The sequence below is a fragment of the Prinia subflava genome, chromosome Z (genome assembly GCF_021018805.1).
Source record: "Prinia subflava isolate CZ2003 ecotype Zambia chromosome Z, Cam_Psub_1.2, whole genome shotgun sequence".
Taxonomy (NCBI): domain Eukaryota; kingdom Metazoa; phylum Chordata; class Aves; order Passeriformes; family Cisticolidae; genus Prinia; species Prinia subflava.
Window position 1 is genome coordinate 56093546 of NC_086283.1, and position 60948 is coordinate 56154493.

The window sequence follows — 60948 nt, forward strand, 5'->3', positions numbered from 1 at the left end:
AGAAGACTTCAGGGTGACCTAATTGCAGCTTTCCAGTAGCTGAAGGGAGCCTTCAAGAAAGATGGAGACAGACTTTTGTAAAAGGGCATGTTGTGACAGGATGAAGGGGAGTGGCTTCAAACTGGAAGAGAGTAGGTTTAGATTAGGTATGAGGAAGCAATTCTTTACAGTAAGAGTGGTGAGGCACTGAAACAGGCTGCCCCGAGAAGCTGTGGATGCCCGTCCTTGGAAGTGTTCAAGGGCAGGCTGGATGGAGTTCTGAGCAACCTGGGCTAGTGCAAGATGTCCGTGTTCAAAGCAGGGAGATTGGAGCTAGGTGATCTTTAAGGTCCCTATATGATTTGATTTAAAAATTGCAAGGATAAGTAGTCTTTTGCAGTTACTTATCTACTCACTACGCACTGAAGCAGCATAAAGTGATTATTTTATGCACTACTCAAGAAACAAACTCAATGGCACCTGCATATTAGAGGAAAAACATTGAAATTATACTGTGTCTAGGCAGAAATTACACATATTAAGGCTTTTAAAAGATTCAATCACAAATCTAAAATACTCATACTTTTCTACCTTCTCTACTGCCAGTGAATTCAGTGGTTTTATACAGAGTTTCCACCTCCTTTCCAAAGGAAATAGTGTCAAACTTCTGTATTCAGTCTGACTGAACACATCTCTGAGATGTTCAGATGATATGAGGTTCAGAAATACTTTCAAAAGAGTGGAAAACCTATCCATCCAGGTTTAGTTTAAACACCCAATCCTATCGTGCAGAGGATAGGATTTAGCTGGGGAAAAAAAGAAATTTTCACCTCTAAAAATGAGGTGTTACAGTAGAGGAATACAAGGTGAACAATTTTATGGCTCAGTCATTAGCTGACTTGAATCAGTTCCAGTTTTTCAAAAGAAAAGGTAACAAATTGAACACCTAGTGAATTCTATTTATTTTCTGTGACTTAAACTGGTTCCTGTTTCATAATTTGTACTTTATTTTACTAGAGGGCAGTTCTAAAATTCAATATACTTTTAAAACAAAGCAGGGTAGTGGTTTTGTGGATTAATGGTGCCTTTTAAATGGATTTCCTCTTTCCATTATAGCAGGATAGATATATCTGTATTAACAAAATAGGCCATGGCAGCTTCTTACCTTTCTACAGCTGCTGTCTATAATGAATACATTTGAATAAAAATCAGTTATAATGCAGAACACATAAGATATTTTAGTATGTTCTCCAGACTCAAGCTTACTTAAATAACAGGCAGAGTTTTGCTAACAGGATTAAATGCGTGCAATGACAAGGAATTGTCAAGGCAGTACTTGCATTTATCCAAAACCTGGATGATAAGAGCCTTTTTTATGGCAGCTGACCGTTGCTCCTCCTGTTGTCCCTCAGGTCAAGGACCCAGAGCTGGGGCTGGCCCTCCCTGCGTGGAAGATCTTGAAGGCAGAGGAGCACAACTGCCAGGCCCCTGCACACACATAAAGGCAACAGCCATAGCTGCTTTCTTTACCACACAACCCATCTGTCCTCACCAAGTGACAGCTAATCTTGGCGTTGGTCTGTGTCTTATTTATGTTTGTATCAATCACATTGTACGGTCTTGAATTTTTTCAAATTCTCTCTTACACCGCAACTTCACCAGTAAGTCTTTTCAAAGGTAGTTTAATCTTTATTCTTTCTTTCTTTTTAGGTAGCTGCCTGTGCTTGGAGAGTATTGTCCCATAGAGGAAATCACTTCTGGTGCAAGCAGATCTCAGAGTATGTATTTTTCCAAGCCAGTTTTGGTGATACAGATTTGAGAAGGGACACTTCCCAAGCCTCACCATCTGGATGTGAGTTGGATTCAATGACGTTTTGTGTCTCTCATAACATATAGCTCCTGTGGCAGTTGCAGAGATATCACACCATTACAAATATGAGGCTTAGCCCACCTACAAAATCCAGCAGAGTGTTTTTTGCTTCACAGAAAGACAGGAGTATGACGCACTATGCAGGAAAAATGCCCCAATGATCCCCATTACATTGCCTTAAAACAAACATGGTACTTTTAACTCAGTTTGGATAACACAAGTGTGTAACGGCATTTGTAACACACCTCTTTGGCATTTCACATTGTAAATAATGTGTCATCAGTCCTGGTACACAATTAAGACAAATACTGCTTTTGCTAGAAATTCAGTGTTCGCCACATCATGTCATTTAGGCCGTGTTTTGGTATCTTAAATTCCTTTCCTATATAACAGCATTTGGAACATATCGGAACAGGGTATCAGAATGTGACAATGGTGACCACAGAATCAGAGACTCATAGAATTGCTGAGATCTGAATAGACCTGTATGATCCTTGAGTCCAGCTGTAATATAAGTGCCATGGGGCAGAGCCAAAACATAGACAAGACCCTACTTCTATGTTACTAGTACTAAAAATGTGAAAATTCAAGTTCTCATGGAAAAAAATAGCACTGTCAAAGTACTCTGCTGAATTTAAACTTTTTTCTTTCTTTTGCTAAAGCAAATTTTATTAAAATGCCAGAATATTTTATTATGCCAGAATAGAAGCTTAATTACCAAAGTCAGCCCCTTTTTTCCGTAGGAATTTAAAGAACTGAAGTTGGGAACAGTTATACTATTATGAGGCAGCCAAGTTCAAGTTTTCTTCCATAAACCAGCTCAGTTTTCTATTGATAAAATATATAAAGAGAAAATGTAGAAAAAACATATAAAGAGCTTACTCACTGAATAGTCATATAACTGTTTTCACACTGATATGTAACAAAATTTCTTAAACCTCTTTTCAGATATGGTAGTCCCACTTTTCTACAAATAGAAATGATTACGTCTTCATTACTAGCATTAAATGTGGTATGATAGTTCTATTAAAGCACAGTCTTAATGATTATGTTTTGCCTTTAAATCACAAAGTGCAGCAGACAAAGCTGTCAAAATTTGGCAATTATTTCACAATTAAGTATTACAACTATGTATTTTCAGGGGACAGAATAACTTGGAATTACACTAGATGTTGGTAAAAAAAATCAGTTATGTTTCCTTTTGAGATTTATTACCAAAAGATTTTCAACATTGTTAATGTAAATGTACAAACATGCTTTGCCAGGCAGACAGAGACCAAGTAGAAAAGGGCTTTTTTCATCTCCTACTGTCAAGCTGGCTAATGACAGTGGCAGAGATCTTAGAATCCATTTTGTTGTCTGAAGGTTGAGATGACTGAAAACTTACAGCATTTCCATTGTGATATAATTGATCTGCATCTCTTGCAGTCACTCTTCCACACTTTGTATACATTAGATTTTTGGGGTTATTTGGTTTCTGCTTAATTTTCCCTTTTAATCACTTATGTTTGGTCACATGGGACACCAGTTTCCATAGTGAAGAGTGTTTTGAGTGTTGTCTGTACAGGCCTGTTGCTTGAGCCACAGTTTATTTTTATATTTTTATTATATTTTCTTTGATGAAATGTTTAGATCAAATAAGCTTTAGTCACAAGGCACTCTTGAAAGAATTTTCTTTGTAAGTCCTTCTTTGGGTTGTGTTGTTTCTCTCCAGTTCAGCATAACTCTTCTAGACCAGTAATCCTATTGAATACTCAGATGTCACTTTGTTTTGTTGTTGTTGGAAATATTATTTTGTTTATAACCTGGAAACATACCATTGGGGCATTTGTAGAGTTCCTACAATCTCAGCAAATATTTTGCATTCATACTTGGAAGAATTTGTGTACTACCCATGAGGCAGTATCTTTTAATCTAGTCACATCTTAGCAGTTATGGATCTTTCCAGTTTTTCTAATTGACTGGAGAAAGGTTTAGAAAACTATGAGACAAGGGTAGGTTCCCCAAGGAACCAGTTTGTCAAATTTGAAGATTTTCTCCTGCAAATTAGATGTTTCTTCATGAACGAGTGGCTGCCAGGTCAGCTTCCTTTCCAGTTTTGTTGCCACCTCTGCTGCTGTCTTCATGTTTTGGCATCTGGTTTCTGTGCCCAGCTGTCATGGCTTTTGCTTTTTTGAACAATAGCTGTAGTAAATGTATACATAACGTGGTCATATAATGAATATCTAATAGTACAAACCTCACATTGTTTTATATATATGTAGCCTTTCCCACACTGGAAGGTATACACTGTTCTCAAGGACATTTGTATAATGGGACACTTCTACAAAAGGGAGTAGTTCAATTTATTGAACTGTCTTTGTTGTACATGGAATCACAAATGCTAATAATTTTCTCGAACTATTTTGTTAATCACTATTTTATTAATTTAACACCTGGCTTTGCTTCTGACTGTAAACTGTATGACTTGGTAATAATTAAAGCAGTAGTCTACTGATTAGAGAAAGGAAGTACTTTGATAATAATAATCAGAACATTTGAGCTCTTTTTCAGCTATCAAAGATGAGTTGAAATCATCCCTGTTGTCACATTCTGAGGGCAAAACCAGATTTGAAATAACTGTCCTTTTCCTCTCTGGTTTGACTTTGTCAGCTCCTTGAAGGCATTAAATTCAGCCAATTGCAGTATTTAAATTAAAAGAAGCCTCCATGAATAGTTACTAATGGCATTTTTTATAATATACGTCTTTTTATGGGCTGCAAAACCTTCTGAACTGTTCTGGGATTCTAGAAATAGCTAGAATAGACATAGACTTTATGTGAAAGGTTTGCTCTGTACACGTAGTCTGTTCCACCAGGAAAATACTGCTCAGGCACTGGGATGGGAGGAAGCCAGTTTGAGTCATTGCTTTTACCATCAAGGACACAATCTGGCAGCAGTCAGAATGGAAAAGCAGAACAGTTTAAGAACAGCCCAGTATCTAACAATGAAGCAGATCCCAGTTAAAACCAAGAAAGTCAAGATGGCATGTCAGGGTTAGAATCACAGAATGGCTTGCATTGGAATGAACCTTAAAGGTCATGTAGCCCCATCCCCTCTGCTTTGGACAGAGTTTTGGACGCCTTTCACTAGACCAGGTTGCTCAAATCCCCATCCAACCTGGCCTTGAACACTGGACAACCTGTTCCAGTGCCTCACAACTCTCACAGCAAAGAATTTCTTCCTCATATGCAATCTAAACCTACTCTTTTTTTGTTTAAAGCCCTTGTTCTGTCACTACATGTCCTTGTAAAAATTTCCTATCCAGAATTTTTGCAGGCTCCCTTTATGTCTTGAAGGTCACAATTAGGTCACCCTGGAGCCTTCTCTTTTTCCAGGCTGAACAATCATCATTCTCTAAGCCTTTCCTCATAAGAGAAATGCTCCATCCCTCCAATCATCTTCGTGTTCCTCCTCTGGACTCACTCCAGCAGCTCCATGTCCTGCCTGTGCTGGGACCCCAGAGCTGGATGCAGGGTTCCAGGTATGGGGCAGAATCCCCTCCCTCCCCTGCTGCCCACGCTGCTTTGGATGCAGCCAGGACACGTTTGGCTTTCTGGGCTGGGAGTGCCCATGGCTGGGTCATGTCCAGCCTCTCACCCACCAGCACCCCCAAGCCCTTCTCCCCAGAGCTGCTTTTGGTCTGTTCATCCTCAGCCTCTGCTGGTATTGGGGGTTGTCATGGCCCAGGTGCAGCACCTTGAACTTAGTCTTGTTAAAAATCATGAGATTCCCATGGGCAATGATAATTCTGTCTTGTCCAGGTCCCTCCAGATGACATTCCATCCTTCAGGTGTCTCAGCTGCATCACTCAACTTGGTGTCGTTTGCCAGTTTGCTTAGAGTGCCCTAGATCCCTTTGTCTGCATCATTAATGGAGATATTAAATAATACTGGTCCCTATACAGACCCCTGAGGGACTTTGTCACCAGTGTCTGTCAGGATTATTTGCTGTGGACCACTACCCTCTGGATGTGATCATCCAACCAATCACTTATCCATTGAGCAGTCCACCAGTCTCTCTGCAATTTAGAGATAGTGATGGGAGACCATGTCAAAGGCTTTACTGAAGTTCAGATAAATGACATCTCAACCCTTCCCTTGTCCACTGACATGGTGGACATCCTCATTGAAGGCCACTGGGTTGGTCAGGCAGGACTTCCCCTTGATGAAGCTGTGCTGACTGTCTTGAATCACCTCCCTGTTCTCCACATGCCAGAGCACAGCTTCTAGGAGGATCTGTGTGTGGTGTTCCCAGGCACATGGTGAGGCTGGGCAGTCCCTGGTTGCCACGGTTTTCCTTTCTACCCTTTTAGGAGATGGATACAATGATTCCCCTCTTCCAGTCACTGAGGTCTTCCCCTGACTGCCAGGACTTTACAAATACCATGGAAAGTGGTTTGACAGCTACATCAGCCAATTCCTCAGGACTCTGGGATGCACCTCATTGGGTCCCACAGACTTACGAACATTCAGATTCCTCAGGTGGTCATGAACCAGATCTTTACTTACTGTGGGACAAACTTGGTTCCCCCAGTCCCCATCCAGCTGTCCATCCACTCGAGAGATGTGAAAACAGAGGTTGCCATTGAAAACTGAGGCAAAAAATTGTTTTTCCCCTCATCCATTGTCACCAGTTTTGTTTATCAGGGGATGTGAAGGTTCTTTGACCTTCCTTTTCTGATTAACATACCTGTAGAAGGCCCTCCTGTTATTCTTTACATTCCTTGCTAGGTTCAGTTCCAGCTTTGCCTTGGTCTTTCTCACCTTCCTTTCCCTTCCTTGCCTAGTTTCATGCTAGTCATCAGCAAGGTACCTGTCTCTGATACCCATAACATCCGTCGAAGGGCACTCAAATGTATGAGGATAGAAGTAGCTGCCTATCAAAGGCAGGAAGGGCCTTAGCCAGCTTGCCTCTCTTCTCCCACAGCTGGGTGCCAGACCCCTGGAGATGCAGCTTGAAGAGCCTGTTGGTACACACAAAGTTTTGACATGAGGTCTGTAATTGTGTAGCATGAAGTATGAAGCTAAATTTGGCCAATACATCATTGGGTGAACAAATCATCCTTTTAAAATACAAATAGATTGCTGCCGTGGTTTCACCCCAGCAAACAACCTGGCCCCACACAACTGCTTGCTCACTCTTACACCAGCAGGACTGGGAAAGAATTGTTAGTATAAAAGCTAGAAAACTAACGGATTGAGATAAAGCCATTGGGTTGAGGTAAAGCCAATAAAATTGGGAAAGCAAAAGGAATACAAACAAGCAAAGCAAACCAAGAAATTAATTTGGTGTATTCCATGGACAGACAGGTGTCCAGCTGTTTCCAAGGGTGCATGGTCCCATTACATTTGATCATGGGAGGGCAAATGCCATCACTCCAAACCTTCACTTCATCCTTCTACTCCCCACTTTATACACTGAGCAGGATGTGGTATGGTGTAGATACATGGGATATGATATGGAATACTCCTTTGGGTCAGTTTAGGTCACCTGTCCTGGCTGTGACTCCTGTCCCAGCCTTCCATGCACCCCCAAATTCCTTGCCATCGTGGCAGTACGGAAAGCAAAGAAAGCCTTGGCTCTTTGTAAGTCCTGCTCAACAATAACAAAAACATTTCTGTATTATCAAAACCATGCTCAGCACAAATCAAAAACACAGCCCCATACTTGACACTCTGAGGACAACAAATTATATCCCAGCCAAAATCAGCACAATTACTTTCAGCTAAACTCCATAATACAAATTTATATGCAACGAAATTCATGCCCTCTGCTCATTTCTTGGAGTGAATGAATAGCTACCCAAATCAACAAGGTGCTTCTATCACAGTGTGCCTTTGTCTTTTCTTCTGACATGCTTTTTTTTCTCTTTGGCAGGCTTTGACCTACATTGGAAAGTGTAGTTCCACTGATATGAGGTACATCAGCCAATTGTACAACAGAGGAAACTGTCAGAGATTTTTAAGGAGAAAAGAAATATTATCTCTCTGTTCTTTTACTGTCAGCATTTATCTCCATTTTATCTATTTTTAAATTAGTCACTCCAGTCCTCAGTTTCTGTGTTCTAAATATTTTATTTTGAGGATGTAATTTACTAACTCAAGAGCTCTTTGAAAAGCTTTCTAACTTGATTACTGTCATTGGGAACATCTGCCTAACAAACTTAGGCATTAGCAGAATGTGGTTTTCATTTCTCAGGAGATTCATAGGTTTAATTCCAGGACTCCTTAATCCATGACTGATTTTGAATTAAAAAAAAATTATCCTTTGCCTCCTGTTTCCTTAAAAGTAATTTTTAATAAAAATGGAATAGCAGAACATAGGAGAAAGAAGAGGTCCACCAGAGCACAGATATTTTTAGCTAACATCTATTGTAAGTATCTCTGGGAGATCAGGATGAATAGCCTCATCCTCACTCCAGGTCAGCCGCCACCTGCACAATTAATAGATCATATTCATACGGGCGAAGCTGCCTGACAGTTGACCCATTTTACAAACACATACATAAATGTGTATGAAACCTTTAGTAGATGCAACACTGTTTCTGGAGTCAGGCTCTGTTGTTGTAGCATCCAAATAAAAGCTGAAGCAAAAATTAAAAAAAAAAGCTTTTTGTTTTTCTTAAAGCTCTTTGCAGAGATTTCTCCCACTGAGAATAGAGTTTCTGTGACAATTTATTCAGTGATGGGCTGTAAAATGAGCATTTGTTGAAAGTGAAGACTAAAAAATCATTAATTTGGACAGGATCTTATTAACAAAGAATGATGCAATGCAACATGCAGGGATAATATTATTTTCTCTGTGTGTTTCAGAGGGTTCCACTGAACGGCATCCTCAGTGTTACTTAGAGTTTCAATAGCTGAAATCCTTTTTATTTTTGTTAATAATCTTTGGGGGTTTATGTTAAAATAGAACAACTATGTGGGTGGTTTCAGGTTCAGAAAAGGAAAAGAAAGCAGAACTTTAGTGCCAAATGCAAGATTACGGCTTTGAGCTGTCTGTGTTGCTTGGTGTAATGTGAGAATTTGCAGTGACAACTTCTGCAATGACCACCACCTGCCAGATATGTGAATTAGCAGTTATAACACAAATCCTATTTCTTAAAAAATCTTGTAGTAAGGTTTCGAAAACCTGCAGTTTTGGAAATGACATTGTATTTTCAAATAACTGCTTATTAATGTCATAGCAAGTACCTAGTTCTCTTGCAGATTAAGAAACATAAATGTAGAGCTATTTTTACAACAGATTGTTATCAAAATGAGTAATACATTTTTGTTTTAATATATTATTGAATGCAACAGGCATTTTATTAAATGCAACCATGCTATCTAGTGTATTTCTTCAGTTGATTTCACTGTGCAGTTTTAATGTACTGCTGGCTCCTACAGTTAGAATATTTACTTTTTAAACAGAGACAGGATGATGGTGGCAGAAAGCAAGCTACTGTGATTTATGGCTTGCAGAAAGAATGGTTTCCACTTAAAGTCTGAATGTACCTGAATATACAGTTTCTGAACATAACTGTGGAAATTGCCAACAATGTACAGTGCAGCTAACGTGAGAGTATTTGTCATCCACTGGCTGTGTAAATAAAAAGCTATTAGTAATTCTCTGCCTGTCCTCAATCAGTCCTGGAAACTATTTTTTAGACAGTCCTTTTCTAACACTATTTTTTATGTACTAAAGCAAGGCAGAGATTATCTTAACTAGGTCAAAAGTTGTCTAGGAGGTACGTGTACTGAACATCACATAGAGAGGTTCAAGAAAAACGCAAACTATAGGATCTACAGTTTAGTTAGGTAATGTTTAATGTGAGCTAGCTGAGCAAAGCGAGTGACCTCAAAAATATTTCACAAAAAATTGCTTTCTGTATGCCACATTTTTCTAAAGAAATGTAGTTTTAATATAGCAAAAGAGGAGGGTCTTTAAAAATAGTCTGTACTTCTGGAGAAAACTTACTATCTCAAGCTAGTTCAGAATGACCCTGAAAAAATGGCATAGGGGCTACTCATTGTACCAGAGATCTGCCAAAACCAGACTAAGATAATGGTGCATCATAGTTCATATTGTTTTGATCTGTGAATTTCCCAACAACACCTCTTTGTTAATGGCAGATTACAGGCATTTGGGTAGATGTAAGATTCTCTTCACTAAAATTGGATTTTTGTGACCAGCAAAATGGAAATGGAGTTGTATTTTTTTATACTCCAAAAGAGGTTCTCCTTAATTGTGACAGAATATGGCTTTGTTACTGCAGAGATATATAACTGATTGCAGGGTTTTCACATGTAATCAAGAAATAATTTTCCCTCTTTAATGTATTATTCTAATTAAATGCTTGGATAGAAACTGAGCTGAACATATATGGCTACATTTTTCAGGGCAATCTGTAGATTTTTTTTTGCATTTGCAAAAAAAAATGGTTTAGTGTAATTCTAGGTGAGAGCTCAATTATCTCTGTGCTCCCAGCAAATGAGAATTAGATGCCTACATGCTGACATGAGATGGATGTAAGACATAATCTTCTCACTGTTCTCTATCAGTCAGTTTAGGTATTTCTTGCTCTTTGAGCTAACTTCTGTGTATCTGTTATTTGCAGGCATATAACTCTTTCCTCACATTTTTTAAGGCTCTGCCATGGTGTCCTGTGAATTTCACTCAGCATTTGAGCTCTTGAGCTATGCAATGAAACAAGGCCTGCAGCAACTCCATTTCCTTCAGCTACTCAGCTGTGAAATGAGCAACTCTGCTCCTGAAGCATGATAGCTGCAAATGAAGCAGGAACGTAGATCTCTCTTGTTTAGTATCTCAGAATCACAGAATAGTTTGCATCGGAAGGAACCTTAAAGACCATCTAGTTCAAGCCCCTGCTGTGGGCAGGGACACCTCCCATTGGACCAGATTGCTCAGAGCCCCATCCAACCTGGCCATAAACACTTCCAGGCATGGGGCAGCCCCAGTTTCTCTGGACAACCTCTTCCAGTGCCTCATTACCCTCGCAGTAAAATATTTCTTACTATTATCCAAATTCAATCTCTGCTTCTCCAGTTTAAAGCCATTTGCCCCTGTCCTATCACTCCATGCCTTTGTAGAAAGTCCCTCTCCACACTTTCCTGTAGCCTCATTCAGGTATTGGAAGGCTTCTATAGCATCTTCCCAGAGGTTGTTCTTCTCCAGACTTATACGTGTGTGTGTGTATATATATGTGTGTGTATATATATATATATATATATATATGAGCTTACAAGTGGAAGAGCTCTGAGTATTAGGACTTCAAAATGTCCCATACCTTTGGAATTTTAATCCAAACTTTTCCAAAATGATCGTCTCTTAATCTCTTGGTATACAAGATTCTCATTTAGATTATTACAGAAATAATGATCTACTCAGAAATCTGGAGTACGGGCCACATTTTCATAGCTAGTGTTTTGTTTCTTGCTTAAAAAAAATTCTCAGGACTTAATCCCACTGTGTTATGAAAATTTACATAGCCAGGGAAAATTACAAGACTCTACCAGAAGATTGTAAGGTGTTTGAAACCTAATCTTTTCTCCCTGTATCTATCTGATTGGTTTAATCCACTCCCAACTCCCTAAATTGCAGTGTCTCACTTGGGATATACAGTGTTTACTGCCAATTTGGGATTTCTTTAAAACCTTTATTTTTAAAAATTCAGGAAATTTTTTCCAAAGTTGCACCATGAAATGCAGCTGATGGAGATATTTAAGAGATGTCTTTTTCAGCCACACGCATGGTATTCATTTAATACCACAACAGAATTGTACTCTGGAAGTACTGAATTTCATTGTAATGGTAATGAAGTGAAAGGCAAACTACATGCTGGTTTTAGAAGCTGACAAATAAATAAATGCCTTTGCATTTTGACATTTGAATGAATGACATCATTAGTGCTTTATGCGCCCACTCAAGCTGATAGCTGGTAGTTTTCCTTGATAAAAAAAGTTGAATATAAGAAGACAATTTTGATGTTCATGTTCATGTTCATTTTTCTGCCTATGAATTTTCTTCAGTTATTGAGAAGTCTTATCATTGAAATGTAACTGGAGCAAGATCTGAGGTAGCATTCTATTCCCACATACCTTCAGGACAAGAAGCTGCCAGAGTGAGCTAATGCTCAGGCATGCCTCCCCAGAGATCCATCTTCATGCTTTTCCATGCCAGAAAATTGAATCCTTATAGATGGGGTGTACAGTCTGGCACAAATTAATCTGTCTTCACAGTTTCTTATGACCTAGGACTAGTATATCACAGGTGTTTCTGCCTAAGCTCCAAAAGCTGTGAAAAAAGCATGTCTAGTTAAAAAAACCAAACCAAAACAAAAACCCCACAACCAAACAAAAAAGATAAATAAAAAATAAAAGGAGTATTATTGATCAAGTGTATTACTCTTAAAGTGCAGCCCACCAAGTGGAAAAAATTGTTAGCATTTAGTAGAAGACAAATGTATTTAGAAAGTACTGTAAGCTGCCTAGTAGAAATTACTTCAGAAAAAAACAGTTTGGAAATTATTGGATAGATAGGCAAGTGTTTAATGATCTCACAGCTGGCTAGATTTTAAAATTACTGTGATTATATCCTGTGTTAGGAGAAAAATTTAAGTAATTTCCCAGATTTTCAAAGGTTGCTGCCTGGTAAAACTTGCATGTTTAATTTCTGTGCATTCAAAGACACCAAGAACATAACCAGTCCAATGTTGTTTTAAATCCCCCTGAGTAACATTTCACATACACTGTGTGTGTATAAAACTGAGCTGAGAAAGTCAGTATGCATTGTTGATTCAACAGAATTCTAATGTGACATGACTAGTTTCAGTGACTTCTTCACTTACTATTACCAATTAAAAAAAATTAGAAATGCAAGTGTTTTGTTATGAGCAAAGAGAAAAAAATAAACAAGAAAGGCAGAATAAATAGAAAAATTAATGAAAATTGCAATAATCACTATACCATGACTTTTCTTGAATCCCAGATAACACTCTTCTTGTCATTACTCCCAAAGCCAGCAGTTTTCCTGTCATCTACCATCCCATAGGGGCACCCATTGCTACATTTGTTGGCCACATATAGTTAACGATGCATGAGAGCCTGGCAAAAACAGGTTAATAATGAACTCTGTAGGCAAATAACTATATACTGAAATAAGTTGTGTAGTTTTGGATCAAATCCACATGCTTACGAAGTGTTTTAAAACCAAATATATGCCCTTCCATAGCATAAGCACTGTGAGAGACTGACAATTCTGTTTGTCTGTACTTAGCAGTTTGCACTGAATGAGCAGGACTCTTCTCATATTAGAATTCTCATCAAGACACTGACTCCCTGCTTGCAAGATATATTGCAAATAATTGGATACCCTTTACTCCATTTGCTATTATGTGGATTTTGGGGTTTGTCCTGGTTTAGGACAAAATTAGGGGAAAATCTCCACAACTCCCTCCCCCACCACCGGATTCGGGAGGAATTTCCTCAGAGGAGAAAGTGGAAAAAACTTGTTTATTGAGAAACAACGAAAAAACACTCCCCAACACAAGAAAAACAGTCCGAGATGACAACAAATGTTTTCACCAGTCCAAGAGAGGGTGAGCAGTCTCTGCTGGGGAGGGTGCCAAAGCTTCTTTCAGGTGCAGACTCCGGGGGGTTTTCCCTTGATGCTCCCGAATCAGGGCCCGAAGCAGGTCCAGTGTCTTCAGGGAAGGGAGGAAGGAAAGAAGGGGAAAGACAAAAGCAGAAAAATGGCAAAAAGCAAGCAAAAAAGCAGAAAGCAAGAGAGCAAAGCCAGCAAAGCAGCCTAAAGCTAGCAGCAAGCAAGCCAAAAGCAAGCAGCCGGGGGAGGGGCTCAGCTATAGACAAAACAAACTGGGAACATGGGAACAGAAACACACGATTTGGGATACAAAGCATGAAAATGTCCTGTCTCCCCAGGACAGGGTTTTATTTGGTTGGTTGGTTGAACTGTTGGTTTTTAAATGAATGGAGATGTTTAGTGGAGTTCCAAACGCAGAACCTCCAGAAAAAGCCCCTTACCAGACTTGGACTGTCCTATATGGGTACCACTGTCCATACATACTTGTAAGAAATATTAATTTCTTAATCAGCATAGCAGTATCAGTTACATGAACAAAAGGAGACACAATAACAAGAGGTTTTCTGCCAGTCTAAGTGGCCTTTTTATTTATAAATATGTGTGTGTGGTCCAGCTGACATAACGCAAAACCTCCCACTTGTCATGCAGGACTATGGAATAACAGGAAGTATGCAAACTTAATGGTGCCAGAACAGCTCCGAATGGGAATAGGTCAGTGTAACTCCTACTGCAAGGCAGCAACAAGGACTGCTTTGTTCTATTGCAAAGGCAATTCCTCACCGTTTTATTTGGGCTGTGCTTATTGCAGTCTTTGGAGAAACTCAATTAAGTCTACTTTGGTGAAAGAATCCCAGATTTGTGGACTTGTTAGTGGCATAGGAATTGCATTTTGCTCTGCTAATGACCCAGTTTATTTTAAATTGTCCTGGCATAAATCATATAATCTATTTGACTAATTAAGGGTATGATGTGTAAGGTATTAATTCCTGAGTATCCGGACACAATCAGATGACCTTCTGATGTTACTTTTATGGCCAAATTAATTGCCACATGACGCTGTCAGTTATTGACAATACTGCTAATAATACACATCACACTAAAATTATTTCTAAGATTGCTGCTATTCATGTACAACTTTTCTCTGGCTGTCCTTGCATCCAATTTTTGTGATAGCATATATTAAACAGAAAGACATTATTTGCTTGAAATAAATCTTAACTAAGTTTCATACATACTAGTATGTGTCATTATTTCTGCTGTGATAATGCACATCAAATTACTAGTTGCATTGTTAGCTGGGGACAAGCTACTGAAAATGAACTTTTTATTTTTTTAAGAGTGACTTTTTTGTCTTTTCTCCCATAGCCACCCAGTATTTTTAAATTATAAAAATGCAGGGAAAAGTGCTCCTTCTGCCTTTACCTCTTTTTTCTGTAAAAAAAGAAAAAGAAAAAGAAAAAGAAAAAGAAAAAGAAAAAGAAAAAGAAAAAGAAAAAGAAAAAGAAAAAGAAAAAGAAAAAGAAAAAGAAAAAGAAAAAGAAAAAGAAAAAGAAAAAGAAAAAGAAAAAGAAAAAGAAAAAGAAAAAGAAAAAGAAAAAGAAAAGAAAAAGAGCAAATCAACAGTAGAAGGTGTATTCTGTATGTCATCTGCAGGAAATTTGTATGTCAATTGAAATACATTCTTTATGGTGGCTCTTATAGGTATGAGAATTCTCTTTAAAAGCTCTATTTATCTGCCTTGGGTGAGGAGAATGAAATTCAGGCCATGATCTGCTTGTGGTTTTTTACTGTTTTCTGGGGATCCTGAGAAAGATTATGAAAATTAATACAGACTAGAACTGTACTAACTATACCAGATTCACCCAAGAGAGTGGGTATGTGTTTACCCTTCCAGAATTTTATGTTTTCTAAATGGTCACTCCAACCTCTTTTTTATTAATAAACATTTCTTTCATCATCGACCTTCCTTAAATACAGAGGAAAAAAATATATACATTAAATCTCAAAAATAATTACCTTCATTTATTTTGATCTTTCTCTCCTTTCTATTTTTAAAATATGAGGTTAGTAGTGCAACTCTCCATCCACACCCCAGCTACCCCTCATCTGCTTCTTTACCACCTATTACATGAAATTAAGTTTCCCGGACAAATACTGGGACACCATTTTTCAGCAACACTCGAACCCTCATACCTCAGCCAGTCCAAATGTTGGTCTGTGTAAAGGTAGGAAATGAACAGGTTAGTCCCAATATTTTCTCATTCTGAAAGGAAGACTCTTTTTGTGGAGTGTGACATAAGCCCCATCATTATTCAGCCTTGAACCATGCAGTGCTGGTTCAAGAACTTAGGTATCCATGAGGAAAGTGACATTCTGCTGGGACATGCTTCAGTGCATCTGCTGGCATCCAACCTACTGGCTAGAAGAAGGGAAAACTACTGGATTGAGAGTAATAGACTGTTCTCCCATTTTCTTGGGGTAGTGCATGGAACAGAGCTATTTTACTTGCCTTTGAAAATACGCAGATTGCTCAGGCTATCTTGGTTGCAGTATGGAAAACACGGGAGAAGCTGGAACTCTGTATTTCACTAGTGCTCACAGCTGGGAATCAAACACTTGTAGGCTCTCAAGGCAGCTGTGTTATAAGAGTCCCACTGTTGCTAAAAATGTACCCAAAAGTTTGGAAACACCAGTGACTGATTCTGACAGAGCATGGAAGGTGGCATATAGACACTGTTCTTCCACTGTTCCCAGAAACTATTTGCTTCATCCTAGATACTTCACGAAAGAACTGACCAAATGCTGACACTCACGAACAAGCTTTTGTGTTTTGTTTCTCTCTTTTTATTTTTTCTTTTTTTAATGGAAAAGTGTTTTCTTCTTTTCTCATGTCTTTTTTTTCTTTCTCATTTCTTGCATTTTTTTGCATTTAAGTGGTAGAACCTTTTCACTAGTTATATATAGGATCAAGTCTTATAAAATTAAATAAATTTTAGACGTGCTAAATATGTTACCAAAGCTAAACAATTGATCCCACTAAATCCTTTAGTATTCTACAAGATTAAGAATGATACTGTGGGTGTCAGGGTGCCATATTGAAAACAAAAAATCGGAAAATAATTATTTTCCATAGAAAGGATGTAATTTTTACTGTTGTCATAAAAGGGGTCCTGAAGTATATTCAGCATATACCTATGTAAAAGTTAAAGTAGTTTTGATTTTAACAACCAATCCTTTGCTCAAAATTTCAGCCTAACATACAAAGTTGGGTTTAACTTTATAATAAATACCTCATTCTTAAATTTGCAGTTCTTGACAGGGTAATGACACTTCCACCTGTCTCAGTAAGTGGCAAACATCCCTGCCTCAGCTTTCAGCTACAGCCAGCCATTTGGGCCCTGCCTAAAGAAACAGAAAAAATGGGACTGCTCAGGAAATGCCACATCAAGTGACCCTCTTCTATCCTTATGCAACAGTTCTCTTCATTACCCATTACGTACTTTACATTAATATCTGCCATGAGGCATGATGTTGGTGTAAGAATTTGTTAGTTCTCACTGGTTTGTAAATTGCAAAATTGTTGACTTCGTTATTTATACTGGCAGCCCCATAAGGAATATTATGTTCAAAAATACAAGTTGTGATCTTTACATATTTTTCACTGCATCCTTGGTTTGCCTTTTTAAAGAAAATCAGTTAAAGCAATAATCAAAGATTCAAAAATTGACACAGGTTGTAATGTTTTGTTACATGAAAAAGCTAGAAAGACACAAGAAAATTAAATCCTACTTTCATGAGAACTTAGTTTCATATCACTGTTATGATGGAAGAGAGACTTATGATGCCCAGTGTGGAAGAGAGTCACCATTTCAGTATTCTCTGATATTGCTTCTGGCTGATCAAAGTGGGCATCACACTGCATTTGAAGAGGGCACTGTGCAAATCAAGTATCAAAAGAGGCTGGAAAACAGACTTTGTGCAATCAGACTTAAATCAAACAGAGAGAATGGTATTTGGAGTAAATAATCTTATACTTTATTTTAAAACTTAGAAAAAGCAATTATGAGAACAGAAAATCTAGTGTTTTATAAATTCAGCTATATTCTATACTCATAAAATAATTACCTCTAGCAGTTGTTACTAAGAGTATGGAAGCTATTTGTTACTCAATATGCTCGACATAAAGTGCTGCAATAATTCTTTTTATGCTATATAAATGATTTTCCCCATTAAGCGTGCAGATTTTCTCTGCCTATTGTTGATCTGCTGCTACACATTTCAAGAAAGTTTGCCTTGTCTTCAGAATTTGACAATCCAAATGGTCAGTTTAATAAATGAAAGAGCACAGATTATGACAGAAAAAAAATCTCAGTCGTGATGTTAATATTTGGGTTTGTTTGGAAGTCTTTCTTCTTCAATTTCTTTTCTCTTACATTCCATCAGAAAAGTCCTCGGCAGAAAGGATTTTTTTTTCTTCCAACCAGTGTCAAGCCTTTACTTCTTACAATACATATTCAGAAGTATGTAAACTACAGAAAAACAAGATGGTGCTGGCATATAGTCCACCTTTAGACACAACATGTGAAACAATGTCTTTATATGTTGATTCTTTTTTAATGTGTTACTATGTATCATTTATGTCCATTTAGTACTAAGAAAAAGTATCAGATTCAGCATTTACATTCCAAAGTTAATATAAAATAGAGTTCAGTTAAGTTTTACAGGTTATTTGCTTACAAATTTGTCTGAAGAGGTAAAAAGTGATTAGTGAAAAATAATGACCAAGTGAGTAAAGATATAAGACATATCCAAATGTAAATATCAAATATAAAAAACATTATTTTGGATAACTATGCATAAATACCGGTAATTAATTGCATTGTTTTCTCATACAATAGCTTGTATAGCCTGTCCCTTAATAGCCTATTATATGGTCAATTACTTAAAGCCTAATTTTCCCAGATAAGATCATCTCATGTAATTCTTTGGTTAACAAGACATATGCTTTCCTAGAATTATCTAAAAAATAAAGAGGATCAGTAATTGTAGATGGATTAAAACCTTCATCCACAAGTCGAAATTTTTGTTGTTTGAATGTTCCTGTCATTTCCATTTTTTCCTGCAGCAGAGAGAAAGATACATTATTCGAAAAGAAGCTACTCTTCTTTTGCTCACTTTCACATTTGTTTTTCAAATTCTTACTTGATGTAAGTCAGTTTATTCCCATTGTGCTAAAAGATTGGAGCTTGTGTGCTGCTATAGACCCACACCAGACACGTAGCTGACAAAAGCTCATTTCTTTTTGCATCCCTGTGCAGTGTCTCTGTAGTGTCACGTGTGGTGTATGTAGCCCCAGCGTGCCAAAGACAATTGATCTTCACTGTGCACATTATACAAGGAAACTACACACCATGAATCTTCTGAGAGTAACACCTGTTATTACTAAGAACTCCTTAATGATAAAACTCAGGAAATTTACTATATCTGTGACTACTGGCATCTCCCAAAAGCGCTTGAAAGCATCATGTACTAAATCAGCCATACTCATATTCCAAAGCCAGGTCCAAAGAAAGATGGATCTTGACCATACATTCTGTTTTCAGACTGCTCCAGTGCTATGGCACCCCTCAGAAAAGTGATGCAAGGCATCTGTAGTAAGACTGTCTTCTCCATTCAAACTACCTCTACTCAGCCCAACTTTATGACCTCTCTCCATCATCTTCTCTTCTGCCTTTATGTATTTTTATATATGCAAACAATCTCTGAATACAAAAAACTAAGTATTACATTCAACAAAAATGTCAAAGAGCCTTTTCATCTTCTCCGGGCATACCTACAGATTTTATCTACTTGCTCTAGTCGGTCTAAGAAATGTTCTGATATCTTCTAAAGCATTATTATATGTCAGATCAAGTGTAATAGGTTTGTATTTTTTTCCCTTGAAGTTCCACCTATTACCTTCTTTCTTGGTTAATGACAGCTGTACCAACAGCAATGTATCTGTAATGAAGGCATTTAAATTTTAATTTAAATTCAAATTCTGGATATTTGATATCCATGCAATATCCAAGATTCAGATCCCTTCTGTCCAGTGTAAAGGGTTTTTTTGCAGAGCTGTACAAGAGTGAATCTAGACTAGGTTCTCATAATTTCATAAACTAACTTCTGCAACATTCTCATATCTAATCTTGCTTGCTCACATCAGAATGCTGCTGCAAGATATCTTCCTGGACTTATGAGACAGATTGATAGATACATACACACATATTTCACTTTCAAGATCTTTTACAGATTTTTTGTTTCCCCTCTTTATTCTAAACCAGTGTTCAATCTCTGGGTGGTCTAAGATACCAACTTCATTACTTAACTTCTCTCCTTAAAAAATGACTGTTTTTTCTGCTCCTCAGACTTAGGAGACTCCTTCATAAATATCTTCAGAAAAAATTTTCTGGTGTTTTTTTGTTTTTTGTTTTGTTTTGTTTTGTTTTTTAATCAAGATGTTTGCAAAACTCTTACCAGAAACAAAAGTGCTCATCAGACTTCATTTATCATGCTCATCAATATTGTATGCTTTTGATACTCTCACACTTTTTCCTGTCTATGTGTAGTCCACTGTATTATACTTACATTGCTACACTCTGTGGGACAGATTATCTTTCCCCCAAACTGGACAGATACTAGAACAAAGTCATGGACAAATAAGGATGACTTTGGTGATTACTGTGGTGACAATAACGCACATTTTTTATTCACCTTTTCAATTTCTTTTCAAATGCTTTAATATTTGTCATTGTTACAGAGAAAACATTCATTTTTTTGTGCACAGTTACTGTCTCCTGCTTTAGCTTTATTTCTCTCTCATTTTCACTGAATAAAATGGACGTTAGATTCTTTTCTCCAGATGCAATTGTTCATGGTTTTAAATCTGAATCTTTTTCTTTCACCATGCTTATGCTTCTAATCTCCCCAAATCCTTTAGTATGATCTCTGTCCTTGCTCATTTGTACAATTTCTCTCATTTAAACATAATCTGCAAATTCATTGACTTTTTGTGTAATCCTTTTTCCAGGATTCCATTAATGAAGACAGCAAATAGGACCAGGTCTAAAACTAATCTAGTGATGCATGAACCCGCACTTTTTGTTATTCACTTAGCTACCTTGTGATTAAATGATGTAGATGTTTGTATACACAGTGCAATAATGCAGCTTACCTGGACTCTTAAGAAAAGGGGACAAGCATAACTTGGTAGATAGGTCACTACTTGCTTATACATTTGCTCCAAGTCTAATGATGCATTGTGCTTTAAAATAATAGAAGCCATTCCTGCTTTTCCTTCATGATCTGCATGAAAGGAAGTGAGATGAGAATTTTGTAACATGAACGAAGTTGAGATTATAATGGTAAACCTTACAAAATATACTGTAGTGCATTAACAAACCAAGAGTCATATATCATATTCTGAGTTTCAGTAAAGCTGCAAGACCTCATTCATATTTCATGTGGTATTACGTGTACTTGGAGATCACTCAAGTGATCAATTAAGCAATAATGCTGTAAATGAGTGTGGTTGGTAAGACTAAATGGAGTCCTATGTTCAGTGTAATCGATAAATGTGGATAAACATCAACAACATTCCTCTCTTGAAAACAAGAGTGAAGAGCTTTTTTCCTGGAGTAGCCAATTATGCCTTCATTTCTTTTTTAGTCTCTTTCTCTTGCCAATATCTTTTCTCAAAACTGTGGATCTGAATTAACAGAGAGAGTAATTAAAAGTTCTTACTGTTTTGTCTGAAAAAGGAGGGCACTGTGGGTCTTTGGGAAAGAACAAAATTAACTTCAACTATCAAAAGTAACTAAACACTTTAACCATCAGCTAGCAGTAACAGCAGAGATATTCTGATGTTTTCTTTGTTTAGGTTTAATTTTTTTCCTAATGCTACGAAATCAGTAAGGAATTTGATTTATCATTAAGTGCAATTATCAAGATAGTCACATAAAGTGAGCAGGTAAAACAGGTAAGTGTTGTATAGGGAATTACGTCTCTCATACTTTTGAATGTGATTTTCAGTTTTCTATGATGTTTCTTGTTTTATGGCTTTAAAATACAGGTAAGTGACACTTTTTCTCATTTTAAACTCCTTTATCTTTCTGTGGTGGGTTTATCCTTGCCAACAACCAAACATCCAGCCAGCTTTGTGCTCAATCCCTTCTGCCATGGGATGGGAAGTGAAGGAAAGCAAGACTCAAGTGATAAGGTAATGGCAGTTTCATAGGGAAGGTAAAAGATACACGTACAAGCAAAGCAAAACCAGGACATCATTCAGTATTTCCCATCATCAGGTAGATGTCCAGCTACTTCCTGCAGGGCAGGGCATCACTCAGAGCATGCAGCATTTTTGTGGGGGTGACAAGCAGCACAACCACAAACATCTCATCCACTTTTTCTCCGCTAGCTTTAATAACTAAGCGTGGCTATCATATAATAGAGAATATCACTTTGGTCAGTTTCAGACCACTGTACCATCTCCATCTGCTCCCAAGTTCTTGCTGTCCCCAGCATTCTCATGCACGGAGAAAGCCTTGGTACTATGCAAACTCTGGTCAGTAGCCAAGCACTATTAAGTTATCAACACTGTTTTAGCCACCAATGCAAAGCAGAGCAGTGAACAGTCTCCTACACAGAAACTTATTTTTATCCCAGTGAGACCAAGCATATATTTTAAAAAAAGATTTAGTGTGAATGAGAATCAAGCCCATATGATCTCATGAAAAGTAACAAAAAACCCTATTAAAAAGAAATTAATGTATATTCTTACTTAGAAATTGGTTTTTCTCTTTGTATTCTTTTTCATTTTCTTCTTGGTTTTGTAACTTAACTGTTTACAGTTATTTTATGAGGCTAAGTGAAATAAGAGAGAAAAATGTTTTCACATATTTTCCTTTAGAGTTACTTTAGAATTACCTTGCTGACACTTTATTTTGACATGTCTGGATTTTACACAGATATGAATTTACTAAATCTTTATATTTTAATTTAGGTTATGCAGCTATCACAAATGCATGCACAATAGATTCTCAAAAATACTTCTCATTGCATACAGATAAAAAATGCATGATTCACTGGCTCATTCACAATCGGGTGGTATTTTCATTATCTGCATCTACATTTTAGCTAGGTATTAAACAGATGACTCAATCAAATATGATTCACGTTTAAACCACAAAATAGAGAGAGTTATGATGGTTAACAATGAACCCGGGAGAAGTAAAATGCTTTACAAGCTTTTACCTGGCACAGGCACACCATACACATTTGCTTCTTGTATGAAGTCCAACATTACAATGACATCAGAAACTTCTGTAGTGGCAACGTTCTCCCCTTTCCATCTAAAATGTGTGAAAAAATAATTTAATCCCATGACACTTGTCCTTTGAAAAAAGCTTTAGTAGAAACTACAGTAATTTCAGACTAACACTACCTCCTCACATTCTTTCACACTTGTCACATTGGAATTTGATCACCAGAAGACAATGTTGCAATTAAACTGTATTATAACACTGTAAGGGCCCTTGAAGATGAATTGTTTCCAAGTTTTTTACATGTATATAAATGTATCAAATGTGACCAATCTCTGGTATTTGATACATTTTTCTCCACATCGGTATAGGACTTCGTTGCTCATAGCAAAACCATCACTAGTTCTATGAATATTGAAAAGCATGTTCAACGAGCCGGAATTCCTACAAACTATTCTAAAAATGAACCGTTCAACCCCACAGGACTCAAGGAACACTTATGACAAAACTAGGCCTGTATCATCCACTTCAGAATAATTATAAACTACATCACAGTATCAATAAATCGAACAGTTCCAGCTGAAAACAAATATAACCACATTATTCTATCTATATATCTTTGAAGAAATATGAAAAAAAAAAATAACTGTACCTGAAGGTATCTCCAATCCTGTCCCAAAAGTATAGAAAATTGTCATGGTCTTGAACCATTAGATCTCCAGTATTAAAATAAAGGTCTCCCTTCTTAAATACCTCACAGAGTAATTTCTTTTCTGTGTGTCTTTTATTGCCAGCATAACCAAAGAAGGGGTTCTTCGCATTGACTTTGGAAATCAGAAGACCAGCCTCACCTATACAGAGAAGTTGAAAGAATATAAACCTTAAATATCATTGAACATTTCTGTACCTGACATTAATATTAATTACAATATTGTCAATGCAAATTCACAGTCACTTGGATTTCTTCCTGGTGACTCACCAGTTTTCTCCCAGAATGATCATCTATCAATTGTAAGCTCACTAGTAGTTTATTACTCTCTGAAAGTGCACAATTCAAGTTAATATTGAATTGACTCTCCACATGTTACTGAATTTTCATGAGTGTCAACTTTATCAGCTTCCTAATGAAAAACTAGTGTCAATCAAAAGTAGGTGCTCAGCCCGGGCACTATGTCCCTATTTAATCTCTTTTCAGAGGTTCTGGGAACAGTGAAATTGCCTCAGCTGGTTGGACCGTGGTGTTAATAACACCGAGCTTGTGGGTTTTATCCCTGTGGGGACTACTCACTTAAAGGTTTGACTAGATCTTTGTGGGTCCCTTCCAACTCAGAATATTCTGTGATTCTGTAACTTCCTAAGAATATTCATTAAAGTGATATAGTATCATCAATTTACTTTTTGGTGTAAAATATAAAAGTTTAATACAATTTTTTTCCCTCAAAAAGTATGGCGATTAGGGGAAAGGATTATCCTCCTATGCATGTTGAGTACCAAGGTGTTCTTTTGCAGAATGTGGAATAATTGAATGAAATAACCTTTCTGCGAGCAAGTTCTGAACAATATAACTTAAGAGTCCCATTACTTTGTAACAAAGACAAGAATTATAAATATGAAAATATATCAAAATGCTTCCAAATGTAGGCACAATTTTTAATTTAAGATTGCCTCCTTAAAAATAAAGAGCTTGCTTTTTTTTTCCATAAACTGGTAGTGTTTAAAATAAAAGTATTTAGTTCACTGGTAGTATCACTGCAGCCATAATGCTCTGAAGAAATAAGACATGGGTAAGACAAAGATTACAGACAGAGATAATGCTTTTCATTAGACTGAGTGGTGTAGTTGGAAAAAAATTAGTGTCTAGAGCACGTGTTCCCTTCACAGGTCAGTGTGGCATCCCTAGAGATAAACTGCTAAAAAATTTCAGCTTTTGGGGACATATTGTCTTCAAAGTGCCCATGTTTGATTACCAACTGTTAGAGAATCTCTTAACTCCTTTGAAAAATCTATTTCTGCTCCCTATTAAAGCTGTCTGCCTGGCCGTTAATATGAGTTTTTCCTGCTTCTGTTTCAGCTGTTACCTTCCCATAGCTCATTCAATGTATGCTCCAGTATCTGTTAACACTTTTAAAAATTGTGTAATCATGATATTTGATAAATATTTTTAAGACAGCTATAATCAAGCAAATTTTGGTTTTGTTGTTTTTTGGATTTTTTTTTAATTATTAAGCTGAATCACATCACTTAGTCAGAAACACTTAATCTCTCATCAAAAAGTATTTGCTCTAATCCACCAGTCTTTCCTGTAGATCTCTTAGGCAACCATTTCCTTATGTTAACCTCCTTTAAAAAACACAGATGTCACTATGTATAAACTCAAAGATAATACCATAGCATCACTTTTGAACACTACTCTTCTGCGAATATATCCAAGGATCTCCTGCATGCTTCTGATATCAGCACTGGTATGTTTAATGCTGTTTTATCTGAGATCAAAAATCATATTGCTTTTTTCCAGAGCAAAGAGTAATAGTTAATTTAGTAAACTACAGTAACACAATACCAAGGCTTCTTAAAACAACTCTCTGAAGTATTTTTTATTAAAATCAATAGGCTGTAATATCCTATTAAAATACATACTTACCTTTCTTAACTTTTTCACACCAACCATGTTTATTTCTAATTGGTTCATCTTTTTGGAAATCATACTTGATTAAATCAAATGGGAAAAAAAGCTAAAAAAGGGAAGAAGTCATCAGTTACTAATCTACACAGTGACATCTGGTGGCAGCAAATATACATAAGGAAACCTGTGCTCCAGTCTTGCACATCTGAAAGAAGAATGCAGTTTCACTAAAAAATGAAAATACTCTGTGTAAATTTATGCCATTTCCTGGAGGTAAGCAACATCAAAACAATTTTGTAAATGAAGGCATAGAACTGTCCTTTCATTAATTTTCTTACAAGTAAGTTATGGGATCCACATCACCAGTGAAAGAGCAATGTGAGTCAGCATAATAGAAGCACTGTCTCTAGATATCTTCTAGCAGACACGATGTGTTCTTGGGGTTTTCTGGCACTGAAAACAGCTGGCAAGGTAAAGGCCTCACAAACGAAAATCTGCTTCCTGTTGGGCTTCACTGTTGCTTAACTAGCCTCAGTACTTCCCTCTTTCTTTCTCAGGCTACGGTATGGTGGTGGGGAGCACCAGCAGCAGAGTACATCCTCCCCTGGCTCAAAGCAAACTGAAGGAGAGGACAAGATACTCCTATCAAAACTAGAAACTGCAAAACTTCTTTTCTTCTTCTTTTTTTTTTTTTTTTTTTTTCCTTTTTCCCTTGAATATACAGCATTTGACTATTATTTTGCTTCATTTTTCTGCTGTGATATGAATCCAAACTGGACCTTTAAGGGACACTACCTTACACTATTTGGGCAATTGTGTTTGCAGTGGTCCAAATTGTCTCTATTATTCTGAACAGATAATTGGCCCGGCTTGGGGTTCCGTGCTGCCTTCTCAAAAAGAAATCTTATCAGCAATCTTTAACAACTAGTGAAACCAAGGTAATTATCTTCTCCTGAGAATTCTTGGCAATAGGGGAACAATTTTATAAAACATGAATACACCTGCACTCTTCACAAAAAGGAAATGCAATATAACTTAAGGAGGGTTATATGAAAGGGACTGAAGTAAAAGGTAGGATGTTAGAACATAAATGTCTTTCCTCTTCTGCCACCAACTTGGATGAAGATTTGCATCTTTATTCTAAGTTGAAATGTTGTTGTAAATATATCAAATATGTTTTTCTGAAATCTGAATAAAGAGCAACATGAATCCCACAATTTCAGTCTCATATGGACAAACAGATTCATTGAGTCCTTTCAATGTCCAGCACTGTGTTCTTCTTCTACCCTAAGTATGAAACAAAAAGATGTTTTTAACTGTCAATCAAAGGAAAAAGGTCATAGCCTGCAAAATAAAGTAATGATTCAAGAAAGGGACAGTATTTTAATTAAGTGAAGGGTAATTATTTTTATTAACCTCAGATTAAATCATTAACCAAAGTCAAGAATCTGAGAGGCAAAATGCCTTAATTAGAAAATAATTGATTACTCTTGAGGAACAGAGTTGGAGTGGGTCTTCTTTGTTGTTTGTTTTTTTTTTTCTGGCTACATTTAAATGCTACTCTTTTTCACTTTTTTTCTTTTTATATTGATATTTATTACTTTAACAGGTTTCATATGAATAAATACAATTGATAAAAATATTAAGAGTGAAATGTTATAAAATTAAATGTTATTCCAGTTTTGTGTCTGATTAGAATAGCTTAAAATAATGCATCATACAGAGTAGTATTTTGACAAGATACAGTTTTTGAGCTCTGAAAGAATGAAGAATTATTTTAAATTGTTATAAACCCTCAAAAACTCTAATTCACTACCTGAGATCATCTAAAAACTATTGAGAATATCATTATATATAACTATACTATGTTATATACATCTTTTTTTGCCTACAACTTCAGAGTATTAACGAGGTGTATTCCAATTGGGTTTTTTAAATAATAATCATGAAAATACATAATTAAAAGAAAACACCACATCTTGTATTAAATATGCATAATGAAACTATACAGAGTCTGTGCAAACAGCTGTGCCTGCGCAAAAGTCTTTTCCAAGCTAAATCATTCTGTGATTCTAAGAAGCTTGCTTTTCATATTAAATACTAGAAAATGAAAGCTCCAGAGTGAAGTATTTAGTCTGGGCACAAACTAACACTTGGTTCACCTCATTATTTAAATTCTAATGGGACGAAAACCTAAGCTGTTGAAGCATTAGCATATTATTTTCACAGAGTACTGCATGCAACATTCATCATTTTAATCTACATTTTACTCTCTGAAGCACCACATAAACGTAGCGAACAAAAAGCATCATTTAGCAAGCTGAAAGTGCATTAATGTGCAACATTGTCTACTATTATGTTGACTAGATGTTTATCAAGTAACAGCTTCCCTTATATATTTTTTTTAATTGGAAATATGTGAGTTTAAATATTGTTTTGGAAGTAGTTGTGACATGCCTAAAGTTTCAACTTACAGCGAATGCTCAAAGAACCTTTATCAGAAAATAGAGATCACAAGCTTTTTATTACTGGTTTTAGAGATTAAGGTTTTTTTAATATTCTTTTGGAGATTATCGGTTTCTAAAACAAAGCATTACATGTACTAGATTTAGTTTCAAGCATCTTTAAAAACTGAAATGTAAGAAAATAAAAATTCGGAGCATAATATCATCACATCTTAAAAACATCACAGTTTTAAAAATATACTTGAAATGCCTTATTTATGCTTCAAAGAGCAGATGCATAGGTCCTCCATACAACTTTGTTAGCCAAAGTAAAAAAAAAACAAGAAACAAATCTTTTAAGCTATGTTTGATATTAATTTAATCATGGCGTGTAAGAATACAATACCTTACAAAACACCTGTAGTACCTCAGATTATTTTAGATCAAAATCAGTCAAAGGAGAAGAAACATTAATTTTCACTGGCCAATGAACTTAGGAGCTTCCATTGCTTGGATCCATACACTGATATTCTTACTTTGAACCCAGTTTTCCAGGATCTTAAAATTTGCTTAAAACAGACTTTGTTTTTTTTTAACTAAAAATTTATCTTCTGCCACAAGGTCTATAACTGAATGAAGAAGTACATAATACTAATTCTGAATGGCTGCGTGAAAGCCATTTTATATAATGAAATTATTTAAGATCTATTGTAAGATCTAAATGCTTCTCAGCTAAAGCTGTTTTTTATCAATACAGTTTTGCATAAGGGATTTGGATTCCTTTGATAGGTTGAGTATCTTTGTTTAAAATGAAATGAAAAATTACATTTACAAATAAAGATGGCCTTTTTTTTTTTTTTTTTTTTTCCATAATGCTTTCCAGGTGAACATGCCATGGGTTATTTTTAGCCCTTCTTATAAGCTTTCTTGGATCTCATTAATCCCAAGCTCCCTTGTTGTTTGTCATCACTCAGAATTTATTTCAGTATAAGAAAGAGATTTTTATATAAATTAGATAGACACAATTAAGGGTCTTCAAGATGTTTTTCCACATCACATTTATATAAATACACACATAATGTACGCCATATACAAAATAAGTGATTATTAACATAAGTTAGAGACATATGTATGTCAGATGTAAAGATTAAACAGTAATTTATTATATTACTGTCTTAATCAGTGTAAATCAGGACTCTATTTTTTGTAAAAAGTTTTACATTTTAGCAGCTGAAAAGCTATTCAGAGGCTTCTACTTTTCTGTTCATTGACTCTATGTAAACATCTTTACTGAAAGATTTATTCATATTCTACAGGGAAGCTTTCAAGCACATGAACAAATCCCTCTTATATAAAGAACAGTGTGAAAAGAAACAAGTGCAAACAAGAGCACTGCTTTTAGTTAACATCTTAAATACAGTGACTTCTGCCAACTGCTATAACATTCATCTGTTTATTCCTATTACCTTAAGTCTTCCAATATTTTTATGAAAAGAAATATGTTCTGTAGAACCTTAATATTATTTATCACAAGCATTTATCCCCAGGCCTTAGCAGTTACCGACAGAAAAGTTACTTTGCTCATTCTGAGAGCTCAGTTTGCCTCTTAAAGCTGTAATTTTTTATCTGTATTTCACCTTTACAAACTGTGCCATTGCCACACACACAAAAGAATGCACTCCAATTTTTTCCTCTCCCCTCCTCCCCACAATGTTATGCTTGGAAACTTTCTACCATTTCCCCCTCTATACTCTCAATACTTGTATCTATAGGGCTTTGTACTGCATTTACTTTGTTGCCAGCTGTGCAATTATGCTGTAGGAAGAGAGCAAGTTTCTTCCTTCTCCTTTAGTGTATCACACATATGAACACACAAATCTTTTTCCCCCCACTTTCTCAGTTCTCTTTCTTTCTATTCCCAGTTTAAGAAACAGATGTTTAGAAAATCCCTAGAAAGCAAGTTAAAAGGTATCTCATGTTGTCCTGCATGGCAAGAGAATGTTTCAAAAGCTGTTCTGGCGTGTCTTTGAAGAAACAACAAATGTTAGGAGTTGGGTGGCTGGGCCCTGTCTGTGCCATTGTGTACTTTACAGCAGGAGACAGGTTTTCTTTCCAACCTCAGGTCTTTCACAAGTCAGCAAATCAGAAATAATGCTGTTCTCCTTTATATATCACTAGATGTCTAGTGCATGTCATTTAGACTGAAGTAAAACAAAAAACAGCTACACTTTAGAAGGCTTTGTTTAGTAATCTGCAAGCTGCAAAATGTATTAAAAAAACAGAATAAATGCCTGAAATAAGTAAAAATTAACTTTTCTATGGCATTAAAATATGTATTTATGTGTGTCACATGCAACCCCCCCCCACTACTTGATTAAAAATACAGTTGATTAAATAAACATGCAGATAGTTTCAAGTTTAATCTTTATCCGCTGTAGACTTTACATGGTATTTCCAAAAGGTTAATGACTTATGACAAAATTCTGCCAGAAATTCTGCAATGCTGAAAACAAGTTTACTCAAGCTTGGAACATACACAAAATCTTGTAAGATTATAAGGCATCTGGCTTAGAAAAGTCTGAAACAAAAATTAACATCAGCTGTAAGGTTCCTGGTTCACCCAGTACACCCTAAATTCCAGATCTCTGATTTTCTGTAGCAGTTCTGGACCCTTCTGGAGATATCCAGCACCATCAAATGGTCACTGCCTGCTACAGAGCATCAAACATGTAGGACAGAGCATCAGTGGAGTCATCTGCTTAAATTCCTGAGCTTTCAGTGGTGTTTTCTGAGTGGTTCCAGAATCCTCACTGCAGTCTGAGTTTCTGTATGAGAAGAGAAGAATTTGTCTGGCCCCAATGTGTAGAGCAGTCTGTGTAATTGTACTGTGATAACAGAATATTGAAGTTTAGGACCCTGGAACATACGCTGCCTAGAGACCTTTTTACATGGCATCAGAAGATACCTCTGTTGTATTTCTGAGCAATGGTTTTATGTCACTCCCTAAAAAGTTTTCTTGGGACATTTTGCTATCACTTCTCCTAAGGAGCACAAATGTCATTTAAGTCAACAGGACTTGTATATAGATAGGTATCACTCAATTTAAAATTCTAGGCAATGCATGAGGGACTATTTATTTCAAGAAGAGTAAAAACTGGTATAAACAACTACATAATTATAAATACATAGTCTTGTTGCAAAAATGCTGGACATCTTTCATATAATTAACCAAAGCTTGGGACACATGTTACTTTGTTTGGGACTTTCAAATCATTTAAAAGATTGTCCTTATAGGCTCAAAAAGAAGAAATCTATCTGTGAATTTCAATCAGAAATAAATTTTTCATTTACTCAGAAGGATGGAGGAAAGTCATAATATGATATAAATAACATGTAATCCTCCTCTCCAAGATATATGACTGCCATTTTCAAATCCTATGAACTACAGAATGGTTTTTTTTCTAGTTTCAGTAACCTAGAACACAGCAAACACCTGCAGTACACTGTAGATAAATGTGTATAGCATTTTAAAATTAATAATCTCACCAAGTATTCTCTGTCACAATAACTCAACAGTGATTATATATGTATTGTGTTATCTTTGACATTTCTGAATTCTGATATAGGCTAGATGTAGTTTGAGTTAATTATGTTTATTTGTACCTAGGTATAAAATATCTATTTTGTAAAAATTTTGTATCTGTCTATATGCAACTGTATGCAATTATTATAATATATTAATTATTAGTATTAATCCCCTTTATGCAAAATATTTACATAGCAATATGCAATATAAACATACTATATAAACACATCTCTAACCATAATTTGTAGAACAGTAAATCAGAATAGAGATTTGTAGCAGTATTTCAGCGATGAGGAATTCTTAGGTATTAAAATAAATCCAACTTTTCTTTTGTCCTCTAATGTAGTAGAGACCTGAAATTATACTTGGCAGCTGATTACTCAAACTTTTAGAAGAGAGCCAAAGCCCTTTAGACTCCTGTGAACTCTAAGAAAAACTTCAGTGTTACTGCTGAAAGCACAACTGGGTTGAGTGCCAAGATTTTAGAGAGGGTCAATTAACTTACAATAACCAAGTTAGAAAATTTGTCTAGTACTTATGACTGTACTCAAACTAAGAAACAATTTTTCAGCACTACAACTAAGTAGAATGTAAATAAAGAGTCACCTTATAGAAGAAATTGGTGCGTCCAACAGATCCAATCTTTCCTGTGTGGTTCATGAAACAAATGTTTCCTTCAGTAGCACCATAGAACTCGCAGATCTTAACATCACCAAATCTGTCTATAAATTCCCTCCATACATCATTTCTTACTCCATTTCCAACTGCTAGTCGGACTTTGTGATTTTTTTCTCCTTCCTTCTGTTAAAAAAGGAAAAAAAAAATATATATAGCATACATATAACTGCATTTGATTCTTACATATATTTTAGGAAAAACATACCTTCTTCAAAATACATCCTGTAAAAAAAAAATAATAATACTCAAGAAGTTAAAGAAAGCTGGCATAGCTGATGGACAGCTGCAAAGTAGTAAGCTGCAATTTAAAAATGATTGTCTTGTTGAACAAACAAATTATTTCCTGAAAAATTACTATAATTATTTATATAAACACTTCTATATTTTAGGAGTTGTATTGTCTCCACCTATTTCTTCCCAGAGGAATTTAAAAAATTGGGAAGAACAGAGAAAGATAGGAATTATTTCCATCACAGGATTAAAATCAGAAGAGATGAATAGTTACTTTCTTCTGTCTTCAAACTGATTATGAGGAAACAATCAGATTTCACATATTTGTAAAGTATTTTCCTTCCCACGTATTGTATGTGAGCCATCTTCTGTACTTTTTTCAATATTAAGACTCACAAGGTTTTGTTCAATGTTACTGGAATACTGTATTTCTTAGTGATCTTGTGTCTTTACCTTTGAGAGGTCCCACAAGACAGAGAAGTTCCTTTTAACATAAGGAACAAAATAGCATGTATCCAGTTCCGTAAGATGTTCTAATTTTATTTATACATTCCCAAACACTGAGATTAGATTGATCACCTTTAAAATACAGTCATATTTAAGTTGAAGTACCAGAAGGCAAAACATCTGTACTGTTTGGATTTGTTTGGGTTTATTTTCTTTTCATTTCACCTAATTTAAAATATGACTCCCTTTTCAATCATTTCAAGTTGCAATATAGAACACTCTAGAAGTGAGAGAGCTCAGAATAAACATAGGTAAATTTGTTACCACTTACCCTCAGAATTGCATAGCACTCTGCCACTGCAACTGTCTCTATACACTTCTATCAACCTACACTCCTGAATATGCATGCAAACACCTCTCTGTATACAAATGCACACATCTGCACATACTCACACATATATATGTCTACATCCACATATATATACACTATAGAAAACAGAGAGTCTCTATCTTCCACTTTTCTATTATGCCCCTCCCCTCCCCCCCCCCCCACCAAACCAGTATGAATTAGTTATAGCTTTACAGTAAAAATCCATTTGAACACCTTTAGTCTCACATAAAATCACAGCAAATTACCTTTGTAAAGAGACCTGGTCAGCTGACTGAAACAGGAATCCTTTGAATAATTTGGATATTAAAAACAGTAAAGCATCAACTGAGTACATAGACAGCAGTGTACCTCCAAGGCTTATGTCTTGGAAAAATTAAATTTTTCATGAGGAAGTGAATTCTTCCCACTGTTACAAAATGTTGCAAACACAATGGAACTTTAAGCTCCTCTAAATTACAAAGACCACCAGGTTTTCTCCTTCACTCTTCAAGACCAGGAACTCACAAAAAGATAAAAATGTATCTTTATACTCTTTAGAGTCTTCCTTCTCCAAAGTAAGTTCTCTTTCTGAAATGATTCAGCAAGGGAAGAATCTATTTCACTAGATACAGGTAGGTATCTGCAGATTACAATCTGAGGCATTATCCCATAATTTTACCTCAAAACCACATCGCTCACCAGCCTCCCCAGTCACTAACAACTCTGTTTTTACAAGAACCCAATTCTTGCTTTTTCCCTTCTATCTTTAGATGTGAAGGTAAATTTCTAAACACATAAGCATCCACATCATTGAATTAATGCTAAATCATTACTAACAAGTGCTGCATTACATGGCACTACAAATCTGACACAGACATAGCCTGGAACAAAGTATCTAAAAATTGCCCACAGATGTCATTTTTACAGTGGTTTGTTTTTCGAACTTGAGATCCAATATCACAATGCAACAATGGAGGTTTTTACATACTTGAAAGAATAACATCTGCTATATCACATATTCAAATTCATTATACTGTCAATGAAAAACAATAATATTCTTATTTTTTAAGCTAAAATGTTTCAGTGTTACTTTGAACTTAATCAGGAAAGCTTTTAATGTATGGGTGTCTTTTTTTTTTCCCAGAAAATTGTTCACCATTTTAGAATATTCCTGTCAGCTCAACAAAAAACTTTTAAAAGTGGGTTATTTTCCTTGCAATTTCAATGCAAAACTGAAATGAACATATCCAGCTGAACAGCAATCTCTTGCTGATGCCACTGAATTATTCAAATACACTGCCTCTGTTAAGATACAAAGAATAGCTTAATAGATACTTTCAAGAAAATTCTTTTTTCCACAATGAACAGAGGAGACAAACATATGCATATATATATGTGGATGTGTGTGTGTACATGTACACAGTAATTGAGTCTTTCATCAGGCTAGAAACTCTAGAGACCAAGCTAGTAAAAAGATTTTGCTTCAACTATTTTTATTTTAAGAAAAATAAAAGCATTGATAGCTGTCTGCTGAAAAGATAGAGTTTTTTCTAATCTAGTTCATCTTCTAAGATAAACTAGAAGACAGTGGCCTACATGGATTATGGTGTTTGGGTTTATTTCCCAAAATAACAAATACCACATCATTTAAAAGGGCAGTAATTTCAGTTCCTCATATTACTTTGGCTGGTTTATATTAATAGAGCACAAAGTGGTTTCTCTAACGGCAAAGATACACAGAAGTCCTGACAGGTCATCATCCCACTTTGCTTGCAATGTTAACACCTATCACAAACATCAACAATACAATGTAAAGCCCCCTCACTTCAGGAGAGGATGCTCTCACAGAACTCAAGCTTTTTGCAAAACACAAAGAAGGTGTATGATGTTACCAAGAACTGATCACAGAAAGCAGATTTCTTAAAAGGTAGAGCAGTGATTCACTTCTTCACAACTAAAGTAGATTTGCACTGCTGCAAATGCATATTTTGATTTAGTCAGCCCCACCATAGTTGGACCTGTCTGTTGATACAAGATTCCCTGAAGAGTACTGCAGGGCTTTCTGGTGAAGAGACTAAAACTGTCATGCATTTAGCAATCTTTTCACTGTAAGAATGAAAATGATACGTAATTTCATCTCCCAGCAGGTTTAATAACTATGAAGAAAATTATTAAAATTAGGTAAACTTCAAGCAGTGAGTTGAACTCACAGTAGTTTTACATGTGAGTAAATGAATATAGCAATATTTTATCTATTTTTAAACCTTTTTTATAACTAATATATGACATTAGTTCATGTCAGCTTTATGTGTAATTAACTTTCAATGTAAAAAGACTCACAATAAATAAAACAGAGGTAGCCATTCTAACATCTGTCATCTCTTTTTAACATCAAACATCATCACATATATTATTGTCAAAATCACTGCTGAATTCCAGCTCTTAGGACAGGCATGTTGGTGTCCATGGGCACGGTGGCTGAATAGTTATGTAGTAAATAAAATGCTAAGTAAGAGAAGGGAAGGAAGAGATGATAATTTAACCAAATTACAAAAACATATTTGAGTGATGAACACTTATGGTGTTCTAATGAAAAAAGAAATAAATACGCAGAAACTTATGCTTTAAACTGACTAGACCAAATAGGCTTTGAATTTCTGCCATTTTCAGATGTCATTTCATCAGCTAGCTTACCTTCGGTACAATAAATAAAATTATAAGAGTACAAGGAATTCCAAGGAGTCACCTAGTACATCTCCTCCCAGCAGAAAAGCTCTGTTATCCCTGTGCCATTCTTGACACCTGATCAAGCTGTGGCATGTCAGCCAGCTGCCCTGCAACAGCTGGCATGCAGCAATTGTGTGCATGCATATTCTTGGCTGTCTTGGTTTGGAAACTTGGAGGAGGATGGATGCAGGAGAGGGATGGGTGCAGGAGAGCGATGAGATGGGTGCAGGAGGAAAGAAGAACAAATATCTCCCAGCAGGTTTCAACAGATGAAAATAGAATACACATTTTTGGTTACATTTTTCAACCCAAGACATTAGTCCACTGCAAAAACACTGTACCAAATTAACACCTCCTACACTAAAAGCTGTATTTCCTCATGGTATCTCATTTACAAAGGACTCAGTGCCTTCTCCTGGTCACCTACCACAAGTAAATTCAAATAAGTTCAAATTCCATGTCCTCTGATAATTCAATTATGATTTCTGTTCCTGAATTTACTAATAGTTCTCCATAGATAGTTAGGACGAGAGATTTTTTAATAGCACGAATGTTGTAACATCTTTCCACGGTTTCTAAAAACGTCTATTTATTTTCCTGCACTGTGATTTAATTTTCTTAATGCAGAGTGATTCTTAAATAAAATGGGGTTTAGTTTACATCCACTTATTTCTAACAGTAAAGGTGAAGCACTTTTTCAACACCTTTTTCATTGACATCAATGCATTAATAAGCACGAACAGTTCTTACCGTACACCTGGATTTTTTTTCCGTTCATTCTGCCAAGATCTTTGAACTGCGTACCAAACATCTGCACACATCATAAATCAGTTTGACACATAGTCTCCATCTTGTGTGCTTGTTTGTTTTGTATATTAATTAATTGACAAGTCAAGATCTGCCTAACTACAGTAAATACCACATACCTGGAATTTTTATCTGGCAGTCTTTTTTCCCCAGAGTGTTCTCAATAAACTACTTGGACTATCTAAATGATTAAGCTGTTGGTAAATGCCTCTTAGAGTGCTATCAACAATATACTAACTGGTGCAAGAAGTATTCATGATTGCAGATACATAAAAATGTGCTGAGCAGTTGCTTTAAACACAAGAAAACAAGTTCACTGCCCTTCTTTTATTATTTCTGCATAAGGAAAATCCAAATGGAGAGAAGCAAAGATGATTCAAGGAAAGAAGGCATGAATTGTTCTCTGTATCATGGTCTTAATGAAACTGAAAGCAATCTCAGAGCTTGAGAATGCAAACATCTGTTAAATATAAAATATGATGAGACAGATGACACAGTATTTACAAGGTGTATATGGTACAACACATTCATCAGTTCCTCTGTTGATACACTAGCCCTGAAAAAGGGACATCATGTAGTTTATTAGACTACAAGATGAGGGATATCCTACTATTACAGATGTAAAACTTTTTCAAGATGCACATCCATGTTCATTATTTAATAATGCCTAATTATAAACTGCAACTACATTTTTTGAGCAAAACATATACCTAAATTTAAAAATAAATAAAAGAAAATGGGAAGGATGTGAAGAGATGCACCATAAGAAAGGACATGAAAAGCAGGAAAAGGACACATCTTTCTAGTCCAGAAACTGGTAACTTGCTATTTAATACAGCTCACTCTCATCCCATTTTTAATAATCTCCTGGATAATATATTAAGATTATATTCTAAAAGAAGCTTTCTTCATTTAGCTCTTCTAATAGGAAATATTTTATTTAGTTGTACTGCCACCTCCTCAGGAAATATCTACCAACAAAAAAACCCATTACTTTTGTCTGTGTTCTACCCGGTAATATGGAGTAGATAATTGTACTTTTGGTGATTGTCCCAGGAGCACAGTACTCAAAACAAATCACACAAAACTTTTCAAAGGTCAGTTCAGAGAATTAAACACATACACATTGTTTCTTGTGGTGCACATTACACACAGTATTCTGTGAGCAATATGAGGCTTCCCTTTGTGAAAGCATGATTGTGATTTCCAGGCTTTAATGTAAGCACATTTTCTGCATTACTCCACTAGTTTAACCTAAAACACCAGTCTAGGAAAAACTGAAAGCTGTAAGGAGAGAAATTGGTCAAGTTGCATGACGTTTTAAGTCATGGTCCACCATGTTAGAAACAGTAGCTGACATTGTAACTAGCCTACAGGGATGTTTTGGATATGAAAAACTAATGCTTCCTAAGACATTACAGAAGACATTTTCCACAAAGATCATCTGAAAACCTTTACCATTATTAGTGGGGAGAAAGAGAAAACAGACACAGGATCATCTGTGGCAGCCAAGAGAGTTATGCCAGTAGATGTAAGTATCAGAAGGCAGTAAGAAAAACAGGTGGGTCTATAATCTGTTTAAAGCCACTTTTCAGAAACGATAACTGTTGTTTTAGTTATGGCAGTTAAAAGCAAAATGTTTACTGTGACATACAGTCTGTTTTTTATAAGGTCAAATTATACAGTCTAGAGGGAAAAAATACAAGCTTCCAAATCTCACGGCCTTTTCTAAGCTTTAAATTCAGATGTACTGGATATGTTCTTAGTCTAAAAGTTCTATTTTTTCTAACAGTATGTATAAACAGTGTTCAATTTTATTTTAGGCACTGTTGATGCTAGTAAATCAGCAACACCTTGGAGTAAGAATGATGTCTTCTCATGACACGTGCAGATGGTTTCAGATTTTTTTTTAAAGGATAGCTCACTAGCAGAAAAAATAAATTGCAAAATTCTCCCCTGGAAATAAAATTTTAAAGACATGTAGAGATTCTTAGGAGCCTTTCCATGGCAGGTACAGATGTGATTGTTTGTAACTGTGTCACATTACTGGTTTAGGGTATTCAATAAAATATTTATGCCAAAAATTGCAAGGGGCTTGACAAATTTCCACTCCACATTTTAAGGATATCAGACAGAGCAATTTCCAGCACTGAACATAAATTGAGCTAAACTTTAATGGGAAATAAAATGTGATTACAAGTAAAACCTGCATTGCAGAAAAGTGCCTGCTGACTAATTTTTCCTCGCTTATGTGACCATCCAATTCCCTTCCTTTAAGGAAAACTGCTTCTTGGTGAGAGTCAGAACTATCCAACTACATAAACCTCATCCTTACATCCCTTTCCACTTGAGTCAACTGCAGGGAAATAAAAATTCATTCTGTTTCCTTATCCCAGCAGCACTGAGTTCCTTGTTTTCTCCTTCTAGACTACTATTGTTCTAACACAGGAGAGTTTTAATACAATAAATCCCTAAGCACCTTCTCTGAAGTAATTTCAGAGAGCTTAATCCCATCCAAAGAACCATTGGCCAAACTATCTAGTAGAGAGACTGTCTTGCCTCAGCTTAACAAAACAAAGTCTGAAAGCTGATAAGCAGGGTCTTATAGACTTAGGTAACCCTAAGAAAATAAGAAATGTTACCTGTGCCAGAGGATAACACTGTCTCAATACCAAGTGGACATAAAACAGGACACATTAAATGGGAAATTGTAAGCAATGATACAATTATTTGTGACACAGACATCAAATGGAAGCAGAAGTGAACTCTGATTTTAACAGAGAGCTTACCTATTTCATCCTAGGTATCATAAATCACACAAATACTGTCATATTGCATAACAGCTTACGAAAGTAGAAAACAGGACATAATGATTGAGGACACTGATTTCTACCCTCTTTTGTAACGGGATTCAGGTCTTCTTTACAGAAAAGCAGGAAAGAGATGCTGCATTACCATTCCCATCTTCCCCAAAGCGTCAGGATTCAATGCATTATTAAATAGATCATTACATCAAGTTTGAAATAAATCTGCCACTGCCTTTGGAAGGTTTAGTTTACAGTTCAGATGTTAAAGTTTAAATTAGTTGCAAGCCTCTAAGGAAAATATATCCACAGATTAGTAGAGAAGTATTTCCAAGGCTTTTGCTAAGAGGCAGTACAGGGAGCTCTGCTATGCTATACTCTTGTAGTTTTTCAGATCACTCTTAATAAAGACTGAGCAATGTCAGCCAGCAAGACCACTTAATCAATTTTCTGAATATTCTTCTTCAATGGAGTAGTCATATTAATGTCTTAGAGATGGATCCATTTGGTAACTACTGATGGGTACTAGCCATGCTGATCATTGTATTTGCACTACAATCAAAATGCTGCAGAAAAAGTGTTTGGAAGAGGGCAGGGATGAGGATTACTCACTTGGAAACCCAGAAAAATCTGTGAATGTAACATAATGCCAGATCTTTTTGTACTTATACCTAAGGAAAAAAGACAACTTCCTTTTCTAACAAATGTTCTTTCCAGACAACAGATTACTAAACCAAACTGTATGCAGAACAGCCTCAGAAAAAATCTGCTGCAAGAGTCTTCAAGAGCTGTTGCAGATGTGAGTGGGAGGCAGAATGATCAAACACGGTAAAACCAGTAAGGAAAGCTCAGCCAAGAGCCTATATGCTACCACAGAGACTCGTCCAAAGTTCAGTTCAGAATTTATGAAATACGAGGCCACAGTGCAGACTCCAACTGTAAGCGATATACCATTGATTTCAAGTTTAGTGTTAAAGAAACCAATTAAGAAAATAAGCTAATTGCTGTGGATTTAATCTGGGTTGATTAGAAGGGCTTTGCAGCACTCTAATCTCACGAACACTGCCCACATAATATCCTGACAGGACTTTAAAACTTGTCACATCTTTCTCATGAAGCTAGCATATATAGTACTTCTACATTAATGAAACTTAAATAGAGAATCCAACTTAGGAAATTATTTTACTTACCTGAAAACCAAGAGTAAATTGCATGAGATAGTTTAAAACCTTCCACTGATTTGTGTGAACACGTTTCTCTTCTGGTTTTAAATGACAGATACTTAATATTTTTCTTCAAGTACCTAGCTGTCAAACTGATTTGTTTTATAATTTTATTTTTTCTTGAGAAGGCTTAGCAAGCAAGTAAAAAAAAAAAAAATACCAAAAAAATGGGTAGCCTCATAGAAGAAGGAAAATTTAGATATGCCAGCTCCTAGAAAGTTTGCACATAAATTAACAAATAGAATTGTTATACAGTTAATGAATAGTTCATGATTGTATGACCGTTGCATGCAGTATATAAGTAGTTCAGGAAGGTATCAATTACTTAAAAATTGAAGAGTTTGTTTCAGAAATTAAATATATTACTCTATAATTTGTGCTTTAAGACAAAAAAGGGGTGAGAAAATAAGCCATTCTCCCCCTGTATAGAGAACAGAAAAAGGGAACAGTTAATATCTCAGACTGTAAACACGGCAAAAGTTGTGAAACTTTGGAGAGAAGGGAAATGACTTTGTGGAAATCAAGTTAGCCTAGAATGAAGAAAAAAATCACAATTTATAAAAACTACACCTGCCTGATGCCTTGATTTTTCTTAAGATCCATAACTTGATTTTTTTGTTATCCAGTATTTTTTTGTTTATTTTACTATAAAGTTAAAAGCCCCAAACAAAAATTAAAAACAAACAAAATCCTAAAACATAACCAAAAAAACAAACAAACAAAAATCAGAGAAGGTATCACTATTCTGGTTTTTCATCAGAGCCAGTGGTCTTCACTGGGCCATCATCCATGCTCCCTTTAATTCAAGAGCATCTACTTTATGAGGCACACATGGATAGTGCAGTAGGATCCATGACTGACAACTACACTGCTTAAACATACTTCTGCAAATTTTCCTAAGCTAAAAGCAGTACAATGACCTTTTTCCATTCTTTGGCCAGCAACTCAAGATATTAATGTGAATTATTATTCTGTTGGAAAACAGAACTGCTTTATATTCACTTATTTTAGAGTACTGCTTAAGGATGATGTTAATAATTTTCAGATTAAATACTTTGAGTTACTGCTACCTTTTCCTATGAGATGAATCATTTTAATAAAATTCACTGAAAAGGAAGGAAACCACTGATTTTTTTTTTTTTTTTTTAATAACAGAATGAAATTATGATAGTGGCAAAGGAAGGGTTTTCAAAGAGATAACAGTTGCACTGCATCTAACTTCTGTATATTTTCACAAAATTTTTGCTGTTCTCCTAAATATTTTTTGTCTAGAATAGTTTTATCATTGGAAAAATGCAAATGTTTCACCTTGAACAAAAAGGTACTAACCTACATCAAGGCCCTTCCAAGTTGAAAAGAACAATTTAGATGGTCTCAGAATATGCATGTTCCACAATATGCAACAGTGCTAAAACTTAGCATACAAAACATGAGATCTCTGACACACTCAGATGCCAAAAAACAAAGTCCTGAATATTAAGAAAAGGCACAGAAAAGTCATCCTGGTTTTTTGAACTTACCTTGTGAAATTCGGTGAAATAGTACTTTTTCACTAAATGACACTTAATCAGCTTTTAGTCTCAAAATAGTTCCTTATAATACTTTTAGTACGTTTTCATGATTCAAGCCATTATTTTTATTTAGCATCTACATATAACCAAATATTTGCAGAACCTCACACAACAGAAAGAGCAGAAGGACATGCCCAAGACAGTTTAATTCCCCTTTTAGCATACCCACATGAAGAACAATAAATGTAGAGACAGACAAATAGGCATCGCTCTGATTCCACTTACCACGGGCTGATTGCAAAGGTAACGGCAAAGTTCTCCGATGTACTGGATGACAGTCACGTTGTACTTTCTGCAGTCACTCCAAAACTGACTAGCTGAGAACTTCTTTTTTAACACACAAGTCGCACCTTCATGGAGCAGTAAAGGAAAATTAAATTAAACAACTCCTCTGTGTGGCAGCTTAGCTATAAAACAGAACATCTGAGGCACTAAGACAGCCTCGCTCTCAGAGAACTGTGACATATTTAAGCTGTTTTATTCGAAGATGGATGTTCAAACCTGGTAGACAAAGATGGGAGAGAAAATCGGCCTCCTGGCTGAGACAATAATGCAATAGATCACAGCTTAAAAACAAGAAGTCGGCTTCTCTTCTTACAGCACTATTGGTGTTGTAACATATTTTAAGAGTTTAGCCTGAACTCTTGTGTTCAGATGTTTAACTGAAAATATCCAGAAACTTCAGGCTGATTAGTAAATCATTTGGGTATCACTGAAACCTTATTTCTCAAGAAAGTATAAATCAATGCCGTTTCAGATAGGGATAATACAATGATCTTTCCCTTGCTCTGACTTGTACTTGATGCATAAGGAAACAGAAAATAGTTGCAATGGAGTTCCAACTAAATCTTTTATAAAAGAGTCCTTGAGGACACCTACATTGTCTCAGTAATTTCACATGTGATTTATTGCCAGTGTCAAAACAGTACACAAAATAAATGGATAAAATGGTATATGGAACTTAAAAACATATGAAAAGGCTGAGTGTTTGTATGATCTGTAGTAGTCATTGTAACTGTCAATATTTAAAGTTCACCAAATACATTTTAGTTCTATGCTACTGTACAGTGCTTAGTCTGTACATATACGAATGCACCATGCACACTGACAAATACTGCATCTATCCTTAACTTCCTTTTTACCTAAATATAAAGAAGTTAAAACATTTGTGATGCAAATTACAATAACTAATTCTTCTCCACAAAGAGAGCTTGTATAGATCCTTTGTTAGTACAAAAGATCCCCTCTCCCCAAAAGACACAGCTATTCCAAAAAAGGCTACTCACTGAATTTGGGAAAAGCATTAGTTTCCCTAGGGGTAGCAAACCTAATCATGTTTTATACATTTTAATAATTATTAGTTCTCTACTAACAGCAAAAGCAAATAAGCCTTACCCAATTCAATGCATCCACCAATGCCAAGAAGAGAAGCTGCACTGTGATAAAGAGGCAGAGTAATATAAATGATGTCTTCTGAAGTAGCACCAAAAGCCCACAGCCCAGCAGCTCCTTTAAGAACCTGTAAATGACTAATGACTGCTGCCTTTGGAAGACCTGTGATAAAATCAAAATAATGCATTAAAGCATTTCTTAAAGAGAATCTGTGTATAAAGTATCTAAAATCATAAAAGAATCAATTCCTTCTTCTGTAACCAAATTGTCAATTGTCTTTTTAGATGGCCATAAATAGACAACTGGCTATTTAATACAATATTGCATGTTTCTGTACATGTAAAGATTAGCCAGTTTGTAACCTCACCTCTTTGCTATTTAGTTTGTTGTCACACCCACTGAAGTAAGCAGAAACATGAGAAAACTCATTGGTTTGCCTGCTAGCAAATTATTAGAACAAGAAGGGACAAAAAATTTACTCTAGATGTAGAGTTCTTTTAACATTAAGAGGCATCAAATCTTGCTAAGGCAAGAGTCATAATGACTGTAAAGTAAATAAGAAAGGTATAGGATCTACATGGAGTAGACCACACAGTACTTAGGTACTTACCTAAGAATCATACATCTTTCTATTTGTTTTAGAACTCTACAAATTAACAACAAGTTAGGTTCTTCTAAAGGAGATTCTTCCAAGTTCAGCACAGCATTTCTCTTCAGCAACAAGCAGACTCACAGGCAAGGGCTTTACGGGCTACGACTCTGGTACCTATTAATCTGAGTAGGGGATGTGATCTTGCATAATATATGCAAGACAAACACAATACAAATTTCAGTCTGAGTCAGGCTGATGATGAACAGTGAGAGCAGTTAAAGTCTTCCAAAAAATGTAATGATTCATAAAATTTTCTCACCTATTCTAGCAAAGATGATGTTCATTTGAAGACTTAGCTAGAATCTGTGGAGTCTAGCTACACCTCAAGTCTACTCCACTTTTCTACACTAAAGAGAAAAGGGAATATGCCTAGGTTCCCAATAAATTGCTTATACCAAGAAGTTTTCTACAGTCTTGAGTTTTTACTTCTGCTTTTACAGAGAGACTACTATAGATTGTGCAAAATACTCATTCCTTTAACTAAGATTATCAGTCATTGGTGTATCAAAACATGTGCAAATGCTCAGCTACTCAGCTACTAACTCAGAATTAGTTATTCCATACTCTTCAGACTAAACAAACCTTATGGTTTTAGTTTCATAGTACATATAGAAATTCAATGTAAATTAATGTATTACATACAGATTTTCAAAAAGATTTTAAATTCCACATAACTGAAACTTGAGATTTCACACAGATATTCTGATTCTAGTTGTAAGAATACAATCATCCCACCTGGATAATTCTGTAATATTTTTTAGCTAATTTTAAGTACCAACTCTTAACAAGCAAGCTTAACCATATTTCTATTATTAGTATTATAAATAAAACCTCATTTCTTGACATTATTGGAGACTGATGTTATTTCCTAATTTTTCCTGAGAACCTCAAGCAAATAAATTGAATTATTATTTGTATGAAGGAACAAAGCCTCAAACCACACATGCATTTTCAATCTTCATGTGGCTAAAACTGTTGTGTTCAACTGAATGAGAATGCCAATCCACTAACCTTAAAAACAATGCTGTCTTTCATGTCAGTGATCTGGGTTTTTTTAAGTCTTAGCTACTTAGCTGCTGGAGCACAATTCAGACATCTGTTTCTAAACTAAAAGGTTAGTAACTTAATCCTATTTTCTGTCTCTACAGTGACCTGCATAAAACATGTATTAATGAAAGAAAAACAAACATCTATTTGCGTGTTACAAGATTCTTTTTTAAAGTTCTAGGTAACATCTTAACCATTTTGGCTAGGCAGTGTTAAGTGGTCACAAAATACTATATATTATGATTGTAAACCAACCAAAAAAGCAATGTTTTATAAACACCTAAGCTGTGAAGTAATAAGAGGTAAAGCCTCTCATAGTATTTGTATAATGTGGCAGGAAAAAATAAAGAAGAGAACTCCATAAACCACTGAATAGAAACACTTACTTAAAAGAATAATGGATGTTTTTCTATAGTAATGCTTCTGGATAAGAAACATGACATTTTGATATTGAGATATTAGAGTTTCAGAAAAATTAAGTTTCTAGAGGAAAGCTGAAGGAAAACAGTCTTTAGCAGATCTGTACCTGTTGTTCCCGAGGTAAAAATGTATAAAACAGCTGACTTGAGGCTGTTGCCAGAGCGTCGATTAACTGGAACAGGGTCTTCAGATGCATCTTCTATTTTGTCTAAAAGGGTATGCACGCTTGGAAACATGGAGTCCTTGGCCATTATCCAAACACTAACATCTTTTTGAAGTTTAGGAAGAATTTCTTCCAATGTCCCAAGCAAATCTTAAAAATTAACATGAAATAATGTTACTTCCATTATGTCTTCACAAAACCAGAGAATAAACTATTTTTTCCTCCTTAAGTTCTACTTTTTGTAATAGAAAGAGGCATGCAAGTCCCCTCCATGGATTTGGACTCAATAAAATAACAATTAACTAGAATGAAAATCCACTGAAAATAGGATATAATGTGCTAAAAATACTGCTGATCCTACATAGTTGAATGGTCAACTAGCTCTCAAGGCAAACTTGTGAGCCTTACTTACTACTTCCTAATGCCCACATGATTTTTGGTAACCCTTAGTTATTGTTAAGACAGAATGAAGTGTGGTTAAGTTTCAACTTCAAATAAATCTTGAAGAAATACAATGCAAGGCAGATATATAACTGGTAATTATAGTACCAGTTTCCTCAGATGCCCCCAACAGCAATCTCCCATTGAGAACCCCCCTTTCTTTACTCAAAAGCACAGAAGTGACTAATTTAAAAAGAAACAGCAGTTTAATTAAGGTTTATTCTGTTGGCTTATCAGGAAAGAAACAGTGAGAGAAGTTCCCAGAGTAAATCAAAGAGAAACTATATATAGAGGGCAATCCTTAAATAATCCATTTGGTATTTATATTTTGAAGCATTTTTACAATGTCACTTTCTCAGATGACTGTACAGTCTTTAAAGTACTAATCCAGGAAACATATCAAGAACAGGAACAATGCTGATTCAATAGAACTCATTTACACCTAATTGCTTTGATACCTCTCAGTCTAAGTAATTAATCTTGCAAGTATTCCTGTAGACATAAATTTATTCAATTATCTCAGTTTTTATAAATGGATAAACAAATTTGGAATGTTGACATGATTCACCCAGAACCTCACAATGAGGCATTGCCAGAGCCAGCATTTGAAATCCTGATGTCAACTCCAAACTCATTTCACAAATATTAAATATGGATACCATATGCATAAATTTTATGCCAAAATAATCCTTCAGAAAGCTCATTTCCTAATGACAAACTGATGTAGTTATTTTAATTAATAACATACAAATCCGTATTGCTATTACAGATATACACCCTACTATCATCAAATAAACATGTTTTACAAACCTAAAGCCTTCAGAGTACAGTGTACATATATATTTTATGAACATTTATTGAATAGATCTGATGTAGTGTAATATCAAAAATTTTGTGTTCTAACTTCCTAGTACTGCAGAGTGATTTCAGGAAGGAATCCCTTAAGTAATTTTAAAAATCTGAAGATGGATAGCATCCTGTTTGAATCACTGGCATACAGTCCCATTATAGACAACAACAGAGTGAAAAAAAATTGAATAAAAATAACGTTAAGAACAGTAGCACTAATTGCAGGAAACCTGATGTCATGAATGTCAAGGTTCATTGGCACATTAATCCTGTCTTGCTGTCATATTATATAATTATGGCATTTTTTGAGCAATAAATAGAAAAATACAACTGTATTATTTATAACATATATTAATAAACCCAGTGTGATGGAATAACGATGTACATATTACTTTCTTATACTGATTTTTTTGTCTTCCTATTACGCATATATGTCTCTTAAATGTACTAAGGATAGCTTGTGCTAACTAGGTGAAAGTTAGTCTAAGAACCTAGCAAATGAAACAGTGCTGTTGGAAGTAGCTGAAGTTCTATTTCTGTTTCCAAAAGTAGTAAGAGAATATAGCATTCTTTGCCTTTGTTTATTAATGCACTGGCCCCACCTACAATGCAAGTCTGTCGAAAGGAAGAGGACTTGCCTCTTCTTTTTCTTTTTCCCCCTTTTCGTGCATCGAAGGAAGAAAGACGGCAACCATTAATTTCAACCCTGCACACACACACCTAAGATTCAAGAATGACACGAGGACACAGTTCCCTTTTAGTAGACTGAAACATATTTACCCAAAATAGTTAAGATTAATCATCATATTAAACACACAGACTACTTTTTCTCTAAACTGTCACTCTTAAAACCAATGGCTCTGGAGTTTTTTACTACTATTGAACAATTAAATTATTACATTAGCATAATTTTTCTTCTGTGCTCAGTAATCTAGTACATGGAACAATATGTGAACAGACTGTTATTAAAAGTTCTTATGAAAGGAACTTCCCAGTAGATAGCAGAGAACAGCAGAAACAATAAATGATTTCCTGAATTTAAAAAAAAAAAAAAAAAAAAAAAAAAAGGTAAATTAAAATAGCTGTATTCAAAGTGCCAGAAACGGAAAGTTACTTCTGGAACACACATAAGATGGGGTGTTTGGAGATGACTTCCAGTTGTACTAACATATTTCCAAATAATTCTAATGATGGTCAACTAGGATTTTGTTCCCCAAACAGAAAACTTCTATACCAGACATTGTATAGGACTGTCTAGTCTTTACATATCATCTTTGCCACCTGTCAGGAAGGCAAAACCCTCTTGGAAGAGCTATAATTTGTATTTTTCTAGAGATACCTCGCTTGTATGTGCACTTCATTTAGAAAAGCAATTACACTAAAGCTACTTGGCTATTTTGGGAGAAATGTCTCCTCATACAAAATTTGGCAAGTTCCATCTGTGTTGTCTACATTGCTTGTATACAAATGTTCGCCTTTGCTAATTATTTGGCTCCTACTGGGAAAAAATATCTCTAATTGATCAAGATGGATACATTTTTCCACTTCTGTTTGCTTTTCTTCTCCTACTACTTTTAAAGCATTATGTAACAAAAATTTCTGAAATTGTTACTTTATATTCACATGAATATATAAGTCAGTTACATATTTTGAGAAAGCAAGGAAAATGTGTTTTGAACCACTGTCCTAGGCTTCTAGTTGCACAAAGGTTTTTTATGTTATTTTCTAGCAGAGAGATCATGCAGGCTGTTGGCAAGGACACAATCCCACGCTGATGAAAGGAATACATTAGATTATGAGATCAGTTTGTACTGAACAGAAAGTTACTCAGAAAGAAAACTCCATTAAATGGTCCTTACATAACTTTGATGTGTATGCTGGCTAATATGCTCAGGAAGTTATGTCAAGTGCAAACTCTTCCCCACACTGTCTGGCATCAGAAAATAATTGTTACTTGTACTTGATCCCCCAAGTGACTCAGCATGGCTTCTCACAAAGTAATAATAGTAGAAAAGTCAGCTATGGCTCAGCATCACTGCTGGAAGCGCCACTGAAGGTGGTAAAGGCAATAAAATATAAACCACCTTGCAAATCACAGTCAGCTCTTTTCTCACTCAAAGACCATCTGGGACGAGACACAGACTAGAGTAAGAGCAAGTGATCAAAGAGATACGGTGTCTAACAGAGCAGGTATCCTCCACAGGTTTTCTACTCTCCCCTTCTACTAAATGTTTTGGTTTCAATAGCTTTTTATTCCAAATGGATAAGAAATGGTTGTTTCAATAGAATCCATTCTTATCTCACTCAGTGACTAACATGACAGATAAGACTTCTACTTGTATGTAACATCAAATTACTTTAATTTACAAACACTAAAAATTACTTTGCTTATTTCCTTTCCCTGGAATGTAGACATGCTTCTGTCTAGCTCAGAATACACTCAGCAGCATCAAGCACTGCTAGTGCCTCAAAAGGAAGGAATCCTGGCCAGAAAAGTGCAATACAGCTAGGAGACGTACCTCTGTACAGAACTGCAAAATCACAACATGGCTGTGAATAGAAGGGGCCTCTGGAAGTCACCTCAGTCCGATCTCCCTGCTAAAGCAGAGCTACGTAGAGCAGGCTGCCCACACGTGTCCATGCAGCATGTACACTCCCTTAATAACCTTTGTTATCAGGACTGATGTAAATCCATCTCATGGAGTTTAGAAAGCAATCCTTTGACAGCTGAATCCTTGCATCTGAAGTCATGATGTCAATCTGGGATGTCCTACTCTGGGCTGAATTCTTCCCAGTAGGAACAGAGTAGAGATGCCCTGGCAAATAAATTCCATTTGTGCATTTCTGGTGGGTCACTAAACTGTACGTGTTGTGGTAGTATTGCTGTGGTACTGCTATAGATACAATGATACAACAGATGCCATGTGATCCCTTCTTCAAGCAAGACTTCAATCAATAGAAATATTCTCCAAAAAGGACAGAGTGCCTTAAAAGACGTCTTCATTTTAAGCAGTGCCTTACCTCCTCTGTGTAACCAACAGCTTTTAAACAATTAAGAGTGGCATCGTCTGGTAACAAATGTTACCAGAATCAACACCTTTTGAAAGAGAAGGGCATGCAGTTTCTTTCTTTCTCTTTTGCAAGTTCCTTATTGACAAGTTAGTTAACTACTGTTTTATTAAATATGCACTTTGCAACTGTAGCTTTTGAATCTCTTTCAAGAAACATTCCCCAAAATGGGAGTGGTAGGAGAAAATGCTCCTGGGAATGGAAGTGTGAGGTTAAGTAACAAATTAAAGCAAGAGCTAAATACTCTGGGAACACAGCAGACAAATGACAGTAGTTAAAGTAAAAAACTCTCTCACACAAAGGCAAATGGAATTACTGGAAAGGAACAGAAAGACTAAATATTGGCAAATAATAGAATCTGTATTTGCCTTTTAACCAGCCTGGAAGACAAAGAAATTTACTTGATTGAACTAAACTAATTAAAAGAGCATCAGTGTCATAGGAAAAAAAAGAAAAGATCAGACTTTGAGAGACAGCCATTTCATATAAGAAACCAACAAGAGGAAGAAACCTTGGAGTTTTTATAACATATGTGGGGCTTAAGAATAAAACATTCAGTTGCTGAGTTCACAGAATACATTAGCCAAAATCAAACCTACAAAACTTAAATACTACTGAAACACTCTGAACTAAAGTTAGAAAAAGCAATCCAAGCGTGAGAGAATTGTCAGACTAGAAGAAAGTCTGATTCCAGTGCTGAAGAAAAGACAAGCTAATACTAAGTGGATGGGGTTACCAACCACAATGGCTGAAAAATATGCAGACACACAACAAAAGTGAGGAGGAAAAAAAGATCACACAAGAGTAATCTTGTAAGAGGCACTACAAAAAATGGAACAAGGTATGGAAAAAAATGCAACCATAAATCGTATCAAGCCTAACTGTATGGAGGTATCAGATCTGTAAAAAAATAAAAGTGTTTTTGAAAATGAGGTACAAAACAGCTTCAAGATGCAATCATCTCACACAAAGGGTGGCTACAGCACCATTCTGAACAGGGAAGATTTTGCCACAAACAATTATCACTGGGAATTATTTCAGATAGCAGATGAGGATAGTTCCCTTCAGGATAAATGAAACCTTAATATTAACTACAGTTAAATAATAATACAGTAAGATATAACAGTAGAACCTGTATACAGGTTCCTGTTCTAATGTGCTATTACAGACAAGAATTTCAAGAGCAAATTTGGTCTTGCTGAGCAGAGGGAGTCAAATTGTTAAGTGGATAATTTCTGTTGTGCTGCAGTCTATGAATAAGACCAAAGGTCATCCAAAACACTGAAGCTATATTTTGTAACTATTGCAAGAAATAGAATTGCTAGGTTAACCTGCATTTCTTTGTGGAGGGTGAAAAACCTACATACTTTTTAACATAATTTCTCTATCCAGAAATACTGCTATTACATACTATTCTCTGATTTTAAAAAAGTCTTAATTGCTAGACACAATGCCTGTCTACGGCAATGACAGATATTAGACCACAAGCTGATTTGATTTAGTGTAAGTACTTTGAAAAAAAATACACCATGTTCAACCTATCCACACAAGAGGAAAATGGTGCCACAAGAGGAAAATGAGCAACATATGTCTATTCATGAGTAAAAATCCCTTGATACTAACAGTGGATGAAAAGATGTTTAATAGACCTCTAAGAATGATATAACTGAACGTGTAATGCCAGTGTTAAACATTGTTCTGTAACTTTTATAAACATTAGGGGGAAATTATTATCTATAATAATTAGGTACAATATGTTTCTTTAAGAGTGCCATGAGTTAAGCCTCATAGCCACTGCTCTGTGTATAAACTTTCAGCTGCTAAATCTGGACTCCTTTGGAGAGGCTCCTGTACAATGTGGTCAACAGCTGAGGACCTAGCCACTTTAAATTCTTTCACAGATAAAAATAAAAAAGAGCTTTTAAGTCCTGAAGAAAGGTATTGAGAAGGCTCATGAGACTGACAGACTCACAGTAGAGACTAAAAGCCATTAATAAAGAACCCCAAAATGTAAAATACCATCTGAGAGACTAATTTGTTGGTATTTCTGTTGTAGCAGCTGTCTGCACACAGCTCTTCCCTTGTGAGCAGAGGCAGACTCCCAGAAGAACCTAGTTCAACAAAGTTGCTTTTACTATCAGCTCCTGGTAGCAAATTAAGAGTGGAGAAACACAATTCCCGGCCGTGCTCTGCAAACACTTTTTTCAGCCATTAGTTACCTCTAATTTAAATAAAAACTTCTCTCAGATACAAGCTTTGCTCCAATGTTTCTCCCTTACCACAGTCAATGATCAGGAAGTTCCTGAACATTAATTCCCTTCCTCAATCCATACACTCAAAAGTACAGGTTCATAAGAAGGAGCTATACAAGTTTTTTAAATTAAGTAAGAAGGCAAAATGAAAAGCTATCAGTTCAGAAGCCTGGTTATCACATATTTGCATTATATTTAATTTTTTTTTGTTACATTGGTTTATTTTAATTATCAAACATCTTAAACCAGCAAACCATGTAGAATCAGAATGACAAGACCTATAACTTAAAAATGTGCAAGGGAAAAATCTTACGTGCATTTTTGAAAACACAACTTGGTAGAAAACAGATGGAAGAAAATTCTATTATTTAGGTATCATGGGTGTAAAACCCCACAACTTGAGTAACAGGAGTAAAGCAAGAAGGTGTGCAACAGAAAAAAAGGCAAAGGAGATTTGAAACAATACTGCAGAGAGGTGTGACAACCTTAATGTGCAATATTTTGATATATTTTCTTCCAATCAATTGTCAAGCTTCTGCAGGGTCTTCAAGCATTGCAGACTCATTTTCACTTATGACCATAAGTGCTGTGGCAAGTTTATGTTTTGTCTCTGTCTTCAGTTTATACATCTATCTAATTAAGCCAAATTTGAACATACAATGCCCAGGATGCCTACAAGAAGATTTTAAATTCTTTTGACGCATTTAATAAAAATGCAGTACTCCAGAAAGTTGCACCACACACACTACCATCCCTGTTCAAATATAAAAATTTCTTCTACAATCCAACACCAACAGTAAGTTTGTTATTATGAATCAACCTCCTATGTACTCTACTCCCTAAACTTTATTGTTGGAAAACTGTTGTACCTCTGCAAGCAGTTGAACAGCAGAGGATGTACAGTCCAAGCTTAGACCTTCTAGTTTTGCAGTGTGCTTGATGAGTAGAAACATGGGGAGATAGTACAAGAGAATAAAGTACATGACTTAAATAGGATTAAATCGGACTGTGTGAGAAGTAATGGAAAATTATTCTTAATAGGTAATTTTAATGCTTTCAGAAAGACTTTAAGCTTCTGCTGAAGCAATTAGACACTTGGAACAGGCTGTACTTAGACGTTGAAAACTCTCCTTCAGTACACATTTTTAAAGAAAAGGTTAAATGGATGTTCACAAAGCATGGATATAATTGATTCTGCCTGAGAGGATGAAGCCTTACAACATCTGGAAGCCCACCACCCCCCCCCCCCCCCCCAGCCCTGCATTTCTTTCATTCTCCGAACATCTGTAAATCGTGTTTCCGATAAATGATCTGGAGGTCCAGATATGTGGGAGATGTGAGATTAAAAGCTTTGGATGTAGGAATGAGGAGTATACCCTACCTGCTCCCACAACCAGTATCTTGGGCTCACAGCTACTGACACAGTGCAGGAGAGATCTGAAGCGGACATTGAAGTTGAGGAACGCCACCACACAGCCCAGCTTGGCCAGTCCGAACCACACGTGGATGAAGTCTGGCTCGTTCCCCATCAGCAAGGCCACCGTGTCTCCCTTCTTCAGAGCCTCGTGCTGCAGGAAGACCTGTGCTATCCTGTTACTCCTGCGGTCCACATCCCCGTAGGTGTGAACAGTCCCTTCGTAGATGAGGAACGGCTTGTGCGGCTGCTTCTCCGCCAGGTTCACAAACTTGTCCAGGACGGTGACAACCCTCCCTTGCCGCCGGTACATCTCCACTCTCAGCCCATAGGTCAACACTTTGAGCAGGTATCTCAGGTCGGCCCAGAAGTAGGGGAAGAGGAGTTTCTGGATGAAGTGCAAGGAAAGAATCCCGACAGCAGCCCCCGGTACCCAAGAGGGCGGCACTGGGAGCGGGTAAAGGTCGTCCCAGCCACGCATCTCCCCACAGCCGGGCCGCCGGGCACACGGCCGGGCAAGGAGGCCAAGACCAGCACGGGCTGAGGCTCTTCCCGCCCTCTCCTCTTCCACAGAGGGACGCCCGGGCCAACGCCGCTCAGGAGCAAGGGGGACAGGGATCTCCGACGGCGTCCGCCTCCGCCCCGGCACTGCCCGGCACGGCCGGAGCCCCCGCCCGCCTCAGCCTCGCCGCACCTGCGGGACGGCCCGGCGGGAGCGGGCCCGGAGCGCCGGCGCTGCCCGCGCACGGCCGAGGCCGGGCACCTTCTCCCCCCGGCCCCGGGACTCACGGACAGCGCCGGGCTGCTGCTGCCGGCGAGGCGGCGGCGGCCGCTCCCTGAGCCGGTTGCATAAGGCGCGATCTCCCGCTCACCCCGCCCGGCGGCCGCAGCCCGGGGGTGGCTCCCGGGGAAGGCGGCGGCGGCCGAGCGCAGGAAGCCTCGCCCCGGGCCGAGGCGGCGGCTCGGCGAGCTCCGGGCGCGGTCCCGGGGAGGCGGTGGGAGGCGCTGGGGGCAGGTGGCTCCCGCCGGCCCGGCCCGGCCCGCCCCGCCCAGTCAGGGACCCGCCGGGCCCGCAGCTCGGCCCCGCCCTCAGGCTTGGCCCCAAAGGAGTGGAGGAGACGGAAGAGACGCTTGAAGAGTTGAGCTGTATTCCCAACTCCCTTAAGTACTGCTTCTTTTTATTTTCTGTTTTACCACTAAAATCGAGGCCTGATTAGATTAGGAATGTATAGACACGGGTATTGTATATGAACGTTGACTGGACATTTACTGGAAACAAATTCAACCAAATTAAATAGTGCAAAACTAGATTATGAGCAGATTTCATGCCTCTTTAAAGGCGATACTGTCAGTAGGGTGACAGGTTTTTACTGATACTGTAGTGTTCCTTACTTAGAAAGTTCAGTGGGTGTGTATGTCTGTCCTAGCTAGGTGGACATTTACAGGAAGAAAGAAATAATTAGGTTTTCAGCTGATGAGAATCACTTCTTCCAGAGAGACATTCTGTGAGTTCTAGGTTACTTTTCTTAGGTGGAGATAACGTAAAGGGGCAGTATTTAAAATTTCTTAAAGGTAACTAACAGCTAGATTAAATGCTGCATTAACCTTTGTTTAACTTACAAAAACTCACTCAGCTATTTGACTGACTGGAGTTTGGCTGTTGTTAACTGCTACAGAAATGTGCATTAATGATGTATAAAGGCCGTGACTCATAAGGAAGATGCATACTTTTGTGTTGATTTGAAGGAAGATAGAGGTTGACAGACACTCTTGTTTGCAAAGATTGCTTTGAAGAAGGCAGAAAGAAAGTGGAAGGCATGGCAGGTCAGGTCCAAGGAAAGCTCTGGGCATATGGATGAGAGCAAGAGGAAAAGCAACAGGTAACTGATGGCCCACAAAAGTAAGATACATACAGAATGGGCTGGAGATAAGAGAGACATATTTTAAATATTCTTGGCCGTGAGCTAAAAATCAGCCAGGCAATATTGCATTTTCTAAAGTGACTAATGATTAGTATGTCACCACATGTCATGAGAACAGGGAGGAAGAATTTTAAAGCTTAGATGTTATCAGTGCTGCTAATCCTCAAGAACTGAAATGATGAGTAAAACCTTAACATAAAGATTCTGGTATTCTGAAATGTGCAGTTATAAAGCAAAATTGTAGGTTTGTAGTCTCTGAATTTTCCCTTTTCCTGTTAATTCTACATAGAAATTATATTGATCCTCTCTACTCGGTGTCCAAGTTTCTTGTAAACATGAGCAATAACTTACTTCATATATCCTCCTGAAGGGAGACAGGACAATTCTCTAATGCATGAGTTATTTTCCAGTAATGTTCTCGTCTGTTACAGAAATGGGTAAGATGAGCCAAGAAGTATCAATAGGCAATGGAAAAGTCACATTACTCAGATGAAGCCATGCTGGAATTGGATTCAAGCCCTGCCTGTGCCAGACATTCGGGACATTGGATTAATCTCTTACAAAGTCCCCAAAGTGGGTTATTTAGTCAAGCCACATGCTTAACCTTACACCTTGAGGCCCTCTAAATCTCTTGGTTTCATGGTTACATGAGCCACTATAGCTTAAGACACAATGATCTGCAGTTTCTATTCTATGCTAAGTGAAATGGCAGCTCTTCTAGCACCTAAAGTTAGGAGGTAGGTTAGGAATTAGTTAAATTCACCTTCAATATTTTTTCTCTCTATAGTTTCGGTTCTTAATCCAATGGAAATACATGAACATTTGTAATTTTTTTTAAGTAAACAGCATAGAATTTGAATATTCAAATTAATTTCTTTTCTTGTTAACTAGTTAATATTAGCCATGAAGTTGAATTATCTGCATGCAAGGGTTGTTGAGTGTAACATATGAACAGTAAAGAGAACATGAGCTGCCATATGCATTGAATAAGTTGTTGGAAAACACAATTGTTTGGGAAAAATGTATCTTATTATGAGAATAAAATTACTAACATAGCACGTACTTTCAAGTGGTACATCCATAGTGTGAAGAAACTTTAATTAAAACTATTCCAAAGGTTAACTCAAAAAAATCCTCCAGAAAGTTCTTGTACTTTAAATGTAGTGATATTAGTTTTAAAGTAAATAAAACCCCAAAGGTATAGCAAGAAATTACCTGTTTATCAGGTTCTTCTTAAATGTTATGAGCTGGAATCCAATTTACTTTTGACATTATGTTGGACGCATAAGCTCATACCACAGATAAACCATGGAGCCCTGAATTATTTAGTACACTGTAATTATTCTGCTCAATTTTGCTTCTACTGAAAACATTTTGATGCCTGAGAGTATGCTATGATCCAATAGTGAAATAAAAGGAGTTTAATTTTCTACTGCTGGAACTCATATGTGAGAATTTTTTTAAATGTGGTTAGATAAAGCATTTCCCTGTACCAAAATCTCAATATTGCAAGAAAATGTGCAGATATAGTATAATATGCTGATTCAGAAATGCTTCTGTAGCTTAAGACACCTGTGATTTTGATGTTGCCATTTTGACGAGTGCCTTTTAATATCCATGTAACACAATATGGTACTGTATATACATTTTATTAACTCTGAATCTGGCTAATATGCCCATGGGAATTTGCTTGTGCTATTTTAGTGACATAAATATCAGTTTGGGAGGCAGGGGGAGCTATTTTAAATAAGTTCTGGGTTTTGTTTGTTTGTTTGTTTTAATATAGGGAGTTTTGGGGTCCCCTTCAGGGGAAATAATAGCATAAATTCTGAAGTGTCATCCATTTTCTAATTTCTTATTAAAGTAATTTTAAAGCAGTGACTTTTTTTCATCTAAAATAGAAGTTTTGAAATTTACAGCAGAATAGATTAAATAGAAATTCCTACAAGAAAAAAAGTCTATGACTCAAAGAGAGATTCCTAGCTCTTCAGAGCGTAAGAATGCTGTAATATGGAAGAGGAAGAAAATAGCATATTCTGAATATTGTCTTGCAGATTTTCCACCATTATTGAATTCTTCCTTTTCTATATCTCAAAATAAATATATTTAAAATATAAATTCTATTTTAAAATAGAATCCAGAAGATTAAATAAAAACCAAAAATGTCTTGAAAATGCACCAGATCTTCACATCTCACTCTTTAATTCCATTCCCATTAAAGTAAAACAATCATGTCCAAGTAATTGTGTCTATTAATTTCCCCAGGTTAGCTGTGAAACATATGTCTAGAGAAGTCTAAAATCTTAAATCTAAAATTCAACAAGTAATAAGCAAACCAGAATTTGATGTCTGGGTGGCCAGTAAGCAAGTCATAATGCTATAACACCCACACAAAATTAACTCTTGACTAATAATGTCCCATGGGAATCTGGGGAATGAATAGTGTAGTCATACTACAGTTATTACAGAGACCTGAGGAGGTAAAGTCTAGAGCCGTTATCATGGCACAGACCAGATATTATGGAAGTTTTTCACCATAGGAAAGCATTTAGGATTCAAATCCATAGGAAATGAAAATTAATTTTTGTAATATTTTGGAATGCTTGTTTATTCTGTAGTTGTTTCATTTGAAATACTTACATTACATAAAGTGCCTTGTCTCAAAGTCATTCACTACAGCATGTCAACACTACAGACTTGTGGCAGCCTTTCAAAAATGTAGAGAAATATCATCTCTAGTAGATGAAATCCATATTTTATTTTTAATTTTATTTATCTTTGAATAGGCCCTACAGGTAAATTTGTAGTTTTCCTGAATTCATGAAAATGTGTTAGTACTAGGAGCCATATGCACTAGCATCCTAGTAAAATTTAGCCACAAGCTTCCAAAGAAACATACTGAAATATTCAAATTTTCTCAATCCTAGAACAGCTTCATGGACTGCTGATGGAACGAGTTCACAACAGTGAGTCTTTTGGTCCAGAAAGACAGAGTTTGGGTTCAGTCCCACTGTCATCCAGAAGTGATGTGAATTGAACAAGCAGCCAGTTTATACATTTGAGATGAAATAATTATACAGAAATATTTCACATTGTAGTCTGATAGCCTCAAACCAGTGGTTTTGATTTTATTCATTTCACAGCTCCTGCCTTGCTTATCTAATATAAAACATGGCACTGACCTGTCAAAAGGATGCATATTTTACATGGCTCTAAAGAATAGGTCATCATTGATATAGAAAGATGAAATAAGAGCCAGATGTACAGTAGAATCTGAGCATAAATCCTTTATAAAGGATATTCTGGTGCCCTCTCAGGTGTAAGGTAAACAAGAAAATTTGAAAGCATCAGGAAACCCCAGACAGGATATGAACTGAAACAGAGAAGGAAACAGACTTCTCCCCAGTATGAAGTGCCATCATTTTCACATTCCTTGAATAGATACTTTGTTGATCACTAGTTTAATGTGACTCATGTTAGGAGTGATTTGAAAATACCTTAACATTTTTTGATCGTTCTACACCTTATTTTTTTGTTATTCTTAAAATTGTTCTAGACTACCACTGCAGAGCATAGTATCCCAATTCATTTCTGTTTTCATGTCAAATAACAAAACCATTCTTTTACACAATCTTAGCTGGCTTGGAATAGGATGACATAGAAGTCTAGAAGAAATCTTCCAGTGATTGTCAGGGAAATTTTCTGGCTTGTTGGCTTGTGTTAAAACAGCATGGAGCAGATGAGGCATGAAAATCAACAATACGTAACTGTCTGTAAGAAATCATGTAAGAGCTAGATCCCTACCATATCCATTGTTTCCTTCTGCTTTGTGGGTATGTGCTATGGAGAAAAATTTTAATTTAAAGACTTTTTTAAAATAAACATTTTTTAGATCAGTTTTCAGTAAGTACCAGTTGGAAGTATTACATGTTTTCATTATCATGCTGAATTTCTAGGTGAAAGGGCTGCTGTACTCATCTTTCAAAGGATTAGAATAGGGTGTTTGCTTTCTGTGCCTTCAGGCATGCATAAGATAGTTTTCAACTTGCCTCCGCTTTCTGAGCTTTCATGTTTGCAACACAGTTAAACAGTATGCCAGAGAACATCTGCCCCTTATTAGTGCTTTCATTGTTTTGTGCTTTGATTGCATTGGAAATTTTATCTGATGACCATGGCAATAGTATTATGAACATTAGCTGGTGTAACACTTCATTCCTGTGACCTCTTCTTACTAGAAGTACTTTCCTGTACTCATACTACCATTTCTGATACTGTCTCTATGTTTTCAGAACTTAGGCCTTCTATATGGAACTACATTTTCAGAAATACTTTGCCATCTGGTATAACTGGCCATATGCTAAAATACTGACTTCTTTACATTCAGTAGCAAAAACTTTCACTAATTTTCTTAGATTTCTTCTCACATGTTCCTTTTCTGTGGTATGGAAATGAAGAAGGAAAATGACTCTCTTGAATGCCCAAGAAGCAACTTATAAAAGGAGAGGGAAAAAAGAATGTAAAGTACTTAAGAGTTACAGGTACTTGTACTTCTCCGTGCATGTTTCAGCACTACTGAATCCTGAAACCACAGTCATTTTGTGGTGCAAGAGACTCATTCCTCAAGCATCTTCTACGTAGATCCTGTTCAATGTGGCTGTAAATCAAAGTGATCTTGTATTGAGTTTGCTGGATTGAGTTGGTATGTTGTTGTGCTAATAACAGATTTAATAACCGTTTCAGGTACATATGAATTTTGCTTGCTTGAAGCAATGTTGACATGCTCTTCATGCTTTCCTTCTTTCCTAATATTTGCCTTTGCCCCTTCAGAAGGCAGCTTACTTTGAGAGATGATGGAGAGAAAACCCCCTTTTCCTATTCCTGTGGCTCCATTATACCATGCTGTTGCTGCTCCACCAAGCAGCAACAGCAGAGCTACTCAACAGTCTGAGGAACAAAACAGCTGCTGAGGATGCCCTAACACAGACAAAAGCACCCTCCCTGACCAGAGGGCAGCCTGGCTGC

General features: G+C 36.4%; 1 protein-coding gene across 1 annotated transcript; it reads right to left on the reverse strand.

The window, feature by feature from the left end:
• Window positions 1-17507: 17507 nt before the first annotated feature.
• On the reverse strand, window positions 17508-54495 carry SLC27A6 (solute carrier family 27 member 6). Its single transcript, XM_063423820.1, has 10 exons — window positions 53972-54495; window positions 45923-46129; window positions 43701-43859; window positions 42531-42655; window positions 32054-32248; window positions 25436-25526; window positions 23447-23645; window positions 22787-22884; window positions 20709-20839; window positions 17508-18614 (listed from the first exon to the last, which is right to left on the reverse strand). Exons 1-10 carry the CDS (start codon window positions 54483-54485, stop codon window positions 18438-18440), a joined length of 1896 nt encoding a protein of 631 aa, XP_063279890.1. The 5' UTR covers window positions 54486-54495; the 3' UTR covers window positions 17508-18437.
• Between the last annotated feature and the right edge of the window lie 6453 nt (window positions 54496-60948).

What these genes read in the sequence shown, in the direction of transcription:
- SLC27A6 (XM_063423820.1), bottom strand. Translation starts at nt 54,485, where the DNA reads ATGCGTGGCTGGGACGACCTTTACCCGCTCCCAGTGCCGCCCTCTTGG. An exon ending in GATACTGGTTGTGGGAGCAG is followed by an intron (nt 46,130 to 53,971) that starts GTAGGGTATACT and finishes TTAATTTTTAAG; the next exon opens with ATTTGCTTGGGACATTGGAA. An exon ending in CCCTTTTCTTAAGAGTCCAG is followed by an intron (nt 18,615 to 20,708) that starts GTAAGCTGCATT and finishes TCTCTGCTGCAG; the next exon opens with GAAAAAATGGAAATGACAGG.